This window comes from Rana temporaria, chromosome 8 (assembly GCF_905171775.1).
Source record: "Rana temporaria chromosome 8, aRanTem1.1, whole genome shotgun sequence".
Taxonomy (NCBI): domain Eukaryota; kingdom Metazoa; phylum Chordata; class Amphibia; order Anura; family Ranidae; genus Rana; species Rana temporaria.
The window spans coordinates 173,877,385-173,931,298 of NC_053496.1; the positions used below are offsets into that span (position 1 = coordinate 173,877,385).

Below are 53,914 nucleotides of genomic sequence, written 5' to 3' on the forward strand. Positions count from 1 at the left end.
CGTTTACGTCAAAATGTCCTCTCCTGAGGCTCAGTGCTCTGCCCTAAGCGTTACGTCAAAATGTCCTCTCCTGAGGCTCAGTGCTCTGCCCTACGCGTTACGTCAAAATGTCCTCTCCTGAGGCTCAGTGCTCTGCCCTACGCGTTACGTCAAAATGTCCTCTCCTGAGGCTCAGTGCTCTACCCTAAGCGTTACGTCAAAATGTCCTCTCCTGAGGCTCAGTGCTCTGCCCTACGCGTTACGTCAAAATGTCCTCTCCTGAGGCTCAGTGCTCTGCCCTACGCGTTACGTCAAAATGTCCTCCCCTTACCGTACTCAGGAAACGTTGGTGATCTGTTCATTCAATCGTTAATTGTGAGAGTTATCATCACTATTTATTAAGAGTTTGTAGCACAATTCTTTTGCTTTTCCACTGCAGATTACTCGGTAATGTGTATGATCTTTCAATTCGCTAGTTGCACATTGTGTCACAGATTCTTTGTTTCATTATTACATTATATATATTATAAGTATGTCTCAGTTTTGCATGTTCTTTATCGTTATTTTAGCATTTTCTGTCTACCCGACATCGCTGAAAAATCTGAAGATTTTTTTTTCTCAGGCAGGTATCTGCTAAAAAAACAAAAACAAAAAAAAACATTTTTTTTTTCCTAGAATCCTCCTCACCTCCCCGGTCAGCAGGTAGATGATCTCCAGGGTGAGCCGTAATATCCTCTCCGTCAGGTTGCTGCAGTTTTCCTCCATCACTCCCAACTCTGTGCCATTCACTTCCTGCAACAATAGTGCCCATCCCCCCCATGCTCAGCATCATGGGTAAGAAGTTGACTCTTTGTTGGATGTCTCCATACACGGACTACAATAAAATGGCCACCACCAGAAGATCATTACCTACAGGAAGAGAGAGGAGCTCAGTGCTTCCAATCACCTTCCCGAAAGTCTGTACACGTGTGTCCCAGCACAGATATCTGTCCACAATATATGGGGCTAGTATTATCCATCAATCTATTCATCCATCCAATCCGTCCTTCTACCCAATAGGTCCATCCATCCATCCATCCTTCTTTCCAATCCATCCTTCTAACCAGTCCATCCATCAATCTATTCATCCATCCATCCAGTCCATCCATCCAATCCATCCTTCTATCTAGTCCATCCATCAATCTATTCATCCATCCATCCATCCATCCAGTCCATCCATCCAATCCATCCTTCTAACCAGTCCATCCATCAATCTATTCATCCATCCATCCATCCAGTCCATCCATCCAATCCATCCTTCTATCCAGTCCATCCAGTCCATCCATCCAATCCATCCTTCTATCCAGTCCATCCATCAATCAATTTATCCATCCAATCCATCCTTCTAACCAGTCCATCCATCAATCTATTCATCCATCCATCCATCCAGTCCATCCATCCAATCCATCCTTCTATCCAATTAATCCATGTCTTCATCCATCAATCTATTCTTCCATCCATCCAATCCATCCTTCTATCCAATCCATTCATCTAATCCATCAATCAATCTATTCATTTATCCATCTCTCCATCCATCCATCCATCTCTCCATCCATCCTTATATCCAATCCATCAATCAATCAATCAATCTATTCATCCATCCAATCCATTCTTCTTTCCAATATAGCCATTCATTCAACCGTCCATCTATACAGCCATCCATTCCATCCAACCATCCATTCATCCTATCCATACATCAATCTATCCATTCATCCATCCATCATCCATCCATCTATTCGTCCATCAATCCATCCAACCATCCATCTATTTGTTCCATGCATCCATTCAATCCAACCATCCATCTATCTCTTCACCCATGCATCCATCTATCCATCAATCAACCATTAATCTATCTCTTCACCCATGCATCCATCAATCTATTCATCCCTTAATCCCACCCATCTCTCTCCATCCATCCATCCATCCATCCATCCTTCCATCCAATCCATCCATCCAAGCCATCCTTCTATCCAATCCATCAATCAATCAATTAATCTATTCATCCATCCAATCCATTCTTCTTTCCAATATAGCCATCCATTCAACCGTCCATCTATACAACCATCCATTCATCCATCTATTCGTCCATCAATCCATCTAACCATCCTATTTGTTCCATGCATCCATCCAATCCAACCATCCATCTCTTCACCCATCCATCCATCAATCTATTTATCTCTCCATCTATTTATCCATCAATCTATTCATCCATCCCTCCCCCATCTATCCATCCATTAATCTATTCATCCATCCAATCCATCCTTCTATCCGATCCATCCATCCCTCCACCCATCCATCCATTTTCCAACTATCCATTCACCCATCCAACCATCCATCTATACAATCATCCATTCCATCCAACCAACCATTCATTCTATTTCTCCTATCCATCTATTCATCCATCCAATCCATTTCTCCACCATTCCACCCACTGATCCATCCATCCATCCCAGCCATACAATCATCATCCATCTATCCATATAAACAGTCCATAAAGAAAACACGCCGTACCAGGGATTACCTAGGAGATTGGAGACCGGTGTTCTGGCCCAAATGCCTTTGAAACATAACAGTCTCTGATCCAATGAAGCCGGCAACTCGGTAACATCCATTGGAACAGTTCTGTATTGGCTAAATAACAGGATACAGCAGTAACATACTAACGCATTTAGGCCGAAGCCTGATCATTGCATCTATGAGTTATGAGTAAGGACTTTTGACGAAACGCGTTAGCATGTTACTGCTGTATCCTGTTATTTAGCCAATACAGAACCGTTCCAACGGATGTTACCGAGTCGCCGGCTTCATTGTCTCAGAGGGTAATCTATCCGTATACGGTGAATATAAAAATGATTCCACCCCTCAGGCCATTTCAGATTTTATTGCCATACAACATTGAATTGCGGTCAAACGTTTACTCACACAAATGATGGACTCTTCCGTGTCAAAATGGAAACAGACGTCTGGAAAGTGATTTGAAATAAATTACGATGAAATCACCACAAACATCTGAAGTATACGCCCCTCTGTAATATCACACCCCGAAACCTTCCCAGCATGGCCAAGGTTTTATTCCAGAGTCACACGATTAGTAAGGTGGAGATCACCCGAGACAGGGAGTGATTGTAGTATAAATCCGGATGTGTATCGGCAGTGCTTTAAGTGGGCCAAAAGAGGTGCCGGTACTCTATTAGGCGCCTGTGCTCTCCCTTCCCCCCCCCCCCCCAATACTGAACATGAAAATATGTATATTTTACAAACCCTCTTTTAGACGAAACCTAACATTTGATTTTGCTGCTAAAATTACATAAACCAGCTGATGATGTCAGAAACTAAAAAAAAGAGAAGATAAAATGGGCACAAAGCATGACAAGGGACAGACACCACAGAAAATAGATAGAATAATGGATGTTATTCATCAGTCACTCTGAGCAGTCCATGTGCAAGCTTGCAACAATAATCATACAATGAACATCTTTCTACTTTTCAAGACGGTTTAAAATAAACATAAAAGGAAAATAACAGGGCAAGTCTGCATGGCTGTCTGAAACGAGCCATGATAAATTGATAGGAGAAGTGTATACATATCAGTCTGTGAGCAGCCATAGGCAGGGCTGGACTGGGACAAAAATTTGGCCCTGGACTTCATCCAGACTGGCCCACTTTGACAGGTCTCTCCTATGGCGGCCAGACAACTCCCGCCCCCCCCCCCCCCCCCGCCCACCAAAGCCCCCTCTCCCCCTTCACTAGCCACTAGCCGTTCTACTTTATTAGAGTAGAACAGTTGGTACTGGTACTATTATAGGCAGTACCAGTGGGGAAGCTAGACATTATTTCACCCGGGGCAAAGAATCAGTTCGGTGCCCCCCTTATGGGACAAGATTAGGCAGAAGTGAGAAACTCCCAGGCCATAGCTGTTGAGTCAGCGCTGCGGGGAGGGAGAGGACCTGAGCTCTGCGGGGAGAGAGAGATAGAGGAGCGGAGGGGGGCGGTGGTCCGCTGTCACTGAAGCTGGCCCACTGAGCCATCGGCCCACCGGGAAACTCCCTGTAGTCCCAATGGTCAGTCCATCCCTGGCCATAGGTAGCAACAAAACACTCACCAGCACTCCGTACTTCAGAAGTTCAGATCCAAAGCAAAGTCCGGTGTTTTTCACTTTGCTGCACCGTCCTGACTCCTAGGAGGGCCAGTCACCCGCTTACATTCACCACGCCGCACTGATCGCTCCTCACAGGCGCGCGGAAAGGAGTTGACGTCACCTAACGTGAGGTCAACTCCCTGCCTGCGCCTGCACGTACGGCTCAAGCCGTACTCTGCACACGGCCCGCCCCCCTCCACTAGCTGATGGCCGGCCCAGCCAATGACATTATGGAGGAGAGAGACGGTGCGCGATGTAATTCGCCCAGCGCCGGCCAGCCACTACAATGCTGTAGCTAGCTCTCCGCTGCGTTCCGGTACCGGAAACCCACGTACTGGGCGCACGGAGAGGTGCTGGTACTCTCCAGGGCCATTTTTGGAAGTGGCGGTACTGAGTACCGCCGCGTTCCGGCCCACTTAAAGCATATCGGGAAGGTCCATCTTCTGGTTAGTATACAGCCGAGCAGAAGCCGGGTGTCCTGTACTGACACACCTCTGTGCTCCACCACCCGGCAATGGACTGACCTGTCAGGTGAAATGATCTCTGCCCGTCGGTACAAGTATAGTCCCAGCATCATTGGGAGGAAATAGAGAGAGCAGTGTGGGATCATCTGATGAGGTAGGTATCCCCCTGCTAAGCTTTGCCTGGCTGGACCTTTTAGCAATGGTGTGGTCCTTTTTTTTTATATATATATTAGCCTTTTACTTAAGTGATCAGTGAAGAAGGGCAATGTTAGATTGGTGGTCAGGGGAAGAAGCATCCTCTTATATTGGTGGTCAATGGAGAAAGTCCCCATTAGATTGGTGGTCAGGGGAAGAAGCAACCTCTTACATTGCCCCTGTAGACGTCCTTATTGGAACGAAACGCGTCGGGCTATACATTTTGCTCCCCATATTGCTTTTAAAGAATTATGAACTGTGATCACTTTTTTATTATGTATGCTGGTTTTTATTATTAAAACCTCCTTTTGACCTACACCTTTGCAGCCCCCTATTTTTTTCTTCTCTTTACATGAATTTGTGGAAGATAAGCTTTTTTGAGTTTTCTCCAGTTGGTTTCTAGTACCCTTGTCAGGGTTACTGCTTACCTGAACCGGATTACATTTGGATGTTCTGTGTATCTTTATGATTGCCATACCAACAGTCTAGTAGGGCCTTCAGTATTGGAGTAATCGGTGGCCGACGAACATCGGGCCTATCCGCCCTTCATGGGTTGATGACATCTGATTGCCAATGAGGTAGACTCCACTGTCTTCTGGACTCTCGCTGACATCCCTGTGGAACAGCCATTTGGGACATCCTAAGCTCGATCGATCCGTTGTCGTACGACAGTCAGGTCCAACGGTTCCGATAAGCGCATATGTATTTCATCATTCACCCGAAGATTTCCATTGGGAATTTCCCCTCCATCTAATGATATCTTTATTGTCTTATTTATGACGGACACTATATTATACTGCAATTTGTTTACATTGTGTGGATTCATTTACACGTTCTTTATTTTGCTGGGTAATCACTGCCTAGCACTTTTTGTGCCACACTATATGGTCACACCCTATCCGGTACACACCGTTTAGTGCTATTTTGGTTTATATGTAGCGCTACATAATTATCTCCAACCTCTTACATTGGTGGTCAGTGGAGAAGACCCCCCTTTAGATTTGTGGTCAGGAGAAGAAGGGTCATCTTATGCCGCGTACACACGATTGTAAATTCCGACAAGAAAAGTCCGATGTGAGCTTTTGGTCGGAAATTCAGACCATGTGTAGGCTCCAGCTGACTTTTTCTGTCGGAATTTCGCCAACAAAAGATTGAGAGCAGGTTCTCTATTTTTCTGACGGAAAAAAATTATTTCGGAAAATCCGCTCTTCTGTTTCCATTTCCGACTCGCAAAAAATCATGCATGCTCAGAATCAAGCAGAAGAGCCGAACTGCCTATTAAAATTCATTGATCTCAGCTTGTCGTACGTCTTGTATGTCACCGCGTTTTTGACGGTCGGAATTTCCGACAAGATTTGTGTGACCGTGTGTATGCAACACAAGTTTTTTTTTTGTTTTCAATTTCTTCATTAATTTTCTTTAAAAGTATAAGATTACACAAAAAGTCGGTCGACTTTTCTCGACCTGTCATCTCTTTTTCCATACGTCACAAACGGCTAATACAATGAATACTTTTATAGACTCCCCCCACCCCCAAAACCATCCCCCCACCTCTTTGGTGCTTAATTTCTTACTTTCTCTTCCAGCACTCGACTGTATATCCTATTCTATTCCCTCCGGTTTATATTCCTAGTAGTTCGGCAAATCTTACTGAATATCTGTATTTTATCCAATCTCTCCACTTTTCTTCGAACCCCTCCATTTTTGAGCCAACATTCCGTCAGAAAAAATCCACGGTTTTCTTGACGGAATTTCCGATCGTGTGTACGCGGCATTACAGTGCCAAACCAGCTTCTACTGATACCTGTGCAGATAATCACACTGGAATAAATATTAAATGTCTAGTTAACATCTAGTCCATATACATGGTTTTCTATCTCAAACACCTGAAGGGTGTGTTTTGGATCACTGACATGTGTTGGCTAATCTTCTGCTTGTCCCTCTGCGTCCTACAGGAATAAAGTGGCACGTGGACCTATTAGCAAAGTTTTGGCTAATGTTTTGCTCTCCTGTCCCTCTGCCTCCTACTGTAATAAAGTTGTATGTGGACCTTTTAGCAAAGGATTGGCATTTTAGTTCAAAAGTAGTCAGAGGAAGAAGGACCTTTTTACATTGGTGATCAATGGAGAAGGGTCCCCTTGTATTGGTGGTCAGGGGGAAGAAGAACCTTCTTATAATTGGTGGCTAATGAAAAGGGTCCCCTTAGATTTGTGGTTGGGGGAAGAAGGATCTTCTTACTTCGGTGGTGAGTGAGAAGATTGCCGCTGGTACCAGCGGTTGCTTATCAAATGCCTCGTTTCCACTGAGTGGACCGGTTCGGTACGGTTCAGTAGGGTACGCTATTTTAGGTGTTTCCATTATGAAAGTGTGTCATAAAACCGAACCGTACCGCACCATTCTGAGTCCTGCTTCAGATGTGGGGCCATAGAAAATGGAACGGTTCGGTTAGGGCGGAGCTACAATACATTCCACTGATTGGTGGACACGCTAGGCATTTTTTTTTAAAACCTGTATGGCCCCTGACGGTCCGACTTGCAGTGGAAAGGCTCACCAGAATAGACCGGACCATTCTAACCGTTCCAAACTGTACCGACCAGAACCTTTCCGCTCAGTGGAAACGAGGCAAAATAGGCAGAATTTGCTGAAACCTCTAGTAGCCTCTGGAGGAACCCTAGGGTTTCCACAGAACCTTGGTTGAGAAAGGCTGATCTACAGCATTTATATATATTTAGTACCTAACACATCATTTTCTCCAAAGGCTCCAGTATGTCACCCTCCTAGTGTTGCCGATTAACAACATAGGAAACAAGAGTCAACAATATGTTTTAGCAATGATAACTTTATTTTATTGCTGTCATTCAATGTTGAGACCCCCACCACTGTTCCTGTCCTTGTTGGAGACATCCCCACTGAATTCTTATCTTGATGAGACAGTAGAAAAAGATGCCTGCAGTGGTTGTATGTGGGTACTACGTAATTTGTCGAAAGTCAGGGATCCTAGATAATTAGATTACCAACAAAAGGTGGTGGTGGTGGGGAGACTAGTACACCACAGCTCTACACTACAACAAGAAAAATGTGCAATAAATGATAAACCAGAGAAGACCTTTTTGTAAAAGGTGAAAACAAAAACAGATCACACCAAAGCACCTAAAAGTAGAATCTACCAGCTGGGTGGACTGACCCTTTTGAACTGCATCATTCAGTTCAGCCTATGAATCATCTACAGAATCTGATGTTGGGGTGATGACATATTTGGTGGGAAGTTAGTGCTCCTTTGAGTTTAAAACATTTGCCACATTCTGAACAGGAATGTGGCATGTCATGTGGTCTGTCATGTGGTCTGTCACTGGTATGACTTCTCATGTGCCTAATGCAGTTCCTTTTATCGGAGAAGCCCTTTCCGCACTCGGAACAGACAAAAGGCTTCTCTCCAGTGTGGACTCTGTGATGTCTATTGAGTTGCGATTTATCGGTAAAAGACTTTCCACACTCAGAACACGAGAAGGGCCTTTCCCTGGTGTGTGCTCTCTGGTGAAGAATAAGTTCTTGGTTAGTCACAAAGGAGTAGGGTTTCTGCTCATAGTGGACTTTCTGGTGGGCAGTGAGTTGTGATCGAAGGCCAAAAGACGCTTCGCACTTCAAACAGTTGTAGGGTTTTTCACCAGCGTGAAGTTTCTTGTGAACCACGTGAATTATTGTGTTGTGGACAGACTCTGATAAAAGCATCTCATTGTCTCTCTTTGTAACGGTATCCACAATATTAGAAGAAGATTCCCCAGGATTAGAAGGATCTAGTAGTCCATTTGCACTGTTACAGCTTGGTGGGATGTTTGGAATAAAAGTTTTGGATTCATCACAACTAAAGCGATCTGTTGATCTCTCCAAATGGTCAAATTTGTGATGTATATGTGGAGAATATTGAGCTATGCCATTATTTTCATTACAATCTCGAGACACGAAAAGATGTCCTCTTGGGATATTCCAGCCATCACCCCCACCTGTTGGAAAGATGTTTTAAATAAATGACAACATACTAACACAAGGATAGAAATCAGATATGGCATGGTAAAATAATATGGCCTTTCATATGGTGTACAGTACCTCATTTGTTGGGAACATGACATCATATAGAGGAACGGAGATGGACCTTTTTATATGGTGTACAGTATCTCCACCTCATTTGTTGGGAACATGACATCATATAGAGGAACGGAGATGGACCTTGCATATGGTGTACAGTATCTCTACCTCATTTGTTGGGAATATGACATTATATTGAGGATTGGAGATGGACCTTTCATATGGTGTATAGCACCTGCTCATGTTTGTTGGGAACACAATGTTATATACAGAAACAGAGATGGACCTTTCATTTAGTTTTTAGATTTGAGAATATTTAGAAAAATACACAGTTTATATTCTTCGGATGAGGACTAGAGATTGATCCATCGTATGGTGTACAGTATTTTCCCCTAACTTCTCAGGAAAATTAGGTGGTGTAGATACATTGACGATGTTCTTATGGACAACAATAGAAACATTTCCATCCTATAGAATGAGGATATTATATGGATTGAAGTACTGTCCCTACTTGACAAATTTTAACTAATTATGAACTTCGGTCAACTTAGTAAAAAAGTTTGAAAATAAAATTGTCAGCTATATAAATCCTGTATAACAATCTGTACTTGGTGGTCCACCATTTATAACCGATTCTCCTCTTACTGCAGTGATGGGGAACCTTGGCCCTCCAGATGTTTTGGAACTACATTTCCCATGATGCTCAACTACACTGCAGAGTGCAAGAGGATCATGGGAAATGTAGTTCCAAAACATCTGGAGGGCCGAGGTTCCCCATCACTGTCTTACTGAATGGTATGACAGTCTGCTTTGTCACATTCAGTCAGTTTGCATACCTTATATTTAATACAAATGTGAAGTGCTGCATTTTTTGCATATAATACTTACCTGTGCTGATATCTCGAGAAGATTCCTCCTTGGTAATTGTTACCATCATTTCAGCTTCTTTCATAGACAGCTGGTTTCCTCTCTTATACGTCTCGTCTTCCTCTTTAACCTCAATTTTCATATCAATGACTTCTACCCCCTTAGATGACAAAAATTATCAGCACTATTATCCTAAGACTACATAGAAGGATATAATCTAACACAGTTTAGCATCAATGTTGATATTGACACCCTCGGTGATCTACCTGATGATGGTGAGGGATGGTGTGACCTTCCTGTGTGGAATCCCAGGAGTACAGAGAACTGGGACATCTCTCTGGTGGGTTCCCATTACTGGATCCATCTGTAGGAAACACACACACTGACTGAATACATTGTTTCTATGTGTTGATCAGATGATGGGGGATCTAGGTGGACCCTCCGTACTGCTCTCTCCTTTACAATAAAGTCTCCTCTTACCCGGTGATGTGTTTGTGGGCAGCTGATTCTCCATCATGACGTCCTTGTAGAGATCCTTGTGTCCTTCTAAATACTTGTCCATCACGCTACTGTGCTCCTCCTCTTGTTTTATCTCTTTTGTAATATTAATATTAAAATTGCTCCAGCTTCTACTCTAAATGTAACACAAAATAGTAAAAATGCAGCTAATGTGCAGATCATGATCTAACTACTACTGATTGTTAATGCTCTACCTGAGGATGGTGAGGGACGGTGTGATCTTCCGGTGTTGAATCCTGGGAATACAGAGGAGGGGGACATCTCTCTGATGGGTTCCTATTACTGGATCCATCTGTAGAAAACACAAACTGACTGAATACATAGTTTCTAAGTATTATTTGGGTGATAGGAAATCTAGGTAGCGATCTCCCCCTCATTATATTAAAGTCTCCTCTTACCCGGTGATGTGAGGGGCCGCTGATTCCTCATCATGACATCCTTGTAGCGATCCTTATGTCTATCTAAATGCTCATTCATCACACCATCTTCTTTTAACTCTTTTTTAATAGTAATATTAAAACTGTTCCAGCTTCCAATCTAAATGTTAAAGGAACACAAAATTGTAAAATGCAGCTAATGTACAGATCGTTATGAAGTGATCAGTGATTATTGATCTTGTACCTGATGATGGTGAGGGATGGTGTGATCTTCCTGTGTGGAATCCCAGGAATACAGAGGACGGGGGCATGTCTCTGGTGGGTTCCCATTACTGGATAAAACTGTAGGACACAAACAAACACACTGACTGAATACATTGTTTCTATGTGTTTATCAGATGATGGGGGATCTAGGTGGACCCTCCGTACTGCTCTCCATTTTACAATAAAGTCTCCTCTTACCCAGTGAGGTGAGGTATCTAAGTAATGTTGATTTGGTGGTGGACAATTTAACAAGCAGTTGGCACAATGTTGGCTACTAACACTAGTGCTCAGTCCTTGCGAGCAATCTAATGCCGCGTACACACGGTCGGAATTTCCGACAACAAATGTTCGATGTGAGCTTGTTGTCGGAAAATCAGACCGTGTGTAGGCTCCATCGGACATTTGGTGTCAGAATTTCTGACAACAAATGTTTGAGAGCAGGTTCTCAATTTTTCCGACAAACAAAAGTTCTTGTCGGAAATTCCGATCGTGTGTAGCCAATTCCGATGCACAAAAATCCACGCATGCTCGGAATCAAGCAGAAGAGCTGCACTGCCTATTGAACTTCATTTTTCTCGGCTCGTTGTACGTGTTGTACATCACTGCGTTCTTGACAGTCAGAATTTCCAACAACAAGTTTGAGCCAACATTCTGTCGGAAAAAAATCCACGGTAATGTTGTTGGAATGTTCGATCGTGTGTACGCGCCATAAGAGTAGAAAAACAGAGCAATACAGAAAGGAAGGGGTGACCCAATACCAGAACAAGATCAGGAGGCACCAGACCAAAAATTGTCTGAATTTGGTGATTCTACCTCACCTGTTTCCTTCTCTAATTGGTTTCCTTCCATGTTACATGGCCAATCACCCCTCACATCTTCCTCCTCTTCTTCATTTGTAGATTCCACTTTGATATTGACTTTGAGACCTTCCAGTGCGGGATGAGAAGGATGGAAAACCTGACACACACAAGGATACAGTCACCATCCAGACACATCCCTTTGGATAATGTCCCAGAATTCCCAGCATTGCTCACCTCTCCCATTAGAAGGTCAGTGATCTTCTTGGTGACTTCTAGGATCTGCTTTTCATTGTTTCTCTTTGCAGACAGTAAGGAACATAGAGGAACTGTAGTGGATTCCTGTCCATCTCCTAATGTCTTTTTTGCAACTATATTATCCTGTAGAGAGAGAGAGTAAAATTATATACCGTACTTTTCCCAACCAGATAACTAAACAACCCAACATCCTATCATTATGGCCCCTCCTTGTGCTAATCTTGTAACAACCTATTTGGGGGTCCTCCTTATAGTGTGATGGTGTGCAGTCATTAAAAAAAGGACTTCCATGGGTGAAGTCTTGATTTAAACTGGGCACAGTGCGATCATGGAGGTCAAACTGGCCAGCCAATTGGTAATGACCTACAAGACATAAGAGCCGGTGTATTGTATAAGGCTGGATATGGTATACCGTCAACACACCGACAAGCTTTTTTCCAAGTGAAAAGCTCTTCTTTATTGCATGATCACATAGACAATGTTTCGGGAGTGTGCATGGACCCTTCATCAAGTATGTGATTCCATCATGCTTGATGAAGGGCCGGCATGGTCCCGAAACTTTGTTTATGCAGCCTAATACTTGTTATACACAATTGGTCTTCAAACTGCGGCCCGGGGGCAGATCCGCTTTGCTTGTCTTTATCTGGCCCTTGGAGCATTTTTCCTTCCACTGATAAAATACACTATTACTTCCACTGACACCAACAATGGTGCATAATTTATGCTACTGACACCAATGATTGGGTTCTATTCCTCCCACTGACACCAACAACAGGGCACCATTCCTCCTAGACACCAACAATGGGGCACTATTCCTCCTACTGACCCCAGGACAATTTCTACTCCCACTGGCCACAGTCCGGTCCCCCTAAAGTCTGAAGGACAGTAGACTTGCCCATTGTTTAGAAAGTTTGAAGACTCCTGATATACTCCTGATATACACTGTGACTATATGGGAGTCGCTGCAGTACTTTCTTAAGCTTGGGTCTGGACCTGTGGGGGCACTATTACTCCCACTGACACCTAGGATGAGGTACTATTCTTCCCATTGACACCAACGATGGGGCACTATTCCTCCCACTGACGCCAAGGATAGGGCACTATTCCTCTTACCGGTGCCAAGGATGGAGCACTATTCCTACTGGTGCCAAGGATAGGGCACTATTCTTCTCACTGGCGCCAAGGTTGGGGCACTATTCCTCTCACTGGCGCCAAGGTTGGGGCACTATTCCTCTCACTGGCGCCAAGGATGGGGCACTATTCCTCCCACTGACACCAAGGATGTGGCACTATTACTCCCACTGACACCAAGGATGGGGCACTATTTCTTTCACTGGCGTCAAGGATGGGGCACTATTCCTCCCACTGATGCCAAGACAATTTCTACTCCCACTGGCCACAGTCAGGTCCCCCTAAAGCCCAAAGGACAGCAAACTGGCCCTTTGTTTAGAAAGTTTGGAGACCCCTGTTAGTACTGCAGTGACTCCTGAATGGTCTTGGTGGATCTCTTTACCGTATGGTTGATTCCAGCATTTATGTGTAAAAAAATAAAAGGATGGGTTTGGTCCGGGCCTGGAGGTTAGCGGTATTGCCGGATTATCAGGCTTCAGGCAGGAGATTCCCCACCCCGCAAATATACCGTATTTATCGGCGTATACCGCGCACTATTTTGCCCTGAAAATCAGGGCAAAATCGTGGGTGCGCAGTATACGCCGATACCCGCTTTCCCGCCATGAGTTTGAATACTGCGCCCGCATATAGCGAGCGCAGTACACTCGTGAATCTTCGGCCAGTCTCGGTGCCTCTCGATTCACGAGTGTACTGCGCTCGCTATATGCGGGCGCAGTATTCAAAGTCGTGGCGGGAAACGAGCGGGAGGACGCCGCCGAAGGACGCCGGACCCGCCGAAGATGGACACCGGACCCGCCGAAGATGGACACCGGACCCGCCGAAGATGGACACCGGACCCGCCGAAGATGGACACCGGACCCGCCGAAGATGGACACCGGACCCGCCGAAGATGGACGCCCGACCCGCCGAAGATGGACGCCCGACGAGGCCGCAGAAGGACGCCGGACCCGACGAGGCCGCAGATGGACGCCGCGCAAGACATCAAAACTGTAAGTACAAAACAAAAAAAAAAACTTTTTTCCCCCCACAGGATTGGGGGCCACTTTGGGGGTGCGCGGTATACGCCAGAGCGCGTTATACCGCGATAAATACGGTACATAATAAAGGGGTGAGGCTGGTTGTGACATCATTGACCTAATATGGCAACATGGCTATATTTGGACAATTTAATTGTCCTATTATGGTCGTATTAGGTCTATGGTGTCCCAACCATCTCCACCCCTTTATTATGTGCAGCTGGGGGGTGGGGAATCTCCCACCAGTGAGGATGCAATCATGTGACAGCTTCCCCCATTTTCGGACGGACTGAGTTTGCATCCAGCCATCAGTAGGTCTCATTTAGATGTGCGATTGGGGGGTGAGGGGCAGTAAAAATGCACAGTTATTTTTAGTGCCCCCCAACGGTTCCCCCCTTTAGCTGCAATAGGAAGTGGATGAGGGTGTCTACATGCCTCGGTCGTGACCCATTAAGGGAACAGGGAAGCACCACAAATGCACACAGTTGACCCATCTATCGGCAAAAATTGATCGCTCTTTAGAGGACTGGTGGATTTAGATGCACGTCTAAATCTACACAAACACAAATTCTGTAAAAACATTTAACCAGTTATATCTCTTTTAAAATTATGCAATTTCTTACCAAAAAAAAAAAAGGGGGGGGGGGGAAGACCTAAACTAAAATTTGAAAAAAAAAAAAAAAATATTATATATATATATATATATATATATATATATATATATATATATATACACATATACACATATACATACACACACATTTTTCCTGGTAATCATTAAAATAAAAGTGTAGGTATCGTTTGCATAAAATACTAAATACCCATTAATAAATACATGTAATAAAAAAAGTACCGATAATAACTAAATACCTGTAATAAATAAATACCCACAATAACAAAATCCTGAAATGGACAAATAGTAAGTAAATAAATATCTGCACAAAATAAATAACCTTAATAAAAAAAATATATATCTGTAATAAATAAAAATCCATTACAACTAAATACAAACCTGCAATAAATAAATATCTGTAATAAATAAATGCCCACAATAAAAAAAATCCTATAATTAATAAATTAATAGTAAATAAATACCCATTATAAATAAATACCCATAATAAAAAAAAATATATATAACCATAATAAATAAATGCCTGTAATAAATAAATACCTGTAATAAAAAATAAATAAATGTCTGTAATAAAATAAATACCCATAATAAATATATACCCATAATAAATAAATAACTTTTAATAAACAAATAAATATCTGTAATAAATAAATATCTGTTAAAAACGCCTGCAATGAATAAAGATCTGTAATTAATACCCATAATAAAAAAATAACTGTAATAAATAAATAGTTAGTAATTTACGCGTCATCAGATATATACCCCACAATAAAGGGCAACAAAGTCTTCCACATACGTGTGATTTTTATGTAGCATTTCGGAACGGTAACCCTCTAAGCGAACATCTGCGATTTAATTTAGGAAAGCTCCTCTCCCCTTTTGACACCCAAAATCACTGTAGATTTTTTGAAAACATAGGCACGTATCGGCAAAAAAAATGAAATAAACATGTTGGTGGCGCTCCCAGAATCCTCCTCACCTCCCCGGTCAGCAGGTAGATGATCTCCAGGGTGAACCGTAATATCCTCTCCGTCAGGTCGGTGTAGTTTGCCTCCATTGCTCTCACTCTGTTCAACTCACTCCCAGTATATATATTGTGCCCATCCCCCAACGCACAGCATCATGGGTAAAAGCTGTTTTGTTACAGCCCAGCAGACCTGAAAGCACTATTCATTAAATATTGCCAAAAAAACTCAGATTAGCTATCCAAGTGCACCAAAGACTTTATGTTGTCTGAGAGCAGGATACATTTTCTAATGTTTTGTTTTTTTTTTTGGTTTTTTTTTTAGCTCTTTTGTCTGCACTTCTGGGCTACAAAAACATGGCTGACACCATTGATAATGTATTATTTACAGGGGGAGAACTCTGTTTCCCAGAATCCTCTGCAGCCTCAATAACATCGCCCTTCAAGGAAATATGCATTTTACTATAATATGTGTTATATTATTTTTATTTAAAAACATGTATATATATATATATATATATATATATATATATATATATTTTTTTTTTTTTTTTTTTTTTTATTCATTACTTACTTATTTATTTTATTAATTACTAATTTATTTATTTTTACATTTTGAAAAAAAAAAATATTTTTCGTTGCTCCGCGTGATCATTAAAATAATCAACATAGTCCGTATTAGCAGAAGTAGGCATACAAGAATATGCAGAACAAGGATACATATGTGAGAGCCTATATTTATTACAAGTGGCCACCACCTTCGGACGAAAGAGGTTTATTAGCTACTTTGCCCATTGCCCCCCTAATAACTATGATCCCGGAACGGCCCTGACTATTCTGACATCTATGATGTCTTCTACCCCTCTTTTAGTATCACCACTGCCCCTTTTTCTTTTCTATTTTTCTCTCTTACACTCCACGGCTTCTTTCTCTTGCTCCCCTAAGGGCTGGATACCCTTTCCTTTCACCGCCTTCTCTTCTCTTTCCTCTCTCTTCCTCACCACGGATTGATTCAAAGTAATATCTTACCAGCGGCGCTTAGACGCTCACTTCACAGTGGGCATTTGGCGCCTAACTTAGGTCAAAAATCAATCAATCAAAAGATTGGCAAAACAATAGTTTATAGTCGGATAATAAATCTCAATGGTGCAGGCGATAGAAATAAGGGACTTTCAAATATATACTTCACAAAGTCATCAAAATCAACATCAATTCATATACATAAAATCAAAGCATTTTTATTATAATTCATATTAAAATCCCCCCAAAAATTTGGGATCTAAGGCCCCGTACACACGACCGAACATGTTTGCTGAAACTGGTCCGCGGACCAGTTTCAGCAGACATGTTCGGTCGTCTGTATAGCCGAGCGGACAGGATTCCAGCGTACATTTGCCCGCCGGGCCTTTTTCGAGCGGGCAAATGTTTCTAGACTTGTTTAGAAACATGCCTGCTGGAATCCTGTCCGTCGGACATGTTCGGTCGTCTGTACAGACCTACCGTACATGTCCGAGCGGCCGCCATCCCTCGCATGCTTCGAATGACTTTGACGCATGCGTGGAAGCATTAAACTGCCAGGGCCGCGCACGTCGCCGCGTCATCTTCGCGGCGACGGCGCTGCCTCGTCGCCGCGTATCGTGTACGCGCGGATTTCTGTATGATGGTGTGTACAGCCATCATACAGAAATCTCCGGGCGGACATGTACGTTGAAAACGGTCCGTCTGTACGAGGCCATAGAGTTGTATATATGAGAAAACTCAAAACCATCCCATCACGTTATTAGTCATGAGTAGTCTACGCGTTTCATAGGTACTCCGCTTCCTTAGGACTAAGGATGTGTTCTCATATAACTGTAGATTCTCACATCAGTCCATCTATAAAGATGAGTGTATATGTGTCAGAAACCATGAATCAGACCGAGACAGAAGTACAGTTAAATCACACTTGTTTAATAATAATAATAAAAAGATAAACAGATTTCATGGGTACTTCGCTTCCTCAGGACTAAGAATGTGGTCTCATATACCTGTAGATTCTCACAGTAGTATCAGTCCATCTATAAAAGATAAACAGAGTAAGCGTAGTCAAAACATAGCCAGAGTTCAGGAACTGGATCGGATAGTCAGCCAAGCCAAATGTCAGAGAGCCAGAGAAGAACGTGTAGAACAGCAAGCGGCATCAGGAGCCAGAAGGGATGTCAGTCAAGCAAGTCTTCAACAGGAACGCAGGAGAAAGTCTCTGTGATGTTGACCAAGGCAAAGGCAGAGAGCAACTGAGCTGGAAGGCTAAGGCCCCTTTCACATGTGCGGACCGTTCGTCCGTTTTTTACAAGTCCGTTTACTCAGAGAAGTAAGGGCTGAACCCAATCCTGACAATATGACAGAATAAATCTCAGCCTCAAGGTACATGGTCTGGTGTCACCTCTGTATAATATGTCTGGTGTCACCTCTGTATAATATGTTCCCAGGAGGGGGAATAGAGATAAGGATCTCTAGGTATGGGGACAGTGATATGGCCAGAACAGATCCACAGCTGACCTTGTTTAGGGAGAAGGTGAGAAGAAGTACGTTAGCAGAGTGAAGAAGATAGGGGAGATGGGGGGGGGGAGGGTCTGAATAATGTGTGGGGAAGGGAAAACCCCTTTGTGTGGCCATCACCTAGTAAAGTCATCTGAAGGATCTTCAAGCAATTAAGTTCTCGTTAGCGTGGGGAATTCCTCCGAGAGCATAGAATCCAGCCAATAGAACCATGTTCTCCGGTGACTTGTCCTTAAGGTTCCCCTAACGAGAAAGATCCTTCAAGGACTGCGCAGGCGCAAACTTGCCGACGGAAATCTCCAAACCTCGCCCGGCATCCAGGCTCATTCTTTAACATCCCCGTGGATTGGAGGATGTTAAAAAAAGAGCCAGGAGGCCGAGCGAGCGGAGCGAGGATGTGAGGCCGACCGGCCACTTTCCTCAAAATCCACGTTGCCCTGGATGCTGGCCGAGGTTCGGAGATTTCCGTCGGCAAGTTTGCGCCTGCGCAGTCCTGAAAGGAACTTTCTCGTTAGCCGGAACCATATCGGCAGAGCAGATTGCGCCTGCGCAGGAACTTTCACGATAGCCGGAAACCATGTCGGCAGATCACCGGCATTGTTTTTCCTATTGGTTACATTCTGCTATAAGTTCTTGTTTAAGATCTAAGTTATTTGTCATACAAGGGTTCCTCAAAAAGTTATATATAAAAGGGTGCGGAAACTTTTTGAAGACGCCTCGTATCATGTAACATACTCTCTTTAAAGCGGTGTTTCACCCTAAAAAACAACTTTATAGCATCTCATTCAGCATAGTAGCGCGAGCTATAATATGCCTTTATATTTTTTTTGGGCGCCGTACTCACTGTGTAATCGCGTAGTAAAATTTCAGACTCCCCGCGGGTAATGGGCGTTCCTATTCAGAGGGCTCGTGATTGACGGCCGGCTATGGCGCGTCACGCTTCACGAAAATAGCCGGAGTAGGTCTCGGCTCTTCCCGTCGCTATACGGCGCTTGCGCACAGACATCGGAGTTGACTGCGCAGGCGCCGTGAAGAGCAAACACCTATTTCGGCTATTTCCGTGAAGCGTGACGCGCCATAGCCGGCCGTCAATCACGAGCGCTCTGCATAGGAACGCCCATTCCCCTGAAACTTTACTACGCGATTACACAGTGATATATAAAATATAAAGGCATACTGTAGCTCACGATACTATGCTGAATAACATGCTAGAAAAAAAAATATTTTTTTAGGGAGAACCCCCGCTTTAACATTCCAAGTCAGTATTTTCCCATGGCATTTTTCACCACAGGATATTCCATCACCCAAACAGAAGCTCGGAGCAGGAGGTTGCCGCGACACCACAATTTCATCATTGGTCATTATGAAATACAGTATGGTTACACCCCTGTGCATATGGTAGTATATAGTCTAATAGCACTTCTAAATCAGGGGCTTGGAGAAGCTACAAAACGCCTTGAATTGAATGTGACTACCACTAGATATTCTGTCAGATTGTTCAGCAGATACTTGACCATCCCTTTGTTTAGAAAACCTACAACCTTCTCCAAAGGCCAAGTTCCAATAAGTCACCCCCGTAGTGTTGCTAATGAAGAACAAACAATTGTGACTGGTAACTGTACATATAAAACACAAGTCCATGCTATGGTTCACCAATGAGACCTTTATTTTATGAATGGCTTGGGGTGTCCTAGGAATAAAGGACAGTGTCTTGTCCATGTTGGACATTTTCCCTCCATTTCTGTCTGGATGACACAACTACGAGAGAGAGGACAATCTCCTCAATTGGAAAATAGGGAAGGGCAGAAAGTTAGGCCCCGTACACACGATAGAATCCATCCGCAGATAAATCCCAGCAAATGGGTTTCAGCGGATAGATCCTATGGTATGTACACGCCAGCGGATCTGTTTCCGCGGATATATCTCCCCTGGGATGGATTCCAGCAGATCGAATATTTGCTGACATGCAGAACATATCCATCTGCTGGAGTCCATCCCAACGGATGGATCCGCTGGTCTGTACAGACTCACCTTATCCATCCGTCCGAAGGGATCCCCCGCATGCGTCGTAATGATTCGACGCATGCGTGGAATTCCTTATATGACAGCGTCGCGCACGTCGCCGCGTCATAATCGCGGCGACAGCGCGACACGTCATCGCCAGAGGATCTCGGCGCGGATTTCAATGCGATGGTGCGTACACTCCATCGCATGAAAATCCGCCGAAATCCTCGAGAGGATTTATCCGCGGAAACGGTCCGCTGGACCGTATTCGCGGATAAATTCTATCGTGTGTATGGGGCCTTAGAGTTTAAATTATTTGGGTGGGCCAACCTTTCAAACTGCCTAATTTTGATCACACAATTGTTCTACATGACCATTCACGCTATGAAACACCAAGGTTTTACTGCGAACTCGGGGGGTGTGCGTTCTCTGGTGGAAAATTAGTGTCGCTTTTTGGGCAAAACATTTCCAGCAATCTGGGCAGGAAAAAGGCTTTTCGCCGGTGTGAACTCTTAAATGCTTATCACGATTTGCTTTACTGGAGAAGCACCTGCCGCACTCGGAACAGGCAAAGGGCTTCTCGCCGGTGTGGACCCTATGGTGTGTTTTGAGTTGTGACTTGAGGCTGAATGACTTTCCGCACTCAGTACATGAGAAGGGCTTTTCTCCGGTGTGTGTTCTCTCGTGTCGGACAAGTTCTTGTTTTTTTATGAAGGTCCTCTTGCACTCATAACACGAAAAGGGCTTGTGCTCTAAGTGAACTCTCTGATGGGCGGTGAGTTGGGATTTCTGGGTGAAAGACTTTCCACACTCGGAACACGAGAAGGGCTTTTCACCAGTGTGAATTCTCTGGTGTGCAACCAGGTCACAGTTTTTTATGTATCGTTTTTTGCAGTCTGGGCAAGAATAGATTTTTTTACCGGCATGGTCCCTCTGATGGACATGGAGTTGGTATTTTTTATTGAAAACTTTCCCACATACAGAGCATGGAAACAGAAACTCAGCTTTATGATTTCTTGGGTTCTGGTCAGGTGCTTGAGAACGTTGTACCATAGTATTTTCTTCTTCATTATAGTCTGGTGATGATATAAGACGTCCCTCTAAGGTATTCCAGCCATCGTATGCACCTATTGAAAAGGATTGTTTGGTTAATAATAGCAGCATGTTAATTGTCTCTGGGGTACATTAGCTGGTGGTGTAGGTACATTAATGATGTTCTTAAGGACAACATTTTTATATTTGATCATAGATAGAAGATGTGTTCTATATCGATGAAACTATTGTTTTTTTTTTCTATTTTAAACCTAAAACTAATAACGAAATGAAGACTTTTTCAAGTTAGCCTAGCCAGTTGTTTACAAATAAAACATCATCCTTACTTTGCTGGTCTGCCATTTACAATTGAGTCCCCTTTTACAGGATCCTATGGTATAGAGGACACTGCACATCGCCAGCTCAGTGTGTGGTACTATGTAAAAATGGACTCAGCCTAGGCTCTTCCCAACACCCCTGTCATGTTTTGCCCCACCCATGGTGTTTTACGTTGAAGCTCTAGGCAGGGCAAAACGCATCAGTGGTTTGGCATAGCGAAGGCTAAGGCCATTTTCACGAAGTACCACACTATGAGCTGGTAGTGTACAGCGCTGGGACAAGGCCATTTGGTGCCCAGGGCAAGATGGCAAACTGCACCCCCCCCCCCCCCCGTTTTTAAGAAAGAATTAATGTCGTTTCAATACCATCAATTAACCCCTTTGTGACACTGGTGCCATTTATGCAGCACAAAGGGGTTCATTTACTGGCACTAGTCATCTGAATGTGAACGAAAACTGTAGCTGAAATACTTTCAGAGGTAATATTATCCATTAGGTAGAGAGTCAGGAAACAAAATGTTCTATGTTCGAATTAGAATCTTCGTCCTCTCAGCCAGCCAGACACCCCGCCAGCACCAGCACCCCCCCCCCCCACACTGACCCCCAGCCCCCTTCAACCCGGATACTAAGTAGTTGATTTACTAATATGTATTAATACTATAATGGGCTTACTTGAGATCTTGCACGTTGCAGAGCTTAGTCCCTCCTCAATCACTACAGTCCAGCCATCTTTTAGAAGGACACTTTACTGTGCCCCCCCACCCCCAAATGTACCGGCTCTGGTGTACAGTGTCCTCTATACCATAGGGCTCTGTGCTATCTGGATAAGCTCCCGGGATGGTCATGCCCTTATCTAGTTGTGGATCACTGGAGCTACAGTGTTGAAGGGCACTTAGATCAGCTCCGCAGGTTGTTGAGGGTTCCATGAGTCCTTTTACTGGATGGTGTAAAGGTCTACTGATACTTTCTCTTTGTTGGTCAATCTGCATCCCTATACTTACCCGTACTATTATCTAGACAACATTCCTCCTTAGTAATTGTCACCATCATTTCAGCTTCCTTCATAGATGGCTGCTCGCCCCTCGCATATGTCTCATTTTCGTCTTTCACTTCAATTTTTATATCAATCACTTCTTTCCCCTAAATCCAGAAAATAATTGTGAGCATTATTATCCTAAATCTAAATGGAAGGTTAGAATCTAATACAGTTTAGAGCTTCAGTTTGACATCCTCATCTACCTGATCATGGTGAGGGATCTCCTGATCTTCCTGTGTGGAATCTGGCGAATACAGAGGATGGGGACTTCTCTCTGGTGGGTTCCCATTACTGGATCCACCTGTAGGAAATGCACATATTTGTTCATCTTAAAAAAATTGTTTCTATGTGTTTATGAGATAAGGTCCAGTAGGATCCTCCATACTCTCTCCTTTACAATAAATTCTCTTCTTACCTGGTGATGTTAATGGCGGCTGATTCTCCATCATGGTGTCCTTGTAGAGAGCCTTGTGTCCTTCTAAATAATTCTCAATTAATCCATCCTCCTCTTCTTCTTTTATCTCTTTTTTAATATTAAAATTTCTTCCGCCCTGAATGTCAATGTAACACAAAATAGTAAATGCAGCTAATGTGCAGATCATAATGTAACTTTCAATGATTGTCAGTCTAATACCTGACCATGGTGAGAAATGCTGAGATCTTCTTGCGCAGAACACAGTGGTTTTCTGTTACTGGATCCATCTGTAGGAAACACACACACTGACTGAATACATTGTTTCTTTGGTTATTACATGATGGTTGTAACTCTGTACTGCTCTCTCCTTTACAATATGGTCCACTCCTACCTGGAAGTGTGACGGGGAGTTGGTTCTCCATCATGACATCCTTGTAGAGATCCTTGTGTCCTTCTATATACTCCCACTCCTCCATGGAGAAATAGACAGTGACATCCTGACACCTTATAGGAACCTGACACACACAATGATACAGTCACCATCCAGACACATCCCTTGTCTGTTACTGGATAATGTCCCAGAATTCCCGACACCGCTCACCTCTCTTGTCAGCAGATCAACGATCTTCTTTGTGACTTCTAGAATCTTTTTTTCGCTATTTCTATCAGATATTAGGGAAGAGAGTGAAGGAACCATACAAGGGTTTTGTCCATTCTCAGATATCATTTTCACAACCGTATAACCCTAAAGAGGGAAGATCACAATCATGAAGTACCAGAAGTTATTCATAAGCCTTAATTAAACTAACCAGGCATGACTTTCTAATTAAACAACAACATTACGGACAAAAGATCAAAATGGGTGAAAGCTGCATAATCGTTGTTCACAAATTTGTTAAAATAATACATTTTAACACAGGAAAAGACCCTCTTTGTCCACAATCAGTCAAGAGATCTCCATTTTCCAGCAGGAAAACTCTCTTGTTGTCCATAATAAGTCAAGAGATCTCCATCTTCTAGCAGTAAACGGCCCTTATTGTCCACAATGAACCGAGACCTCCATCTTCCAGCAGGAAGAGGTCCTCACTGTCCCCAATGAGGCCAGAAATCTCCATCTTCCAGCAGGAAGAGGCCCTCACTGTCCCCAATGAGGCCAGAGATCTCCATCTCCCATCAGGAAGAGGTCCTCACTGTCGTCAATGAGGCCAGAGATCTCCATCTTGCTGTTATCTCCAGTAAGTCAAGATAACTCCATCTTCCAGCAGGAAAAGGCCCCCAATATCCACAATGAGTCCAGATCTCCATCTTTCAGTAAGTCGAGGTCCCCACTGTCTGAAATGAGTTGAGATATACATCTTATAGCTGGAAGAGATGCCCATTGTCCACAATAAGTCAAGATCTACATCTTCCAGCAGGAAGAGGTCCCCATTGTCCACAATGAGTTGAGATCTACATCTTTCAGTAAGAAGAGGTCCCCACTGTACAAAATGAGTTGAGATCTACATCTTCCAGCCGGAAGAGGTCCCCATTGTCCACAATGAGTCAAGATCTACATCTTCCAGCGGGAAGAGGTCCCCATTGTATATGAGTCCAGAGATCTTCATTTTCTGCCAGGAAAAGGCCCTCAATGTCTACAAGAAGTCAAAAGATCTCCATCTTCCATCAGGATTAGGCCTTTTTTTTCTACGAGTCTATAGGTTTCAATCTTCCAGCAGGAGATGCCCTAGTCGAGAAAGCTCTATCTTCCAGCAGGAAAAAGCCCTGGCTATCCACAATAAGTCCAAAGATCTCAATCTTTCTGCAGGAAAAGTTCTTCTTTAACCACAATGAATCAAGAGAGCTCCATCTTCCAGCAAGAAAAGGCCTTCATTGTCCGTAATGAGTCAAAAATCTCCATCTTCTAGACGGAAAAGACCCTCCTTGTCCACAATGAGTCGAGATCTGCATCTTCCAGCAAAAAGAGGTCCCCATTGTCCACAATGAGTCAAGATCTACATCTTCCAGCAGGAAGAGTTCCCCATTGTCCACAATGAGTCCAGAGATCTACATTTTCTGTTAGGAAAAGACCCTTATTGTTTACAAGAAGTTGAAACTAGATCTCCATTTTTCATCAAGATTAGGAACTATGTCTACAATGTGTCTAGAGATCTCCAATGAGGGCCTTTTGCCCTTGGAAGATGGAGCTCTCTCGACTCATTGTACATAATGAGGGTCTTTTCCTGCTGGAAGATGGAGATCTCTGGACTCGTACATAATGAGGGCCTTTTCCAGATGGAAGATGGAGATCTCTGGACTCATTGTGGATAATGAGGACCTCCTTCTGCTGAAATATGGAGATTTGTACTCATTGTGGACAATAGGAACCTCTTCCTACTTCAAGTGTTTTTCTTAGTTTACTGGACCTTGTGGTGACACCCACCAGAAAATTGAGTATTGGACACCCTGATCATTATTGTATCTTGTGGATTTCCTGAATCAAGTTTTCTTTCATTTCTCTGAAGATTTCCACCATCCAGCAAGAAGAGGCCATTTTTCTCCCCAATGAGTCAATAGAGCTCCTTCTTCCAGGAGCAAAAACCCTCATTGTCAACAATAAGCTCTCGTTATCCACAATGTGCCCAAAGATCTCCATCTTCCTCCAGGACAAGGTTCACGTCTATAAAGAGTCAAAAAGTCTCAATCTTCCAGAAAGAAATGTCTTTTCCTAGAAAGCCAAAAGGCCAGAGAAACGCCCACAGATGGCAGTAAAGTTTGTTTCTATTGGGACATTTATGGCCAATTTAGAGTCACCCCGAAACTTACCAAGTTGGCCAACAGATAGCCATGGTCTCCACAGAAGTCCTTGATGTGACACCAGGTGAGCAAAGTATGAGGGCTTTACAGTATAAGCTAAGTGGGTTGTCACCCAGGGGTAGGCTGATCAGCTAATTAGAGGTAAGTATTCTAATACAGAGGGGACGAGAGGAGATTGTGGGCAAGTGGTACCCGGGCGCAATGCAAATGTTCATAATTAAATCTAAGTGTAAAAAATGTCTATTTTGTCTGCAAGAAAAAAAACACTAAAAATGTGGTTTATTTATAATAATATAGCGACAGGGAAAACCTGTACATGAATATTGGGTTGTGAAGTCATAGCCGTAAAATGGTCCTCACCTCTCCGGTCAGCAGGTAGAGGATCTCCAGGGTGAGCTGCAGGATCTGCTCAGTGAGGGGGTTACTATTCTCCTCCATAGCTCTCACTCACTTCTGTAGGATCGGTGAGCCTCCTCCAACACTCAGCATTATGGGTAAGAGGAAGGCTCTCCAGTGATTGGTTCTCATCAGCCATTTTGTTGTAGCCCAGCATAGGAAACATTGTTCACAATTCAATAGAAACCAATCTGGAGAGAATCTGCCGAAGATTAAAACGCAGACTGAGAGCAGATCGGAGATCCTACAAGAACCCAACTCCAGTTCCTCCACATTCACTGTACAGAATCACGCGTGAATCCTTCTCAGCGACTCTACTCCTTACTGCACCCCCCCCCATCCACCCTACAATAACCCTTCACTGCCCCCCCATCCACCCTACAATAACCCTTTACTGCCCCCCATCCACGGTACAATAACCCTTTACTGCCCCCCCATCCACCGTACATTAACCCTTTCCTGCCCCCCCATCCACTGTACATTAACCCTTTACTGCCCACCCCATCCACCGTACATTAACCCTTTACTTCCCCCACATCCACTGTACATTAACCCTTTACTGCCCCCTCTCCCATCTACCATACATTAACCCTTTACTTCCCCCACATCCACTGTACATTAACGCTTTACTGCCCCCCTCCCATCCACCCTACAATAATCCTTTACTCCCCCCCCCCCCCCCATCCACCGTACATTAACCCTTTACTGCCCTCCCATCCACCGTACATTAACCCTTTACTACCCCCTCCTATCCACCCTACAATAACCCTTTACTGCCCCCCATCCATGTACATTAACCCTTTACTGCCCCTTCCCATCCACCGTACATTAACCCTTTACTGCCCCTTCCCATCCACCGTACATTAACCCTTTACTGCCCCCTCCCATCCACCGTACATTAACCCTTTACTGCCCCCTCCCATCCACCGTACATTAACCCTTTACTGCCCCCTCCCATCCACCATACAATAACCCTTTCCTCCCATCCAATGTACATTAAGCCTTCACTGCCCCCTCCCATCCTCCGTACATTAACTCTTTACTGCCCCCCTCCCATCCACCGTACAATAACCCTTTACTGCCCCTACCATTTACCGTACATTACCCCTTTACTGCCCCCCTCTAAGTCACCATACATTAACCCTTCACTGCCCTTACCTCTACTGTACATTAACCTCTTACTGCCCCTCCCATCCACCCTACATTAACCCTTTACTGCCCCTCCCATCCACCCTACATTAACCCTTTACTGCCCCTCCCATCCACCGTACATTAACCCCTTACTGCGCCCCTCCCATCCACCGTACATTAACCCCTTACTGCCCCCTCCCATCCACCATACATTAACCCTTCACTGCCCCTCCCATCCACCATACATTAACCCCTTACTGCCCCCCTCCCATCCACCGTACAGTAACCATTTACTGTCCCCTACCCCTCATCCACTGTACATTAACCCTTTACTTCACTCTCGTCTTATCCACCGTACATTAACCTTTTACTGCCCCCTCCCATCCTATGTACATTAACCCCTTAGTGTCCTTCCATTCTCTGTACATTAATCCTTACTGCCCCCCATCCACTGTACATTAACCCTTTACTGCCCCTCCCATCCACTTTATATGAACCCTTTAGTGTCCTCCCCCCTCCCCCCCATACATTAACCATTTACTGCCCCCTCCCATCCACCGTATATGAACCCTTTAGTGTCCTTCCATCCACTGTACATTAACCCTTTATTTCCCTCTCATCCACCGTATATGAACCCTTTACTGCCCCCCTCCCATCCACCGTACATTAACTCTTTAGTGCCTTTCTTCCATCCATTGTACAATAACCCTTTACTCCAATTAGCCCTTCTCCAATTCCATGTACATAAACCTCTCTCTGCCCCTTCCATCCACTGTACATTAACCCTTTAGTGTTCCCTTCACTTATTTACACTATTTTAACCCACAACTACCCCGCCTTCCATTCTCTGAATATTAACCCTTTACTGCCCCCCCCCCTCCTCCTCTGTACACCGGCCCTTCTCGGTCTCCCATTTAGCATCCATTAATCTTTTAATTGGACACCTCTATTACCTGTGAGGTACCCTTTACCATCCTCCTCTCATTGTACATTAACCCTTTACACCACCTTCACCATTCATTGTACATTAAACACTTTCCTGCCCTCCCACCTCTGCACATTGGCCCTTCTCTGTCCTCTATTAACCATTGGATGCCCCTCTTCCTTTCTCTGTACATTGGTCCTTTACTGTCCCCCTCCTCCAAATATATTTAACCCTTTTCACCCCCCCTTCCCATTCACTTCATAACTCTCTGGGTTTGTTAGCCCTTTAATCCTCCCCCCCCATTCACCACACATTAACCCTTCACTGCCCTTGCCTGTTCTCTGACTATTACCCATTTATTACCCTCCCTTTAAAGGACAGTAATCCTTTGCTACCCTCCCGTTCTCTGCACATTAACCCTTCTGTGTTTCCTCTCTTTACCCCAAATTACAAATCCATGTTGTAGTGATGGGGATTGAATAGCCTTTTACAGAATGATGACCCTTGGATTGTACAATGGCATTGTAACCAGGAGCGGACTGACAACTCATGGGGCCCCCGGGCAATAGAAGATTATGGGGCCCCTGGGCTTACAGATGGCCGCCACGCAGGAGGCAGTGCAGAGGCGGGGCAGCTAAAATTGAGATTTTCACATCAAAAGCATGTCAGTTTTGGACTTATCAGGGACAGATGTAAAAAAAACCACTGATTTTTACATACTGTCCCTGGTTTTACTGAGCCTGGCAACCCTGTTGCGGCCCCCTAGTGGCATGGGGCCCTCAGGCAGTGCCCGAGTGACTCAATAGTCAGTCCGCCCCTGATTGTAACATATACAATCTGATTAAATGGGGAATAAGCCAATATGGTGCAATCATATTGTAACATGTGTGACCAGATTATTCCAATAAAGTTATTAAAAAAAAAAAACCACACACACAAGACTGAGCAATTTAAACCTTTTATTAAGTTATAAAAATTAAAAAATACGAACAGCACACAACCATCCAAGTGTTCATCTGAACATAGAACATTCTATTCCCTGCTTCTGTCCGTTCCTCCCCAAGTTGGTGACGGGTAGATGATCCCTTTGACAGATTGTGCAGGAGGGGGGGAGGGGGTGTGGCGGGACCCAGCTGGTATGCGAATTCTCAATCATTAACCAATAGGCAAGCTGGAAGGGTAATACAGGGACCTTCATATGCTGAATAGAAGTGTTAACCAACTGAATCACGAGACTGGCCGAACAGAATCGCAAACATCTCGGCAGGTAAATATATTTCCATCCATAGATATTTAAAACAGGCATTAGCTGCAATGTTGGAGTTTTGCTTTACGTCACCCCTTGCACAGTCCTAGAGGTGAAACGCCATTGGAAATGGTTTGGAATGACCATTGACTTTATTATTCATAAACATACCCGATGAACACTGTATAAATTGTAATATATTGCAGTCCTTAAGGTGGCTGCATTCCTTTTCTTTTTGCTTTCTATCCATTACCTTCACCTGGTGGTCCTTTAACACACTTCCTGTCCTAGGGTGACAACACTCACTGTATTGTATCTCTGGAAGGAACAGGGTTGTCACTCTAGAACAGGACTACATAACACCTCCCTCTCTCCATAAACATAGGTGGAGGTTTTCTGTAGTCCAGAGTAAGAGCTGAGAACAAAGTGAGCGTGCAGCAGAGGAAGTGATCAGCTCACAAGCTTTCTGGCGGGATCAAATAGCAGAAATTCATTCTTGGGATTTGTATAGCTTTCAAGTCTAGAGCATAAACCCTCCACATTTTCAATTTCTCCTTTAACCTCCATCAAGCCCTACAATGACCTTCTACAGCTCCACCGCCCAGAGTTTGGGACCATCGGGGGAAGGGTCCTTTCCTCCCATTGTGTCCTGTTCCTCTACATCAGTGATGGGGAACCTTGGCATCCCATATGTACTCTGCAGTGTAGCTGAGCATCATGGGAAATGTAATTCCAAAACATCTGGGGTGCCAAGGTTCACCATCACTGGTCTACAAGTTTGTTGGGGAGGTGATGAGAAATAAGCTTAATGCCGCGTACACACAACCATTTTTAATGATCTAGAAAAAACAAAGTTTTTTTCAACATTTCCCCGTTCTTCCCAAACTGCCTAAACTGAGGATTTTTTTTTTTATATATATACATTTTGGGGATATTTATTATAGCAAAAAGTAAAAAAAAAAAATGTTTTTTTTTTTTCAAAATTGTTGCTCTTTTTTTTTTTTTGCGCTATTAACAAACAAAAAAAACGCAAAGGTGATCAAATACCACCAAAAGAAAGCTCTATTTGTGTGAAAAAAAGGAAAGGACGTCAATTTTGTTCGTGAGCCACGTCGCACGACTGCGCCATTGTCAGTTAAAGCGACGCTGTGCCGAATCGCAAAAAGTGGCCTGGTCTTTGGTCAGCCAAATGGCCCGGGGCTGAAGTGGTTGAACAACCGTGACTGAACTGATGTAACAAGCAGTCCACATGTGTGAAAGGGGCCTTGGATCATTCAATAGAAGACAGACCCCTTTCACACTGACGAGTTTTTCAGGCGGTACAACGCTAAAAATAGCTCCGCTATACTGCCTGAAAAACTCCTTCACTGCAGACTCAATGTGAAAGCCAGAGGGCTTTCACACTGAGGCAATGCGCTGGCGGGAGAGAAAAAAATCTCCTGTCAGCAGCATCTTTGGAGCGGTGAGAGGAGCGGCGTGTATATAAACAATGGGAAACCGTGGCAATACCACCCGCAATGCGCCTAGCGGGGGTTAATACCGCTCCGCTAGCGGCCGATTCCCGTGGCAATCCCGGCGGTATAGTGCAGCTATTTTTAGCAGCGCTATACCGCCACCGCGGCTCCCGCCCCAGTCTAAAAGGGGCCTAATGCAGTTCCTGGTAGACATCAGAATTAAATCACCCAAGTCTCTCCTATCTCTGTGAGACCAATGGCGGGATCCCTGTGCCGATTTCCCAGGTCAGCAGAACTGCTGTGCCCATGAGGAGTTCCCACCATCCCGGTGCTGAGTTCCCAGGTAAGCACACCCTTATGAGGGGTTCCCACCACCTCTGTGTTGGGTTCCCAGGTCAGCACTCCATTATGAGGGGTTACCACCATCCCTGTGCTGAGTTCCTGAATCTACACACCTGCTGTGCCCTTTATGAGGGGCTCCCACCATCCCTGTGACGAGTTCCGAGGTAAGCACACCCTTATGAGGGGTTCCCACCACCTCTGTGTTGGGTTCCCAGGTCAGCACTCCATTATAAGGGGTTCCCACCATCCCTGTGCCGAGTTCCTGTGTCTGTACACCAGCTGTGCCCATGAGGGGTGCCCACCATCCCTGTGCCGAGTTCCCGGGTCTGTACACCAGCTGTGCCCATGAGGGGTGCCCACCATCCCTGTGCTGAGTTCCTGGATCTAAACACCTGCTGTGCCCTTTATGAGGGGCTCCCAATATCCCTGTGTCAAGTTCCCAGGTCAGCACACCAGTAAGAGGGATTGCCACCAGTAGGATAGGAATAAAGCCAGGAATTATGGCCACAAAACTGAAACCATACTGAATTTATTATTGGTTCTATATCGTAAAGAATTCAACAGTTATGGTGACATCACCAGATGAACATATCACATGTTTATAGTGGAAAGGAATTATGGAAGGCCAGCTAACCAATAGAGTCCCAAAGAGATATAGAAAGCCAACAGGTGGCAAAACCCACCAGGCTTATACTTGACGATGACCAATCCTGCATGATCATCATTGGCTGTGGGATTTTTGATGTGAAACGAGTTGCTCTTCGTCCGTAAAACTTTTGCGGCACTCGGAACAGGAAAACGGCTTCTTGCCGGAATGGAGTCTCATATGCTTACTGAGGTGCGCCTTTTGCGAGAAGCATCGGCCGCACTCCGGACAGGAAAAGGGCTTCTCACCGGTGTGGACCCTCCGGTGCAGCGTGAGAAGAGTCCCCGACTTAAACGACTTCCCACAATCCGTACACGGGAAGGGCTTTTCCCCGGTGTGGTCCCTCTGGTGGAGAATAAGGTGGGACTTTTTCTTGAAGGACTTCTCGCACTCGGAACACGAGAAGGGCTTTTCACTAGTGTGGACTCTTTGGTGCGTGTTGAGTTCCGATTTTGTTTTGAAGGACTTATCGCACTCCGTACATGAATACGGCTTCTCGCCAGTGTGAACCCTCTGGTGGACCTGAAGCTGATATTTTTTTACAAACAGCTTGTCGCAGTCTGGGCATGAAAAGATCTCCTTGCCCGTATGAGTTCTTTGATGTACGTAAAGGTCGCATTTCTTTTTGAAAGATTTCCCGCACTCCAAGCAGATCAGCGATCCCTCTTTTATACTCAGTTTCTGCAGCTGCTCTTTCTTTTTGAGGAGCTTGTCCCGCCGTTTCTCCAGGTGGTTCTGCTGGTGTATGATGAGTGTGTGCTTTCGGGTGAAACACTTCCCGCACTCCGGACACGAGAACGGCGTCTCACCCGTGTGGATCCTCTGATGCGTTGTTAGATGATACTTCTCTTTAAAGCTCTGCCCACATTCAGTGCATGAATAAGGCCTCTCGTCTGTGTGATGTCTCAAGTGATGGACCAGCCCCGACTTGAATTCAAAGGATTTCCCACAATCCGGACACGGAAAGGCCAGCAGTCCAACGTGATGTTTTTGGTGCTTTAGCAGATTTGATCTTGTCGTGAAACATTTCCCACACTCCGTGCACGGAAACAGGCGCTCCCCTACATGGGTTTTCTCATGGATGGCCAGTGATGATTTTGTTTTAAAATATTCATCACATTCAGGACATGGAAAAAGCCTAGTGTCTCCAAGTGTTACCACATCTGAGAAACCTCCCATGAGACTATTGGGAATGATGGTATTATCTTCTGCATAGCAACCCGAAGGTAAAATTAGAGGTCCCTCTAAGGTATTCTGGACATCTATTTCATCTGCTGGCAAAAAGAAATGGTATTAGCATTAAATGCATCTCCAATTCCATATATTTTGGTCTAGTTATCAACAGTTTCACAGAACTCTGGTATGCAACTGTTTTCAATCCTAACATTGCTATAAAATGTACAATACGATAGTATCTCCATCTCATTTGTTGGGAACATGACGTTATATTGCGGAATGGAGATGGACCTTTCATATGATCTACAGAAACTCTACCTTATTTGTTGGGAACATGACATTATGTTGAGAAAGGGAGATGGACCTTCCACCTCATTTGTTGGGCACATTAGATAATGGCGTAGGTACATTGTGAAATCTTGTCCAGAAGAACATCATCAATCTTATCATAAATGAAGGATTTTCTCTATGCAGATGAAACTGTGCTCCACTTTAACAAGAAAGATCACATGTATGACCAACACATTCAGAGCATGAAGTTATCATTACTGTGTGTTACCTTTCAAATGGTGTACAATATCTCATTTGTTGGGAACATGATGTTATAATGAGGAATGGAGATGGACCTTTCATATGGCATTCTCCATGTCTGTCTGTCCACCTGCAAGGTGATTTATGTGGCCAGTCTCTGGGTGGAGACCAAACCTGATTTAAGCCAGCCAAGCCTGCAATCTCAGTATCTCCTCCTCATTTGTTGGGAACATGATGTTACATTGAGGAATAGAGATGGACCTTTCATATGGTTTCATATGGTGTACAGTATCTCCTCCTCATTTGTTGGGAACATGACGTTATATTGAGGAATGGAGATGGACCTTTCATATGATCTACAGAACCTCTACCTTATTTGTTGGGAACATGACATTATGTTGAGGAATGGAGATGGACCTTCCACCTCATTTGTTGGGCACATCAGATGGTGGGGTAGGTACATCGATGAGGTTCTTCTGGTCAAGATTTTACAATCTTATCATAAATTAAAGGATTTTCTCTATGCAGATGAAACGGTGCTCCACTTTAATGAGAAAGATCACATGTATGACCAACACATTCAGAGATTGACTTTATTATTACTGTATTTGTGGTTATAGAGCCAGGATTAGTTTATTACCAATAGCCACAAACATAAAATATAGATACAAGTAGAGGTTAAACTATCCATAAACAAACATAAAACCAAGTCACACCCCATTAACTACTTGCCGATCGCCGCACGCACTTTTACATCGGCTGAATGGCACGGACAGGCAAACGAGAGTATACATTCCTTTAAATTTGCCACCGTCATCGGGAGCGGTGATCAGTGTCGTTTCACAGTAAGTTCATCCCCTCACAGTTAGAATCACTCCCTAGGACACACAAACTCTTCCTCGCCTCTTAGTGGTTAACCTCTTCCCGACCAGTGTCATTTACACAGTAATCAGTGCATTTTTATCAATGTATAAATGACAATGGTCCCAAAATAGCATCAAAAGTGTCTGATGTGTCCGCCATAATGTCGCAGTCACGATAAAAAATAAAAAAAAAAGCTGATCGCCACCATTACTAGTAAAAAAAGAATACTAATAAAAATGCCATAAAACTATCGCCTATTTTGTAGACGCTATAACTTTTGCGCAAACCAATCAAAAACGCTTATTGCGATTTTTTTACCAAAAATATGTAGAAGAATACGGGGGTATTTTGGGGATATTTATCATAGTAAAAAAATAGATTTTTTTTCAAAATTGTCGCTCTGCTTTAGTTTATAGTGCAAAAAATAAAAACTGCAGAGGTGATCAAATACCACCAAAAAAAAGCTCTATTTGTGAGAAAAAAAGGATGTTAATTTTGTTGGGGAGCCACGTTGCACGACCGTGCAATTGTCAGTTAAAGCGACGCAGTGCCGAATCGCAAAAAGAGCTTTGGTCATTTGGCAGCCAAATCCTCCGGGGCTGAAGTGGTTAACTACACTTTAAGAAGGTGGGTTTTTTTTCAGCCAATGTTTGCATCCCTTTGCTGGTCTAAATTTTATAGTCTAAACCAGGGGTCTCCAAACTTTTCGAAACAAAGGGCAAGTTTACGGTCCTTCAGACATTAGGGGGGGCCCAGACTGTGATCACTGGGCGTAGAATAGGTCCTGATGTCAGTGGGAAAAAAACAGTGCCCCATCATTGGTGTTATAAGGAGGAATTGGGCTCCATCATTGGTGTCATGTCCCATCATTGGTGGTGCCAATGGTAGAAATTGGGCCCCATCGTTGGCGTTTGGGAGAAATTGGGCCCAGTCATTGGGAAGGATTATGCCCCACTGTTAGTATCAGTGGATGAAATGGTGCCCTAAGGGCCGGATAAATGCAAGCAAAGGGCTGCATCTGGCCCCCGGCCACAGTTTGGAAACCACTTGTCTAAACTCAATCACTTTCAGTCGATATGCATATCTTTAACTGGCAGACCTACAAAAAAAAGGTGAACTGCGTTAGGAGGTGTTCATGATCTACAGTACCTGTTTCATTATCTAGAGAAGGTTCCTCCTTTATAATTGTAACCAAAATGTCAGGATCTTCAGATGACTGCAGGTCATCCCTCTCGTAAGTCTCTTCTTCGTCCGCTTCAACCTTGATTTTAAGATTAAGCAGTTCTTCATCCTAATGCCAGAAAATAACAGATAATATCTTTAACCTGTAGGCAGTAATACACTTCAAAGAAGAATATAAACTCAAACCGTCTGAGATCTACTGTACTTCACCTACCTGATCATAAGGGATTGTGAGATCCTCCTGTGTGGAATCATCGGAATACAGAGGAGGAGGACATCTCTCTGGTGGGTTCCTTTTACTGGATACATTTGCTTTAACCTCAATTTTCTTATCTTCCCTCTAAAATCATAAAATGATTGTGAGCACTAATGACCTACTGAAGAACATAAGTCTAATACAGTTTGATATCAACATAGTCCCACCTACCTGATGGTGATGAGGGAGGGTGTGATCTTCCTGTGTGGAATCCCGGGAATACAGAGGATGGGAACCTCTCTCTGGTGGGTTCCTTTTACTGGATTCATCGGCTTTAGCCTCAGCTTTCAAATCTTTCCCCTAAGAATCACAAAATGAGCACTAATGACCTACAGAAGAACATAGTCTAGTCAAGCTGGATATCAACATAGTCCCATCTACCTGATGACGGTGAGGGATGGTGTGATCTTCCTGTGAGGAATCCCAGGAATACAGAGGACGGGGACACCTCTCTGGTGGGTTCCCATTACTGGATCCATCTGTAGGAAACACACACACTGACTGAATACAAAGCACTAATAATAAACAAGGGACAAAAAATGCTTGAATGGACGCAACGCGTAAGGGCGGTCAGATCATGGAGTCAGATGATGGGGGATCTAGGTGGACCCTCCGTACTGCTCTCTCATTTACAATAAAGTCTCCTCTTACCCGGTGATGTGAGGGGCGGCTGATTCTCCATCATGACGTCCTTGTAGAGATCCTTGTGTCCTTCTAAATACTCCCACTCCTCCATGGAGAAATAGACAGTGACATCCTGACACCTTATAGGAACCTGGCACACACAATGATACAGTCACATCCCTTGTCTGTTAATGGATAATGTCCCAGAATTCCCAGTACCGCTCACCTCTTCTGTCAGCAGCTTTGTGATCTTGTTGGTGACTTCTAAAATCTTTTTTCTGTTACGTGTTTCGGGTTTCAAAGACAGAGATGAAGGAGCCGTAATGGGGTTCTCTCTATTCCCTGATGTCATTTTCACCACTATATGATCCTGTGAAGAGAGAAAGACAACAGGCATTTTAAAATTTGAAGAATATCAGTTAGTCCACTAAATAAAATGGGACCGTAATGCATGTAACATGCATTGCTATGCGTTGTGGTATTGCACGCATTACCACAACGCCAAGATAAAAATGGGCTCTTAAAATTTTCAGATCTTTATCTGTAATCTAAAATATTGGCCAACCAGTGGACAAAACAACCTTCTTTCTTTTTCTAAACCGGGAGACCAGCAGTTAGATATCGGTCCAGGTAACTCAAATTAAAGTGAATGTAAACTGTAACATTGAACTTTGCTCCACTGAAAGGGTTTTGTTTTGTTTGCGAGTGTTGTCTCCCAAAACTAGCAGGGTTCAAGCCAAAGTGGTGTGCAGTACCGCATTTGGCCTGAGGTGGGGGGTACCAACGCCGATCGGAAATGCTCGAAAAGACTCGGTTCCCGAGCCTGAGGTCTGCCGAGGTCAGCTGAGCTGTCCTCTGGCCTTTCCGTGTGTTTCCAAGGCTCTCCGGTGCCCCCCATCTCTGGCCACATGCGGTATTGCATGGCATTAAAGTCAATGTGGAACAAATTATTTTTATTTCTATTGACTTCAATGGGGAAACGCACTTTGAGATGTGAGTACTTTGGATTACGAGCATTCTCCTAGAATGGCTTATGCTCGTAATCCGAGGTTCCACTGTAATTGCATTATTCTCAAAGATCTCGGAGGACTACTAGATATGTGCTACAAACTTTCTGTTAATTTTGGATGCATTTGTTCATTGAAGAATTTTGTTTCGTCATATCCGTTATGTTGAACCGATTCGTTTTTGGAATTCGTTTTGCATCTTCAGCAGTCCTAGCAGATTTGAAAAAATTTGCATTTTTTTCCAGAAGATTGCCATACATCGATATATTAACAAATCTGACAGATTTGAATCAGAAGGATTCAATATTTTCAGATGCTAGTCCAACCCACTAAGAGAAATGGCATGAACTGGTTGGACAATTTCAACTAGCGTCATGTGCATACGAAATAACGAATGGAATGAAATTCGGATCTATTCGTTATTCGAATCTGAATTATCTAAAATAAAATCATCTAAAATGTTTTCTAAAATTGCCCATCGGGCCCAAACTACTGTTATCACCCGAATGAGGGGGGGGGGGGGGGGGGGGGATATGGACCTGAATCCAAAGTAACACCACCTCAAGGGTCCCCAGGCATACAGCTCACAAAGAGCACCGTTCCCCCAAATGCCAGGGCCCATGATCGTTAGGCAAGAGTCTAGCATTCAGTCCCCTCCAAAAGCCTCTGTCCCGGCTAGGTCTGTGACAGCCATTAACTCAGAGACCCTCCACATAGAGGGGCACCTTGCAAGTGAGGTCAGACAAGGGAATATCCCCAATAGGTTGGAAGGGTGGCACCTGAAGGGCCAAGAGAACAAGGTTAAGGTTCCACAGAGTTGCAAAAAAACTGTACAGATGAAGAAAAGCGTGCAACACCCTGCACAAAGAGCTTAACTAAGGATCGGGAGGCCAATGGTCTCTAAAACAGAATGACAAGGCTGAGTTTTGACCCTTGATGGTTCTCAAAGTTAGATGCTACAAGAGGATGGATTTGATTCGTCCCATGGTGTACTTTCCATGATGAAAATGGTAGGGATGACCAAATCCGATGTGTCTCTGTCCTTTAGGACCTGGGCTTCAACAGTATGCCATTATAGCCTGTGACCAAGAAGCAGGATGGTGGACTGGTCCATGAGCCAGAAGGTCTGAACGATCTGGGAGGGCCAATGGAGAATCTGTCAGCACTCCAAGTACTTAGTCTTCCTGGGCCAGTTCACTGCAGAGAAAAGCACTATAATGCCCTCTATCTCCATTCTGCAGAGCAGACAAAGAAGATGATGTAGAGGATAGAAGGTGCAGAACAGGTGGAACTGATCCTATGGAGCCACCAGAGCTTCAGCTGTGAAGGTCCACAGATCTCTGGGCCTCGCAACAAACCAGTTTGTTGTTGAACTCAGATTACAGAAGATCCATGTTCAGCTTCCCCCACCTGTGGTAAGGGGCTTAGAACAGATGGAGAGCCTATACTCCCGGAATCAGATGCCAATGGCGGAGAAAAGTTGGATTGCATTTTTTCCTGCCTAGGATGTGGATGGAAAACGGGGCCGGGACACGTAGTTCCATCTAAGAAAGCATCAAATCCGCTTCTCTGAGAAAGATTCAACTTCTGGTGCTTTCTGGATGGTTGATGTAGGCTTCAGCTGTGGCATTGTCCAACTGGATTCTTGTTGGGTGAGCTTGCAGCTGAGGGATCCAGCATTCAAGAGACAACAAAATCTCTGAGTTCCAGGATGTTGATGGAATGACGGGGAAGTCCACTACCCCAAGAGGGCATCCAGTATGGACAGGGCTTTTTTTCAGGGGGAACTTGGGGGAACTCAGTTCCACCACCTCTGGCTCAGACCCTTTGGTGCCTGCTCACCACAATCAGTTGTAAACACAGAAGTCTGGTTTATGTGTTTACAAGTGACAGCTCTGCACTGTGTGTAACCCCCCTGAACCCTGCACTCTGTATGTAATGCAATCCTCGTATTTAATGCCCCTTTAAGACCCTTCTACTGTTCGTGAAATCTGAACGGGGTCGTGGTCAAGTTCCTGCAACTATTTTCTGAGAAAAAAAGCTCTGAGTACGGGCATTCATAATGAGATGTTTCAATGTCTTTTTTTTTGGGGGGGGGGGGGTGGAGACTTCAGCATCAGGGAGAGTCTGGTCCTGGTTGAGTTGCAAGGGTCTGGAGCAGTGGTGGTGCATCCATAAAGGACACACCCCCCCTCTCCTGTCACTGCTCCAATTACCATAGATAGATTCATGCATTGCACCCCCAAAAGGTGTCTTCAAGGACAGGGCTCCACCACCGGCAGACCAGAGCTCTGGACCTGTATAGCACCCTGCCGTTAACTCAATATGGTGAACGGCATGCCAAGGTGAGCGCCACCACGGGATCTAATGCCCAAATTAGACATTCCAGTCCTGCACCGCAACTTCACCAAGCAGGGGCCAGGTACGGTCCCCAACGCTAAGCGGAGGAGTCAACTGCCATGCAGGACCCCTTCATCATTGCATGTGTGTATCCTTTGGGGGGGGGGGGGGCTTCGGTGGGGGGGTGCAGTACACATATTTTTACAACCCCCAGCCGCAAGTGTAAATGAGTCCGAACACTGGCAAAATTGTTTACCACTCCCCCTGATGCTGTTTCTTTATTTTTTTTGTAGACCCCTGTGGGGATTTTGCATTGGGGGGCGCACTACAACAAGCATTTGGCTCGCCGTTGCAACATGGTCCTATTGACTTACATTGGAGAGTTTGCTGCATGTCATACACGGCTGCACTGGAAGCACATGTGTGCTGCAGCAAGCGGGGGGTAGAAAATGCAGATCAACTACCTGTTTTTACCGTCCCATGAAGGAGTCTTGCTCAGGCACAAAAACGCATGTTGTGCATTTTTTTTAGGACCCTTTCACACTTGCTTTGCTGTTTGAAGCATGACCCACATTTAGATCGCTCTTCAGGCAGCAATAGACAGGCGGTGAGGAGTCGTAGTATTGCCCCCCATCGCCTGTTTTAACCCCCTAAATGCAGTAGACTGTGCGATTAGTGCGGGGTCAGTTGCAGAGCAGCCACATTCACTTGAATAGGTTGAGGCTGGTCGCGGCATGTGTACACCCCTCAGCAGCAAAAGAGGGGTCGGCTGGGGAGGGGTGGCATTAAAAACGCGATAACTGCCCCAATCGCAAGTGTAAACAAGTCCTTAGGCCGACGAGTTTTCTAAACGCACAAACATTCGCATTTTTCGCAAACCGCGGGTGGCACTTTCAATGCCATTAATCGTTAAGCGTGGGTAGCAGATGCGTGTTTTGCCACAACATACACATACAGAAAAAAAAAATGGGCGATGCTCTGCGACTGAAAATGGCTGCGAAGCTACTTTGGGGCGTTTGTCGCGCGTAGGGCGGCATAATCCAGTAAATAGGATGCGCAAGGTGGAATACGCAAAAAAAAAACAACGCTCTGCGACTGCAAAGGTTTTGGTGCTGCTTTGATGTGTCTGGCATGCAAAGATGTGTGCGTTTTGGTGTGTGACGCTCATTAACGCATTAAAAACGTGAAAAAAAAACGCTCAAGCGTGAATGGGGTCTTAAAGTCTACGAGGCCAAAAATACATGACAAGGTTCAAAAAATAAATAAAGCATTTGCGTACCTTTTCTGTATTGAAAATAAATTGCTTCCTGCTGCTGAGTGTCGTGCGTCGGCGCAAAATCGCTCGAGTGCAAATGGCAGCTAAATGTGTCTATAAAGCTTTTAGAACGTAAAACAAAACAAAACAAAAAACACAGTTTATAAAATAAAAGAAAGGAACATTTTTTGGGGGTGATTTGTCACTGAAAAGCAAAATAAATAAAAGGCGCAGACTTGGCGCCTGCGCTCCCAGAATCCTCCTTACCTCCCCGGTCAGCAGGTAGATGATCTCCAGGGTGAGGTTCAGGATAGTCTCGGTCAGCCGAGTGCAGTTCTCCTCCATGTCTCACAGCCTCCTCCATTCACTTCCTGCACAAGCAGCTTCCACCCTCCCACACTCAGCATTCTGGGTAAAAGCCAAACCCTTCACTGCCTGGTTCAGCTCGGCCATTTTGTTGTAGACCAGGAGGAACTCTTAAAATTTCTATCAATATCTGTCAAAACAAAACAGCAAAAAAAAAAAAAATTAAAACAACCAGCTGAGAACAAATTCAATTAGCTCAGCTTCTCATCTGTTCATTTAGCTGCATTCCTAGAGGTCTCCACATTGGAGGGGCTACAACAAAATGGCCACCACCATACACTTAGAGCAGGGGTGTCAAACTGGCGGCCCTCCAGCTGTTGCAAAACTACAAGTCCCATGAGGCATTGCAAGGCTAACAGTTACAAGCATGACTCTCACAAGCATAGGCATGATGGGACTTGTAGTTTCGGAACAGCTGGAGGGCCGTCAGTTTGACACCCCTGACTTAGAGTGATTTAAGTGGTTTCCTGCTACAGGTGATCTTGTCTTTTGATGTCCCCACCGGTCTACAACAAGGGGAGACCTAATTCAGAATAATAACACTGTGTCTACAGCAAGGCGGGGGTTAATTTCACAGTAAATTGTAAAACTATTCAAATATGGCAGAATGAGGGTTAATACACGGTAAAACAACACAAAGATGACAGGACGAGGGTTAATACATGCTAAAACAACGCAAAGATGACAGGACGAGGGTTAATACACGGTAAAACAACGCAAAGATGACAGAACGAGGGTTAATACATGGTAAAGCAACACAAATATGACAGGACGAGTGTTAATACATGGTAAAGCAACACAAAGATGACAGGACGAGTGTTAATACATGGTAAAGCAACACAAAGATGACAGGACGAGTGTTAATACATGGTAAAGCAACACAAAGATGACAGGATGAGGGTTTATACATGGTAAAACAATGCAAAGACAGCAAGGCAGGGGTTAACCCACAGAAAAAAAAATAGATGGCAAGGTGAGGGTTAATCTAGGGTAAAACACTGAATATATGGCAAGGCGAGAGTTCATCTTCATGAGCACAATGGCATAGGCCAGGGTTTCTCAACTCCAGTCCTCAAGGCGCAACAACAGGTCATGTTTTCAGCCTTTCCATTATTTTGCACAGGTGATTTGATCAGTTTCACTGCCTTAGCAATTACCACAGCTTTTTTATCTGAGTGACATCTTGAAAACAGGACCTGTTGAGACGCCTTGAGGACTGGAGTTGAGAAACACTGGCCTAGTCAATAGGGCCAGGGTTAATCCACAATAAAACAATGCACAGATGCCAAGGCAAGGGCAAACCTAAGATAGAACCAATCACCCTGAGAGCGAAGCAAGGGTAAATTCCCAGTAAGACAATGCATAGACGTCAAGGCGAGGGTTAATACACTGTAAAACACCACATCGAATGGCAAGGTTAACCCACGGCAAAACAATGCACAGACACCAAGGCGGGAGTTAATCCACAGTAAAACAACGCACAGATGGCAAGGCAAGGGTTAACCTAAGATAGAACCAATCACTTTGACAGCAAAGCAAGGGTTAATTCCCAGTAAGACAATGCATAGACGCCAAGGCGAGGGTTAATGCACTGTAAAATGCCACACAGAATGCTAAGGTGAGGGTTAACCCACGGTAAAACAATGCACAGACACCAAGGCGAGGATTAATCCAGAGTAAAACAATGCATAGATGACAAGGCAAGGGTTAAACCCACAGTCAAACAATGCATAGAAGGCATGGTGAGGGTTAATCAGGGTTAAGTACAACCAATCACTGACAGCAAAGCAAGGGTTAATTCACAGTAAACCAATGGACAGACAGCAAGGTGAAGGTTAATCGACAATAAGAAATAAAAAATGCATGGTTGGCAAGGCGAGGGTTAACCTAAGAGCCATTCACTGACGGCAAAGCAAGGGTTAATCCACAGGAAAACACTGCATAGAATGGCAAGGCGTGGGTTAACCCACGATAAAACAATGCCTAGACAGCACGGCAAGGGTTAATCTACAGTAAGCAGCTAACTGGATGGCAAAGTAGGAGTCAATCCACAGTGAAACGCTGCATAGATGGCAGGGCAAGGGTTAAACTTCATGAACACACTGGCACAGGCAGAACATCGAGGGTTCATCCACAGTTAAACAATGCATAGATGGCAAGGAGAGGGTTAATCTAAGATAGAACCAATCACTGACAGCAAAGCGAGGGTTAACCAAAAGTAAAACAATGCACAGACAGCATGGCAAGGGTTAATCTACAGTAAAACAATGCATAGATGGCATAGCAGGGGTTAACCCACAGTAAAACCCAAACTAGATGGCTAAGTGAGGGTTAATCCACAGTCAAACAATGCATAGATGGCAAGGCGGGGGTTAATTCAAGATAGAGCCCATCACTAAAAGCAAAGCAAGGGTTAATCCATAGTAAAACACTGCATAGAATGGCACTTTGAGGGGTTAATACACGATAAAACAATGCATAGACAGCATAGCAAGGGTTAATCTACAGCAAAACAATGCATAAGGCAAGGGAAGGGTTAATCTACAGTCCAACCATTCATTGATGGCAAGGCAAGGGTTAATTCACAGTAAAACAATGCCTAAGCAGCACATTAAGGGTTAACACAGTAAAACCATGCATGCAAGGCAAGGGTTAATCCCAACAGAATCATGCGTCTACAGCAGGGCGAGGGTTAACTCACAGTGACTTATTGCATTCAGACTCGTGTGTGCACAGCAGGGAAGGGGTTAATCCCCCATCGATCTGTCTACAGGGAGGTGAGGGTTAATCTTTGCTATGTGACCGAGTCTATAGAAGAAAACTACATTACCCACACTCCTGTGCATCCCCTCCCCCTCCCTTAGAGATCATTAGCCGAAGCCCGGAGCAGCAGGAAAGGTGCAGGTATGTGTTCTTCCAGTGTTCCCTCCTGACTGCACAACGCCAGTGTCCGACCGCTCGCTATCTATACTCTTATCCTACACAATGACATCATTTCCATTATGCCCTCTGACATCATAATCTAATGGGAGCTCAGAGGAAAGTCACTTCTTCTGATCTCCATATGAAACTGAACGTAGGACCAATGTGGAGGAAGGAGGAGGACACGGCTACTGTGGTATAGAGTCATCATGTTTGTCTTTTTTTATACAATTAATGTTATTCAGCCCATTTTATGAGTTATAAACTAACCAATCAGACAATAGATTCATGAAATCCTGAAGAACAATGATGATTGGCAGAGCTGAAATTGGCCAAGCCTTCTGGAGACCCAAAGAGCTGGTGAGGAACATAGAAGAACATTCAAACCTAACATGGGACAAATGTGGAGGAAGGAGGATATAGCTACTGCGGTCCAAATTCGTCATGTTTGTCTTTTTTGATACAATTAATGGTATTCAGTCCATTTTATATATTATCAGCTAACCAGACAATGGATTCATGAGAACCTGAAGAACAATGCTGTCTGATGTCAGAGCTGGAATGACCAAAGGCCATACAAAACTTCTGGAGACCCAAAGAGCTGGTGAGGAACATAGAAGAGATTGCTACCGATGCAACTCCACTCCATTCTCAAATGTTGTCCCTCACAAAACTTCGGGAGACCCAAAAAGCTGGCGAGGAACATAGAAGAGATTGCTACCAATGCAACTCCACTCCATTCTCAAATGTTTTCCCTCACAAAACTTTGGGATACCCAAAGAGCTGGTGAGGAACATAGAAGAGATGATTGCTACCAATGCAACTCCACTCCATTCTCAAATGTTTTCCCTCACAAAACATTCGGGAGACGCAAAGAGCTGGCGAGGAACATAGAAGAGATTGCTACCAATGCAACTCCACTCCATTCTCAAATGTTTTCCCTCACAAAACTTTGGGATACCCAAAGAGCTGGTGAGGAACATAGAAGAGATGATTGCTACCAATGCAACTCCACTCCATTCTCAAATGTTTTCCCTCACAAAACATTCGGGAGACGCAAAGAGCTGGTGAGGAACATAGAAGAGATTGCTACCAATGCAACTCCACTCCATTCTCAAATGTTTTCCCTCACAAAGAAGATTTGAACGTTGGTGTTACAGAAGGAGCCATGAAATCATCTGGAGGAACATGGTCATGAATGAAGAGTCGATAAACCTGAACCAGATCTAGTAGAAGGAATATTGAAGAGAAAATCAACATTTTTTTGTCCCACCCAAATGCCTCGTACACATGGCCAGGATTTCCGACGGGGAAAAGTCAGTCGGGAATCCTTACAGGAAAAAAGAGAGCCAGTTCTCTTTATGTTGCCGGACGTTTTTGGCAGTTTTCCCATCGGAAAAACTGCAATGGAGCATTCACACATTCGGGATTCCTGGCCAAAAGCTCTCATCGCAGTTTTTCTGACGGGAAAACTGGCAAAAGAGCTGGTGTGGAGCCATAAAAATCATCTGGAGGAACATAGTCATGAACGAAGAGTCGGAAAAACTGAACCAGGTCTAGTAGAAGGAATATTGAAGAGAAAATCGACAATTTTTTGTCCCACCCAAAGAGCTGGTGAGGAAGATAGAAGAGATTGCTACCAATGCAACTCCACTCTATTCTCAGAAATGTTTTCCCTCACAAAGTAGATTTGAACGTTGGTGTTACAGAAGGAGCCATAAAATCATCTGGAGGAACATGGTCATGAATGAAGAGTCAATAAAACTGAACCAGGTCTAGTAGAAGGAATATTGAACAGAAAATCGACAATTTTTTGTCCCACCCAAAGAGCTGGTGAGGAACATAGAAGAGATTGCTACCAATGCAACTCCACTCCATTCTCAGAAATGTTTTCCCTCACAAAGAAGATTTAAACGTTGGTGTTACAGAAGGAGCGATAAAATCATCTGCAGGAACATGGTCATGAATGAAGAGTCGATAAAACTGAACCAGGTCTAGTAGAAGAAAAATTGAAGAGAAAATCGCCAATTTATTTTGCCCTATCTTAAAGTGGAGGTTCACCCTCAAAAAAAATTCTGACACATGGAGTCGAGCCATCCTACCGACAGAATGCCGGTGTTTTTTTTTTTTTCTCAGCACATACCTCGTTATTACGATTTTCACCCCCCCCCCCCCCCCGGCAATGTGCTGAGAAAAAAAAAAACACCGGCATTCTGTTGGTAGGATGGCTCAACTCCATGTGATGTCAGATTTTTTTTGGAGGGTGAACCTCCACTTTAAGAAGCTAATCTGGAGAGGACCTCCAGGAGGTGCAAGAGGGCAAGACAAAGAACAGGAAGGGGAGAAGAAGAACATGGTGGATGGATGACATCCAGGAAATGAATGGCTGCCCTGACGTACAGTAAAACAGAACGCTTACCTGGCAAAAGACAAGGACAAGTGGAAAGAGATGGTGGAGACCAGGTTTGAAGTTCACCAACGACCACAAGAGGTCATGGTGGTGGTAGGTCATCAAGATTCATGGCTAGAATGTGATATCGTCTAGAGCAGCCTTTCTCAACCTTCAACGGCTCAACCAAAGAATGGGAAAGGGAGAAGAAGAACATGGCGGATGGATGACATCCAGGAAATGAATGGCTGCCGTGACGTAAAGCAGAACGCTAACCTGGCAATAGACAAAGCCAAGTGGAAAGAGATGGAGGAGGCAAGGTTCCAAGTTTGATGTTTACCAAAGACCATAAAAGGGTCATAGTGGTGTTACGTCATCAAGGCTCATGGCTGGATTGTAATATCTTCTAGAGCAGGCTTTCTCAACCTTCAGTGGCTCAACCTTTTAATGGCTGATGTGTTTAGAGGGTAGGTAACCTCTTCTTTGTTTTGGCGCTGAAGAAGGGGGTACCTACCCTTGAAACGTATGAAGCCATGGAAAGTGTCTTGCCTATGTTGGGATTGACGTAGTGGACCAGAGTGTGTGGGTCACTGTGGATATTGATCCTTTTTTTTCCTAAAAACTGTTTTTAAGGTAATGTGCAAGGCTGATGCACCCTCTGTTTTTGTTCTTCCAGTGTTCTTTGGGGGCTTCCCCAGTCCTCAGGGGGCTGCAAAGTCTTGCCCAGCTTCAAGTTGTCAAAGGTCGACTTTTGCCAGTACACCCACCTCGAGCACAGGAGGTTGTTTGTTTGCTGGTATAACCTTTGGAGGAACCTTAGTTGAGGAACCCTGATCTAGAGTGTCACACCTACTCTTCCATATCCAAGGGATATTGTGCTTTCTTTTAAAGTCCTATTCAAATACACGACATGACCATTTATGATTTGAATACAAGTTCTTATTTCTGATGGTCTTTTTTTGTTGATGGAATGAGGACACAGTCCAAGGCATTGGATTCCAGTTTATAAATGTTTGATCACTGGAGACAGCCCTACCATAAACAATAGGCCATGTCCTCAGATCTGCTCCAAGTTTTATCCAGAATAAAGTATTTTTAGGGTTCTAAAAGGCAATGGGTGTTGGCGCGGCCTGGACAGCGATGGAGTAGGACTCATGCATAGTGAGCTCCTCTTGCCACATTTCCTGAGCACTATTCTGGATGTTACCCAGCCTGTCCAAACCTTCACCATATTGCTTCCCGCACCCAGGAGTAGGTCAAGAGCATGTCCCTGCCTAAGCGGATGACAGAGATGGCGGAGAAGGACCTGCAGGCCAAAGACACAACAACGACACTGCAAAGGTCCTGGACGCTATTGCCCCTCTACAGGGGACACACAGCAAAAATAGAGGAGGTGAAAATAGATATCTCCTTATTGCGCCAGGATCTATCCACAGTGAGGGACCGGGTCACGGAGGCGGAGCCCCGCATAAGTGCGTCGGAAGATATACTGCACCCCCTGAGACATACCACGGAGGACTTGCAGCAGCCAATACACCTGCTACATGCACACCAGGACGACATAGAGAATCGGCTGAGACGTTGCAACCTCATGTTCATTGGCATACCTGAGAAAATGGAGGGCAAGAACTGGCTGATTATCTGGAAACCCTCCTAACTCAAAACTTCCTGTATGATTTGATGACAAATTTCTATTTCTGATGGTCCTTTGTTATAATCACTTTTTTCCTTTTTTGATGGTCCTTTGTTAATCGAAAGAGGACATAGGCCAAAGCAATGGGTTCCAGTACGTAAAATGATCACTAAAGACAGTTCTCCTATAAACATAAGACCGTATCCTCAGATCTGCTAGGAGGTTTATCCAGAGTAATAATACACAATTTAAGGTTCTACAAGGCAGTGGGTTGTTGCTTAAATACATGGTTGCTTATTTAAATGCTTAATGCCCGTACACGCGATTGGATTTTCCGCCAGCAAAAGTCCGATGTGAGCTCTTGAACAGAAATTCCAACCGTGTGTATGCTCAATCGGACTTTTGCTGTCGGAATTTCCGACAACAAAAGATTGAGAGCTGGTTCTCAATTTTTCAGACGGAAAAATCAGATCGTCTGTAGCAATTCCGACGTGCAAAATTCCAACGCATGCTCGGAAACAATTCTAATCATGCTCGGAAGCATTGAACTTTATTTTCTTGGCTCGTCATAGTGTTGTACGTCACCGTGTTCTTGACAAATGAAAGTCCAGAGAACTTTTGTGTGACCGTGTGTATGCAAGCCAAGCTTGAGCGGAATTCCGTCGGAAAAACCATCCAAGGTTTTTCCGACGGAAAATCCGATCATATGTACTTTAGAGTTAAGTCTCCATATTGCCTTGGATATCCTAATATGCAAAGTTGATTTAACAATGTGGTGTCCATGTTACTTGCCAGCATTTTGTAATGTACAATATTTTACTGACAACTCCATTTAAGTTTTTTTTTTCTTTTAAAATTGTATGTATTGTTTGGTTTCCTCAAGGTCACCCACCCACGTAAAGGCCAGAGTCTGTTCTACAAGTCAGCAAAATGGACAAGGATGAAATAGGGAAGATATTAAATCTTACGCTGGAGATCATTTGCCTGCTGACTGGAGAGGTGAGGAGGATTCTGGGAGGTCACATGACATCACTCTTATCTCTAATAATAAAACACAGACCTGACCGGTGAGGTGAGGAGGATTCTGGGAGGTCACATGACATCACTCTAATGTCTATTAATTAAAAAAAGGACCTAACCGGAGAGGTGAGGAGGATTCTGGGAGGTCACATGGCATCACTCTTATCTCTATTACTAAAACACAGACCTGACCAGAGAGGTGAGGAGGATTCTGGGAGGTCACATGACATCACTCTTATCTCTATTAATAAAACACAGACCTGACCGGAGAGGTGAGGTGAGGAGGATTCTGGGAATTATTACCTCTATCTCTCTTGCCATACACAGGATTGCACAGTAGTTAAGAGGACATATGATGATGGACAGAGCCCTGTCTTGGTGTTTTCACCTCCCTCCTTGATATCCAAAATTAAAACCAAGCAGAAGATTCTAGAAGTCATCGTCAGGATTACTGAGCTGCTGACAGGAGAGGTGAGCAGGAATTCTGGGAGATTATCAAGTAACAGACAAGGGATGTGTCTGGATGGTGACTGTATCATTGTGTTTGTCAGGTTCCTAGTTGGAAATATGTAGAAGAATGTAAGGATTTATACGAGGATGAGAAGATCGAGAGTCAACACTCATTCCTATCGCTAGGTAAGAAAATTAGGTCCACCAAGATGCCCCATTAGAGTCCTCATTAGAGCCCCTTTTACATCAGAGTCCTCATCAGAGCTCCCTCTACATAATTTCCACATCAGTGGATGACCCTTGCCCGTGGAACGTAGTTTGGAGCACCTTGGCCTAGAGATATAGTAGAATTGAGCTCAGTCTTAGTAACCAGCATTATGTCAACAGTTTGTTTTAAGGGGCCCTCCTAGATTGTCCACCACTAAATTAGCACCACCCAGATCACCCATCATCTGATAAACACATAGAAACAATGTATTCAGTCAGTGTGTGTGTTTACTACAGATGGATCCAGTAATGGGAACCCACCAGAGAGATGTCCCCGTCCTCTGTATTCCCGGAATTCCACACAAGAAGGTCACACCATCCCTCACCATCATCAGGTAGGTGGAGCTGAGACCCTCAACGTGACTTCACTATACAATCCTTATCATGTTTCCCCCGAAAACAAGCCCTGGTCTTATATTAATTTTGGCAACAAAAAGCACAGTAGGGCTTATTTTCGGGGTCGGTTTTACCATATAAGCCCTACCCTGAAAATAAGCTCTAGTTTAAAACACTTGTAAAATCCTATAATCCACTCTATTACAGTATTATATAATATACAATGTGTGTGTTTATGTAATATAATTGTGCCAAGACCTTCTTTATAGCGCCGCTCTGCACTTCTGTGACCCGCCAGTGCTCTTTTCCCCGCAATTATATTACAGAAACACACACATTGTACATTATATACTACTGTAATAGAGTGGATTATAGGATTTTACAAGTGTTTTAAACTAGAGCTTATTTTCAGGGTAGGGCTTATATTGCAGCTCTCCTGGAAAATAAAACTAGGTCTTATTTTTGGGGTAGGTCTTATTTTTCAGGGAAGCACGGTAGGAAATATGTAGATATTTAAAAGCCAACATTCTTCACCATGATTAAAGGGGTTATAATTTTTTTAAATTTTTTTTTAAAATAACAAACATGTTGTACTTACCGCAACTGTGCAGTTCGTTTTGAACAGAGTGGCCCCGATCATGGTCTTCTGGGGTCCCTCTGAGGCTGTCTCGGCTCCTCCCCACAAGAGCTAACCCCCTTCATGGGAAGCTCTCTCCCAAGGGGGTTAGCTTGCGGGCGCGCTCCCATGATTCAGCCGGCGGCTATTTCTCTGCAATAAAAGTTGATAAAAGGACCTGGCGCCTGCCTCAATAAGTTAAGGGAGGAGAGTTAGCTGTCTGTCTAATTATACCTCAGTCACGTATAGTGAGGGCAGAACATATAATATGTCTTTTTTTTTGGAAACCTTAGACTGAAGCTATGTCTGAAATGAAGAATGAAGGTCAAGAAGAGGAAGACGACACATTTTTGAGGGATCCCGAGCATGTAATGGAGAACACTGAAATGAAGGTGACCATTAAGGAGGAAGAGGTTATTGCAGAGATCAGCACAGGTGGGTAATAGATGTTGATTACAAAAGATGTTTACATGATGATCTGATGCCAAAAGGTTTTCAGGCAAAGTCATCATGTTCCTTCTATATATTCCCAGCAGAGAAACGCTATGTCAGGAAAACCTCTAAGGGTTGCCCTACCTCATCTCCTACCTGTGATGATGAAGATGATGTCACCACCCAAGAATATTCAGGAAAAAACAACTTTATCTCAAATGCAGGACTTCACAGCATAGATAGGTCACCGGATCTCCCTAACCCCAAGAAGTCATCTTCAGATAGGTCTCATACTGTTAGCCCAAATCCAGGACTTTATGGTACAGGCAGGCCACCTGATCCTTCTAATCCTGAGGGATCTTCTCCGGATAGACCATATACTAATAATCCAGATACATATGCAGGACTTCCTAGTTCAGCTACATCTCCCAACCCCTCTAATCCTGAGAAACCACCTGTCTCCAAACCAGAGAGGGATGAGCCTGGTACTCATTTTACGTGGGAACCAAGCCTTGCTGAAGACCAGAAGATGGACACAAACATCAGTTCATTTATCTGTTCGGACTGCGGGAAAAGCTTTGCTTTGCAAAGTGATCTGGAGGTTCATCGGCCAGCCCACACGGGGAAGAAACCATATTCGTGTTCCGATTGCGGGAAGCGGTTTCCAGTGAAATCAAAACTCATCCAGCATGTCAGAGTCCACACAGGTGAGAAGCCTTTCCCCTGCCCCTGTGTGGGAGATGTTTCACCACCAAGACCAACTTGGCCTCCCACCAGATCATCCACACGGACAGAAAGCCTTTCCCGTGTAAGGAGTGTGGAAAGTGTTTCTCCAGACATTCTTCCCTTTTGATGCATCAACAGACTCACAGTGGCAACAAGGATTTTACCTGCAACGAGTGTGGGAAGAGCTTCGCCTTCAAGAATTATTTACGAATCCATGAGAAGATCCACACCGGCGAAAAGCCATTTTCCTGCTCGGAGTGCGGGAAGTGTTTTGTCCAGCGGTGGGCTTTAGTCATCCACGAACGCCTTCACCGAGGCGAAAAGCCCTACTCCTGTGCGGAGTGTGGGAGGTGCTTTGTTGATAAAGGACAGTTGGCTATTCATCAGCGCATTCACACGGGCGAGAGGCCGTACGCCTGTTCCGAGTGCTACAAAAGTTTTGTCCAGAAGTCGGCCTTGCGGAGGCACCAGAGGACGCACACGGGTGAGAGGCCATTCTCCTGCAACCAATGCGGGAAATGTTTTGCACAGAAAGCCCAACTGGTCACCCATCAGAAAGTTCACACCACCATGAAGTCACTGTCCTCCTAGTGCAGGTAATTTCCTGTTCCTCAGGAAGACCACGTTTTTTCGATCAGGTGGAAATAATTCCGAATGTGTTTCCGATTTTGTACAGATGATATACATGTAATAAAAAAATGTTGACACAGCCTGACCTCCTCCTTCACTTCTCTTACTAGACCTATTCTCCTTATCGGGATGTCCGTGTCTTATTCATCCAATGGTGCAAAAACTCAGAGAAGGCAATTCCCTGCCTGCAAAGAGCACCCGCCATATAATCTGCTTAGGTGTAATCCAAAGCCTTGTACACACAATCCAACTTTATGTCCATAACTGACGAACATGTTGTGTCGGATAATCCAACCGTGTATATGCTCCATCAGACAATTATTGGCTGGATTAACGACAACAAAAGTTGGCTGTTCATGCTCACCAATTGTTGGGCCATATCTGTTACGTCAGTTTATCCGATCCTGATTACACAATTACGTCCAACTAAAATCCGAAGTAAAAACACGCATGCTCCGAACCAATGCTAAACATCAGACAACATTAGCAGAAGTTGCATGAAGGGTGGCGGACGGTAATGAGCTGAAAAACCATGTGGTTTGGTGAATGTTGGATGTAAATGTTGGGGCGTGTGTATGTAGAACAAGTTCATGGCCAACGGCCTTCGGACAAAAATCCACGGAAAAATTGGATGAAGTCCGATCGTGTGTACGAGGCTATAGACTGTGGTCCTACTCCCGTAAGAGGAAAGATCGGTTGTTTATCTGTTTGTTAATGTAGAGTTTTCGAAAACTGATTACGCCTGTTCGGACAAAAAAAAAACAAGGTCCAAGCTACAAAATGATCATAAGTTAACACAACGTCTGATTTTTCATTTACTTGCCTACTTGCTTCCTAGGCCAATTTTGAAATGTTTCTTCTACATGTAAAAAAG

At 44.2% G+C, this 53,914-nt stretch overlaps 6 protein-coding genes across 6 annotated transcripts in view; 1 reads left to right on the forward strand and 5 right to left on the reverse strand.

Moving 5' to 3' along the window:
- Positions 1–894, reverse strand: part of LOC120910502 (oocyte zinc finger protein XlCOF7.1-like) — a 9,673-nt gene extending 8,779 nt beyond the window's left edge. The window contains exon 1 of the mRNA XM_040322260.1: positions 667–894. Coding sequence (XP_040178194.1) covers positions 667–744 — 78 coding nt within the window. The 5' untranslated portion in view covers positions 745–894. The remainder of the gene's footprint in view (positions 1–666) is intronic.
- Positions 895–7,634: 6,740 nt separating this feature from the next.
- Positions 7,635–10,939, reverse strand: LOC120909430 (zinc finger protein 250-like). Its single transcript, XM_040321201.1, has 3 exons — positions 10,906–10,939; positions 9,787–9,925; positions 7,635–8,816 (listed from the first exon to the last, which is right to left on the reverse strand). The coding sequence occupies exons 2-3, from the start codon at positions 9,905–9,907 to the stop codon at positions 8,035–8,037; spliced, it is 903 nt and encodes a 300-aa protein (XP_040177135.1). The 5' UTR covers positions 9,908–9,925; positions 10,906–10,939; the 3' UTR covers positions 7,635–8,034.
- Positions 10,940–20,496: 9,557 nt separating this feature from the next.
- Positions 20,497–23,019, reverse strand: LOC120909438 (gastrula zinc finger protein XlCGF17.1-like). Its single transcript, XM_040321207.1, has 3 exons — positions 22,874–23,019; positions 22,636–22,774; positions 20,497–21,391 (listed from the first exon to the last, which is right to left on the reverse strand). The coding sequence occupies exons 2-3, from the start codon at positions 22,697–22,699 to the stop codon at positions 20,607–20,609; spliced, it is 849 nt and encodes a 282-aa protein (XP_040177141.1). The 5' UTR covers positions 22,700–22,774; positions 22,874–23,019; the 3' UTR covers positions 20,497–20,606.
- LOC120910503 (gastrula zinc finger protein XlCGF66.1-like) lies at positions 22,758–26,531 on the reverse strand. The gene is made up of 6 exons (XM_040322261.1): positions 26,239–26,531; positions 23,687–23,830; positions 23,477–23,600; positions 23,305–23,372; positions 23,086–23,221; positions 22,758–22,774 (listed from the first exon to the last, which is right to left on the reverse strand). Exons 1-6 carry the CDS (start codon positions 26,314–26,316, stop codon positions 22,758–22,760), a joined length of 567 nt encoding a protein of 188 aa, XP_040178195.1. The 5' UTR covers positions 26,317–26,531.
- A 5,350-nt stretch (positions 26,532–31,881) lies between these two features.
- LOC120909439 (gastrula zinc finger protein XlCGF17.1-like) lies at positions 31,882–36,444 on the reverse strand. Its single transcript, XM_040321209.1, has 5 exons — positions 36,409–36,444; positions 36,199–36,327; positions 35,986–36,111; positions 35,739–35,880; positions 31,882–33,289 (listed from the first exon to the last, which is right to left on the reverse strand). The coding sequence occupies exon 5, from the start codon at positions 33,195–33,197 to the stop codon at positions 32,094–32,096; it is 1,104 nt and encodes a 367-aa protein (XP_040177143.1). The 5' UTR covers positions 33,198–33,289; positions 35,739–35,880; positions 35,986–36,111; positions 36,199–36,327; positions 36,409–36,444; the 3' UTR covers positions 31,882–32,093.
- A 13,049-nt stretch (positions 36,445–49,493) lies between these two features.
- On the forward strand, positions 49,494–53,120 carry LOC120910504 (oocyte zinc finger protein XlCOF8.4-like). Its single transcript, XM_040322262.1, has 5 exons — positions 49,494–49,562; positions 49,911–50,054; positions 51,546–51,687; positions 51,786–52,274; positions 52,397–53,120. Exons 1-5 carry the CDS (start codon positions 49,494–49,496, stop codon positions 52,999–53,001), a joined length of 1,449 nt encoding a protein of 482 aa, XP_040178196.1. The 3' UTR covers positions 53,002–53,120.
- The last annotated feature ends 794 nt before the right edge of the window (positions 53,121–53,914 follow it).

What these genes read in the sequence shown, in the direction of transcription:
- LOC120909430 (XM_040321201.1), bottom strand. Translation starts at nt 9,907, where the DNA reads ATGAAAATTGAGGTTAAAGAGGAAGACGAGACGTATAAGAGAGGAAAC. An exon ending in TTCTCGAGATATCAGCACAG is followed by an intron (nt 8,817 to 9,786) that starts GTAAGTATTATA and finishes TCTTTCCAACAG; the next exon opens with GTGGGGGTGATGGCTGGAAT.
- LOC120909438 (XM_040321207.1), bottom strand. Translation starts at nt 22,699, where the DNA reads ATGAAGGAAGCTGAAATGATGGTGACAATTACTAAGGAGGAATGTTGT. An exon ending in TTGTCTAGATAATAGTACGG is followed by an intron (nt 21,392 to 22,635) that starts GTAAGTATAGGG and finishes CCTTTTCAATAG; the next exon opens with GTGCATACGATGGCTGGAAT.
- LOC120910503 (XM_040322261.1), bottom strand. Translation starts at nt 26,316, where the DNA reads ATGGAGGAGAATAGTAACCCCCTCACTGAGCAGATCCTGCAGCTCACC. An exon ending in TCTACCTGCTGACCGGAGAG is followed by an intron (nt 23,831 to 26,238) that starts GTGAGGACCATT and finishes TTCCCTCTTTAG; the next exon opens with GGTTATACGGTTGTGAAAAT. An exon ending in GCATTTCTCACCATGGTCAG is followed by an intron (nt 23,222 to 23,304) that starts GTATTAGACTGA and finishes ATTGACATTCAG; the next exon opens with GGCGGAAGAAATTTTAATAT.
- LOC120909439 (XM_040321209.1), bottom strand. Translation starts at nt 33,197, where the DNA reads ATGGGAGGTTTCTCAGATGTGGTAACACTTGGAGACACTAGGCTTTTT.
- LOC120910504 (XM_040322262.1), top strand. Translation starts at nt 49,494, where the DNA reads ATGGACAAGGATGAAATAGGGAAGATATTAAATCTTACGCTGGAGATC. An exon ending in TTTGCCTGCTGACTGGAGAG is followed by an intron (nt 49,563 to 49,910) that starts GTGAGGAGGATT and finishes TGCCATACACAG; the next exon opens with GATTGCACAGTAGTTAAGAG. An exon ending in CTGAGCTGCTGACAGGAGAG is followed by an intron (nt 50,055 to 51,545) that starts GTGAGCAGGAAT and finishes TGGAAACCTTAG; the next exon opens with ACTGAAGCTATGTCTGAAAT.